Genomic DNA, 72,089 nt, shown 5'->3' with positions numbered 1-72,089 from the left:
ACCAGAAATCTTAAGCAAAATAGTCGTGCACTGAAGCAATTGTGGCGTAAAATCTCAGCAAGCATTCACCCTGTATAAATTTGCTTTCTTAACATACAATTCCTCCCTCCATGCTGCCAAACAAGCCTACTTTGTCACTCTCATCAATAGCTTGTCATCCAGTCCTCGTTGTCTCTTCTCTACTTTTAACTCTCTGCTTTCTCTACACCTTCAATCTCTCTCTCTCTAATGGTGCCTTTTCCACCCCTCTACAGCAGTACAAAGATCACTCTCATACTTAAAAAACCCTCTCCGGACCCCACCAACCTGAACAACTTAAGACCCATCTTCCTGCTCCTGTTTACCCTTTAAACTCCTAGAACACTTAGTCTACAATCGCCTAAGCTCCTACCTCACTGACAGCAACCTTCTTGACCCTTTACAGTCTGGCTTTTGCTCACTACACTCCACTGAAACTGCCCTACTAAAACTCACTAATGATTTACTAACTGCTAAAACCAATGGCCACTACTCCATACTCTTACAACTTGACCTCTCTGCGGCTTTTGATACTGTTTACTATCCCCTCCTCCCCAAAAAACTCCACTCTCTTGGCCTCTGAGACTCTGCTCTCTCCTGGTTCTCCTCCTACCTATCGCAAAGCTCTTTCAGTGTTACCTATAACTCTGTCTCCTTCTCTCCACTTCCTCTTTCTGTAGGGGTCCCTCATGGTTCTGTCCTTGGACCCCTTCTCTTCTCCATCTACACCTCCTCCCTTGGTCACCTGATAAACTCCCATGGCTTTAAGTATCATCTCTATGCTAATGACACAGAAATCTATCTTTCTACTCCCACACCTCACCCCTTCAGTCTCCTCTTGCATTACTAACCTACTAAGTGACATATAGGCATGGATGTCACTCCACTTCCTCAAACTCAATCTTTCCAAAATGAAGCTCATACTATTCCCTCCAGCCCATGCCCCCTCCCCTGACTTCTCCATCAAGATCAATAATACAACCATCAGTCCCTTTCCTCATGTCAGGGTACTAGGTGTAATCCTGGACTCCCATCTATCCTTTCAGCCCCAAATCCAATCACTGTCCAAATCTTGTAGACTTCACCTCCGCAACATCTCCAAGATACACCCGTTCTTAACCTCTGAAATGATTAAGCAACTTATTCACTCCCTTGTTATCTCTCACCTTAACTATTGTAAGTCCCTTCTCATTGGCCTACCTAATCACAGGCTATCCCCTCTTCAATCTATCATGAATGCTGACGCCAGACTCATCCACCTTACTAACCGTTCCATATCTGCCATCCCTCTCTGCTAATCCCTCCACTGGCTACCCATTGCCCAATGATTAAAATTAAAAACATTAACAATAACATATAAAGCCATTTATAACTCTGCCCCAAATTACAACACCAATCTTGTCTCCAAATATCACACAAACCATCCTCTGCACTCCTCCAATAACCTTCTGCTGTCTAGCTTCCTTGCCTCCTCCCATGCTCATCTCCAGGACTTCTCCAGAGCCTCCCCTATCCTCTGGAACTCTCTACCCCAAAATTTATGACTATCACCTACTCTGCCCACTTTTAGGCGAACTCTGAAACCTCTCTTCAGGGAAGCCTATCCCTCCTTGAGCTAATAACGGAATCTTCTATTCCTCCTATCAGTTCATCCCCCACAGTTATTTCCTTTTGTACCGCCAGCCCTCCCTCCTAGATTGTAAGCTCCAAGGAGCAGGGCCCTCCTAACCCTCTTGTGTTGAACTGTATCGTTGCTGTATTGTCTCCCTTTATATTGTAAAGCACTAAGCAAACTGTTGGCACTATATAAATCCTGTATAATATAATAATAATAAAAGTCTTCTTTTTTTGCCATTCTTTTGTTTCACTGGATGGCTGTTTTAAGCCTGGTAACAACCTTCTATAACACATTGACTGCCAATCAAATATGATTGCTTTGTCAATCATTGTGGCTGTTATTCACTTGTCACAGATGTGGATCTCATCACATGCCCTTACAGGTTGAAGGTTTTCAGAAATTAGCCAGTAACCCAAGCTGGAACAGACTGTGGACCTAACATATGTTTCTCCAGGAAACTAACACCCAAGGTGTGATGTCAGTGGCTGCAGGGAGCACACCTTTCACCCATGCAGCAAAGAAAATATACTGATGGGTGTGCATCTCAGCCAGCTGTCATTAAAGATTGATTGCACAGAGGATGCTGTTGCGATTAAAAAATGAGAGCATAATATTTCTGGTCTAATGGTATATGCTAGGCTAGGATTCCCTAGTAATTCCACATAAAAAACGAATAAGGGACTCAGAACATATGGCTTTTGTGTAATATCGCTTAAGCAAACAGATCACTTAATACTTTAGATACTACACCAGAGACTCCTCATTTCAGCATCTTCTATAATAAAATAGTTTTCCTCCTGCAGGAATTTGCAAGATCTGTCTATGAACATCAGTGTTTTACTTATTTGATTTCAAAAGTCACTGCAAACCAGAACATGAAAGAAATCTGGGTCCAGATGCCACTGTTAAAGTGATACACTAGTCTGTTTTTTATGCTAGGTCAATTGCATATATTACGAAAAATTGTTGAAATTTTCAGGCTGGCTCTGTATTGTAAGTATATTAAAAAGAGTATATATATATATATATATATACTCACCGGCCACTTTACTAGGTACACCTGTTCAATTGCTTGGTGACACAAATTGCTAATCAGTTGATCACATGGCAGCAACTCAATGCATTTAGACATCAAGACATGGTGACAATGACTTGCAGAAGTTCAAATTGAGCATCAGAATGGGGGGGAAAGGGGATTTAAGTGACTTTGTTGGTGCCAGACATGCTGGTCTGAGTATTTAAAAAACTGCTGATATACTGGGATTTTCACATACAACCATCTCTAGGGTTTACAAAGAATGGTCCAAAAAAGAGAAAATATCCAGTGAACGGCAGTTGTGTGGACGAAAATGTCTTGTTGATGTCAGGCTATATATATATATATATATATGCGCACTATATTGCCAAAAGTATTGGGACGACACCCCTCCAAATCAATGGATTCAGGTGGGTGTTCCACTCACTTCCATGGCCACAGGTGTATAAAGTCAAGCACCTTGGCATGCAGACTGCTTCTACAAAATTTTGTGAAAGAATGGTCATTCTCTGGAGCTCAGTGAATTCAAGCGTGTTACCAGGATAGGTTGCCACCTGTGCAATAAGTCCATCTGCAAAATTTCCTTGCTACTAAAGATTCCATGGTCAACTGTTAGTGATATTATAACAAAGTGGAAGAAACTGGGAACAACAGCAACTCAGCCACAAAGTGAACAGAGTGGGGTCAGTGCATGCTGAAGCGCACAGTGCACAGAAGTCACCAACTAAATAGCTAAAGACCTCCAAATGGCCTTCAGATTAGCACAACAATAGTGCGTAGAGAGCTTCATGGAATGGGATTCTATGGCTGACCAGCTGCATCCAAGCCTTACATCACCAACTGCAATCCAAAGCGTCAGATGCAGTGGTGTAAAGCACCCTGCTACTGGACTCGAGAGCAGTGGAAATGTGTTCTCTGGAGTGACGAATCACACTTCTCTGTCTGGCAATTTGATAGACGTGTCTGGGTTTGGCGGTTGCCAGGAGAACGGTACTTGCCTGACTGCATTGTATCAAGTGTAAAGTTTGGTGGAGGGGGGATTATGGTGTGGGGTTGTTTTTCAGGGGTTGGGCTTGGCCCCTTAGTTCCAGTGAAGGGAACTCTTAAGGAGTCAGCATACCAAGACATTTTGGACAATTTCATGCTCCCAACTTTTGGGAAAAGTTTGGAGATGGCCCCTTCCTGTTCCAACGTGACTGCGCACCAGTGCACAAAGTGTGGTCCATAAAAACATGGATGAGCAAGTTTGGGATGGAGGAACTTGACTGGCCTGCACAGAGTCCTGACCTCAACCTGATAGAACACCTTTGGGATGAATGTTGCTCATCCAACATCAGTACCTGACCTCACAAATTACTTCTGGAAGAATGGTCAAACGTTCCCATAGACACGTTCCTAAACCTTGCGGACAGCCTTCCCAGAAGATTTGAAGTTGTTATAGCTGCAAAGAGTGGGCCAACTCAATATTGAACCCTACGGACTAAGACTGGGATGACATTAAAGATTATGTGCATGTAAAGGCAAGCGTCCCAATACTTTTGGCAATATAGTGTACAGATATACGCATTGATGTTCCAGATGGACTGGTTAGAATGGATCAGCCCTGACCACAATTTGACTCCTCTGCCTGTTACACCTGAGCTGCTACTCGGCTCCTGTTAACCATTAGTATCTACTAGCTCCCCTTAGCTAAATTGTGTTGTAAAAAAATGAGACAAAGATAAATCATTTCAGAACTTTTTCCACCTTTGATGTGACCTATAAACTGTACAACTCAGTTGAACAACAAACTGAAATCTTTTAGGTGGAGGGAAATAAAAATAAAAAACTAAAATAATATGGTTGCATAAGTGTGCACACCCTTAAGCTAATACTTTGTTGGAGCATCTTTGATTTTATTACAGCACTCAGCAGCACTTTTTGGGTATGAGTCTATCAGCGTGACACATCTTGACTTGACAATATTTGCCCACTCTTCCTTGCAAAAACACTCCAAATCTGTCAGATTGCAAGGACATCTCCTATGCACAGCCCTCTTCAGATCACCCCACAGATTTTAGATCGGATTCAGGTCTGGGCTCTGACTGGCCAAAGATGTATGCTTTGGGTCGTTATCATGCTGAAAGATGAAGTTCCTCTTCATGTTCAGCTTTCTAGCAGAAGTCTGAAGGTTTTGTGCTAATATTGACTGGTATTTGGAACTGTTCATAATTCCCTCTACCTTGACTAAGGTCCCAGTTCCAGCTGAAGAAAAACAGCCCCAAACCATGATGCTGCCACCACCATGCTTCACTGTGGGTATGGTGTTCTTTTGGTGATGTGCAGTGTTGTTTTTGTGCCAAACATATCTTTTGGAATTATGGCCAAAAAGTTCAGCTTTGGTTTCCTCAGACTATAACACATTTTCCCACATACTTTTGGGAGACTTCAGATGTATTTTTGCAAAATTTAGCTGGGCTTGGATGTTTTTCGTCATAACAAAAGTCTTGCCACTTTACCCCATAGCCCAGACATATGAAGAATATGGGAGATTGTTGTCACATGTACCACACAGCCAGTACTTGCCAGATATTCCTACAACTCCTCTAATGTTGCTGTAGGTCTCTTGGCAGCCTCCCAGACCAGTTTTCTTCTTGTCTTGTCACTAATTTTGGAGGGATGTCCAGTTCTTGGTAATGTCACTGTTGCACCATATTTTCTCCACTTGATGATGACTGTCTTCACTGTGTTCCAGGGTATATCTAATGTCTTGGAAATTCTTTTGTACCCTTCTCCTGACTGATAGCTTTTAACAATAAAATCCCTCTGATGCTTTGGAAGCTCTCTGCGGACGATGGCTTTTGCTGTAGGATGTGACTAAGAAAATGTCAGGAAAGACCTATTAGAACAGCTGAACTTTATTTGGGGTTAATAAGAGGCACTTTAACCTCTTGCCAACCGCGCTATAGCCAAATGATATCTACAGCACGGTTTTCCAGTTCTGGGAGGGCATCCTATGACGTCCTCCCAGAACGCACGCCCCCAGAAGCACACCTGGTGATCTCTGTGATCGATGTGTCCTACAGACACAGCTGATCACGTGATGAGGTAAAAGGCCAATCACAGCGGTCTTTTACCACATGATCAGCTGTGTCCAATGACACAGCAGATCATTGAGTAAATACAGTTGCCGGTTACCGGCAGCACTTTTCTCACTTTGTCACAGCATGAGGAAACTACTGCCGATAACCGGAAATTGTCATAGAACAGATCAGCAGTGATCATCAGGTCACTGATGATCAATGCCTAACAGCGCCGCTCAGCAGTGCCACCCACCAGCGCCACCCACTAGTGCCCAGCAGTGCCCCTCATCAGTACCCAGCAGTGCCCCCCATCAGTGTCACTCATCAGTGCTGCCAGCAGCTGTGCCCAGCAGTGCCACCAGTCAGTGCTGTCAGTCAGTGCCGCCAGTCAGCGCTGCCCGCCAGTGTCCCTCATCAGTGCCCATCAGTGCTGCCTATTAGTGCCCATTAGTGCTGCCTATCAGTGCCCATTAGTGCCGCCTATCTGTGCCCATCATTCCTGCATATCAGTGCAGCATCATCAGTGCCACCTCTTCAGTGCAGCATATCAATGCCCATCAGTGCTGCCTATCCGTGCCACCTCATCAGTGCCCATCAGTGCTGCCTATCAGTGGCCATCAGTGCTGCCTATCAGTGCTCATCAGTGCTGCCTGTTAGTGCAGCCTCATCAACACACATCAGTGAAGGAGAAAAATTACCTGTTTGCACAATTTTATATTTTAAACAAAGAAAAACTTTTTTTTCAAATTTTTGTTTATTTTTTGTTTTTAGTGTAAAAATAAAACACCCAGTGGCAACTAAACACCACCAAAAGAAATCTCTATTTGTCTGAAAAAAACGATAAAACGTTCATAAGGGTACAGTGTGGCATGACCGCACAATTGTCAAAGTGTGACAGTGCTGAAAGCTGAAAACTGGCCTGGGCACGAAGGGGGTAAAAGTACCCGGTAGGCAAGTGGTTATATGATGGCAGGTGTGTCCTGACTCCTATTTAACAAGATTTTGAATGTAATTGCTTAATTCTGAACACAGCTACATTCCCAGTTATACGAGGGTGTGCACACTTATGCAACCTTATTATTTTAGTTTTTTATGTTCACTTCCCCCCCTAAAAGATTTCAGTTTGTTTTTCAATTGAGTTGTACAGTTTATAGGTCACATTAAAGGTGGAAAAAGTTCTGAAATTAGTTATCTTTGTCTCTTTTTTTACATCACAGAAACCTGACATTTTTACAGGGGTGTGTAGACTCTTTATAACCACTGTATATATGTATATATATATATATATATATATATATATATATATACATACATATGTTCTCATCATTATGTGTATGTAAAAGACACATAGCTTAATAAAAATAGAATATACCCATTTTCTTTTCTATTTATTTATTTTTGAGAATATTTAAATGGTGATTCATTCTATTTAATTACATTTTTTTATTAGTGTAGTTTTCTTTAAAAAGAATAAAAATGAAGGTTGCTCTTTGGATTATGAAAAATTAGCCTTTTATGGAAGTTGACTAGAAAACCGCCATCTTCAAATGGTGGTACTATATGGATTACTATGAAAAGATAGAAAGACAGATAAATAGATAGCTTATACTGTATGTTTCATAAGTACCCAGAAGAGGAACCAAAATGTTTTCTTGAATATTTCCTTAATTGAAAATTACATGATGGAAACGCTAACTGTGGTTTTCCTGATATCTGTACCATACACTGAGCCACCTTATGAGTTAAATAATTTACTCTGAGCCTTGCAGGTTCTCCAAGGTTGCACTATTTAACATTTAATTCCAGGAATACCTTGAACCACCTTATCTCTAATTGATTTTATTATCTTTTCTTTCTACAGCGAAGAAATTTACTTTTAAAAGGTTAGAGGTGCTCTACAACTACCTTTGTCATTTTATTTAACCCTGTTAATATCAAACACTATTATGGCCTTTTCTTTATACTCATTAGCAGAAAAATAGAATAGAGATGTTCAGGAGCTGAATAAATATTCATAAAATGAATCTTTTATTCACTAGATATTATTTAACTTTGTCGTGCGTAAAGCTATATATATATAGTGAGGAACAGAAGTATTTGAACACCTTGCGATTTTGCAAGTTCTCCCACTTAGAAATCATGGAGGGGTCTGAAATTCACATTGTGGGTGCATTCCCACTCTGAGAGACAGAATTTAAAAAAAAATTCAGGAAATCACAGTGTATGATTTTTAAAGAATTTATTTGTCTTGCACTGCTGAACATAAGTATTTGAACACCTGAGAAAATCAGTGTTAATATTTGGTACAGAAGCCTTTGTTTGCAATTACAGAGGTCAAACGTTTCCTGTAGTTCTTGACCAGGTTTGCACAAACTGCAACAGGGATTTTGGCCCACTCCTGCACACAGATCTCCTCTAGATCTGTCAGGTTTCGGAGCTGTCACTGAGCAACATGGAGTTTCAGCTCCCTCCAAAGATGTCCTATTGGATTTAGGTATGGAGACTGGCTAGGCCACTCCAGAACCTTGATATGCTTCTTACGGAGCCACTCCTTGGTTATCCTGGCTGTGTGCTTTGGGTCATGTGTCATGTTGGAAGACCCAGCCTCGACCCTTCTTCAATGCTCTGACTGAGGGAAGGAGGTTGTTGCTCAAAATCTCACAATAAATGGCCCCGTTCATCCTCTCCTTAATACAGTGCAGTCGTCCTGTCCCGTTCGCAGAAAAGCACCCCCAAAGCATGATGTTACCACCCACATGTTTCACAGTAGGGATGGTGTTCTTGGGATGCAACTCATCCTTCTTTTTCCTCCAAACATGACGAGTGAAGTTTAGACCAAAAAGTTCTACTTTGGTCTCATCTGACCACATGGCTTTCTCCCATGCCTCCTCTGGATCATCCAGATGGCCATTGGCAAACTTCAGACGGGCCTGGACATGTGATGACTTGAGTAGGGGAACCTTCCGTGCAATGCATGATTTGAAACCATGATGACGTAGTGTTCTACCAACAGTGACCTTTGAAACTGTGGTCCCAGCTTTCTTCATGTCATTGACCAGCTGCTCCCTTGTAGTTCTGGGCTGATTTCTCACCTTTCTTATCATCAGTGATACCCCACGAGGTGACATCTTGCATGAAGCCCCAGTCCAAGGGAGACTGACAGTCGTCTTTAGCATCTTCCATTTTCTAACAATTGCTCCAACAGTTGATCTATTTTCACCAAGCTGCTTGGCAATTGCCCTGTAGCCCTTTCCAGCCTTATGGAGGTCCACAATTTTGTCTCTGGTGTCTTTTGACAGCTCTTTGGTCTTGCCCATGGTAGTAGTTGGCGTCTGACTGACTGTGGGGTGGACAGGTGTCTTTAAAGAGCTCAGACAGGTGCTACTAAGTTAGATTAATGAGTGGAGTAGAGGTGGACTTTTTAAAGGCACAGTAACAGGTCTTCGAGAGCTAGAATTCTTGCTGTTTCTTAGGTGTTCAAATACTTATGTTCAGCAGTGCAAGACAAATAAATTCTTTAAAAATCATACAATGTGATTTCCTGAATTTTTTTTTAAATTCTGTCTCTCAGAGTGGGAACGCACCTACAATGTGAATTTCAGACCCCTCCATGATTTCTAAGTGGGAGAACTTGCAAAATCGCAGGGTGTTCAAATACTTCTGTTCCTCACTGTATGTCATATTTCCATTTAATCTGGCTGTTTCTTCTCCCTGAAATAAACTCTGCTTTCAAGGAAAAAAGAGAGCCAGATCCAGTGCAAGACAAATAAATTCTTTAATTTATTAAATTCTTTAATTATCTACATGATTTAATCCAGAAGACACTTTTCTTATTTGAATATTTGGAAGCCACACTGGCCTACTCAGGTTGGCACTGCCCTACAGAAGGGAAGCCTACCTTGGGTAAAATACATTTCTGCATTGAGAGCCACAGGTATCATGCAGTCTAGAAAATCAATAGGATAAGAAAAATAGTTTTTATTGCTGTTTGTGCCCCCATTAGGAAAAGCCCCCCTCTCTATTTGCCCTGTTCACAAACAGTGAACAAAAATCCAAAATTTTGAGTTGCCATCAACACAGGAATAAAGGAAAAAGCTTCAACACTAGTTAGGGTGACCTTGGTGACAACCAGGGATTCCCTCAATTTTGAGGGATTTTTTTCTCACTTCCTGTTCTAGCTATGGGATAGAAAGTGAAGGGGAATCTTCCCAATTAGATACAGATGGCAAAAAAACTGAAGGGTTATAAACCTCCCTTACTCTAGCCAAAACAATTGCCTTTAGTTTAAAGATATAATACTTTAAAGCCCAATTGAACCTTCGGTTTAAAGCAGCAAAACACATTCCAGATGCATCAAAACAAAATGTATTCATGGTCTGTTTCTTTCCTATTTCTTTCCCATTTAAAGCAGTCACTCTCTATAAGTAGAAAAGCCTGTGTCAGTGGGTCAATATTGAGTCCTGTATGGAAGCAGTGGCCTCTATGTAGAGTCAATACTTTGTAGAACCGCCATCATTGCAGTGAAGCAATTACAGCTGCAAATATTTTTGGGGATGTCTCTACCAGCTTTGCACATCTAGAGAGTAAAATGTATGCCCATTCTTCTTTGCAAAATAGCTCAAGCTCTGTCAGATTGGTTGGAGAGTGTCTGTGAACAGCAATTTTCAAGTCTTGCTACAGATTCTCAGTTGGATTTAGGTCTGGACTTTGACTGAGCTATTTTAACACATGAATATGCTTTCATCTAAACCATTCCATTGTAGCTCTGGCTGTATGTTTAGAGCCTTTGTCCTGCTGGAAGATGAACCTCTGCCCCAGTCTCAAGTTTTTTGCAGAATCTAACAGGTTTTCTTCTTAGATTGCCCTGTATCTGGCTACGTCCATCTTCCCATCAACTCTGACCAGCTTCCCTGTCCCTGCTGAAGAAAAAAAGCATCCCCAGAACATGATGTTGCCACTAACATGTTTCATGGTGGGGATGGTGTGTTCAGTGTTAGTTTTCTGCCACACATAGCATTTTGCTTCTAGGCCAAAAAGTTCAATTTTAGTCTCATCTGACCAGAGTACCTTCTTCCACATGTTTGCTGTGTCCCCCACATGGCTCCTTGCAAACTGCAAACTGAACTTCTTATGGCTTTCTTTCAACAATGGCTTTCTTCTTGCCACTCTTACATAAAAGCAAGATTTGTGGAGTGGACGACTAATAGTTGTCCTGCGGACAGATTCTCCTACCTGCGTGTGGATCTCTGCAGCTCCTCCAGAGTTACCATGGGCCTCTTGGCTGCTTCTCTAACTAATGCTCTCCTTGCCTGGCCTGTCAGTTTAGATGGATGGCCATGTTTTGGTTGGTTTTCAGTTGTGCCGTACTTTTTCCATTTTTGGATCATGGATTGAACAGTGCTCTATGATATTTTTTTATAACCTAACCTAGCTTTAAACTTCTCCAAAACTTCAAAATCCCTGACCTGTCTGGTGTGTTCCTTGGCTTTCATGATGCTGTTTGTTCATTAATGTTCTCTAACAAACCTCTGAAAGCTTCACAGAACAGCTGTATTTCTACTGAGATTAAATTATACACAGGTGCACTCTATTTACTAATTAGGTGACTTCTGAAGGCAATTGGTTCCACTAGAGTTTAGTTAGGGGTATCAGAGTAAATGGGGCTGAAAACAAATGAATGCCACATTTTTTTATATTCATTTGTAAAATATTTTGAAAACCATTATCATTTTCCTTCTACTTCACAATGATGTGTCACTTTGTGTTGGTCTATCACATAAAATCCCAATAAAATACATTTATGAGCATGGCAAAATGTGGAAAATTTCAAGGGGTATGAATACTTTTTCAAGGCACTGTATTAGGCACAGAGTGCAGGTATCAGGAGTATGTAAAGCACAGACTGCAGGGATCAGGAATGTGTAACGTAGGTCAGAAGTGTGTAGTACAGCATGTAAGGGTAAGGAATATGTAAAGTACAGGCCAATGTACACAGTAGAATTAAATATTTTCCCCTACCCCCAGTACAGATGCCCCCAAACCTTTTCTATTACAGATGTCTCCCCCTTAAATTTCTCCTAGTATAGCGCTCTCTCCCACCCAAATCCATACAGATTTCTCTGTTCAAATCACATCCAAGTACAGACTGCTCCCAAAAATACCCCTCAGTACATAACTCTCTCTTCCAATGCAGACTTCTCCCCCACCCTTCCCCCAGTACAGACCACTAGATGTCAGAGCTGAGGAGGAGCTTAAGGGGGGCCTTCCTGACACAGCACCACCAGGTGGCCAGGGCCACTTGTTTCCCAGGGACAGACCCCTCACAACAAGAGGTAACCATAACAAGGATAAATGGTAACCATAAGCTTTAACTCTGATTTGGTAAATGGTACTGTATGTCAAACCTCTGCATAGATTCCACTGCTTCCATACAGGGTGCGAGGGTCCCACTTTACAGCTTCTAGAAGGGAACTTAGTGAACTGTAGAACAATGAACACATTTTGGTTTTGATGCCCCTGGAATGTATTTAGCTGATTTAAACTGAAAATTCAATTGGGCTTTAAAGGATTATAAACAATTTATTTATAAGAAAGTTTATTCTTGGTATAAAAATGAATAAATATGTAAACAACGATTTTGTCTCTTATACTCAGAAATTACTCTCTGTCCATGAGAGTTGTCAAACACACTATATATGTTATTCGATTGGATGTAATTATCTAACTGTGTCTGAGCAGTTTAATTCATGGGAAAATATCTGGTATCATCACCTATAGAGCTGGACCAGATTAACTTAATTCATATCAGTAATTAGTGTGGTAGGACCTGCCTTTTAAAACTTGTTCTGCAAGGCTGACTATATACATCAATGTCCTCAGACACTTATAATTGCTGTTTTTCTATAAGGAAGCAGAGATATGCCATTGTTATCTATTATTACCAGCTCCTGAAATTTCTTGGAGTGCTTTACATTTCTAAGGAAAGGAGGGTTTCACATCTCAGGGCTCTTGCTGATAACTAGCAGGTAGGCACAGGTTTGCTTTTGGATACTTTCCAGCCTTGTTTGAACACATGTGCAATTACTCTCATAAATTGATTCCACGCCCTGAAAAACTAAGAATCAGTAGGTGCTTCTGCCAAGGCTTGAAAGAGTCATTAGTTAATGCAGTCATTTATTTCAAAGAGTCACATTGCAATGTTGCTGCAGCTATCTTTTGTGTGCCTTGTGGATGAGCTTTCCATCAAAGGAGGAAAAACAAAGTATTGTCATGGGCAGACAAAATTATGCTCATAATTTTATAATTTGGATAGCTCAACATATTCTAGACTTGAAAGTATGTGTGATGCATATAGAATATGTTTATGAAGAACTATCGACCTGATCTGTTGTCATGTAAGTGTAAAGCAAATCTAAGTAATCTGTGAGCCAGGACCCAAAGCTGGATCCTAAACGTCCAGTGCCATGATACTACTATGTTTGAAAAAGAAACAATAATCTAGAGAATGCAATAAACATTTTACAACACTTTTCTGGCTATAGGTCCCTTGAAAACTATCCTTGCCCAATTCAGGGAAGCATTTGCACCAGTTTGGGTAAGCGTGCGGACACATGTGATGCAGTTGAGTAGGTTTTATGACCACTTTAAGAACCTATCCCTATGGTTATGACAGATTAAAAAAGAATTAGCAGACTAGGAAACTGGAGCTAAATAAGAACAACTCTGACCTAGGGTAAAGAGTGATGCCAGTGTTCAGAGTGGGGCATGTCTGTGCTCCATTTAGCTGTCAGCCAGGACATGTAGTTAACATTGTTAAAAAAAACCTTGCAGTCAGCCATGATCCCTTAGAAACATCTAAAAGGTAAGCAAGGGATCTTTAAGGTGCCAAGATGTCCAACAAAGAAGTAAAATATAAAGGTTTTTTATATACAAATGTAAAAAACAACATTAGACAGTATAGTAAAGCATCAAAACCATCATAGAATATCCATGTGGTGTGTACATGTAGTTACTTCCACTCTCAACATGTTTCACCATACATTGGCTTCTTTAGGAGATTTTAGAGTACTACATTAAACCCCCTCCCCCCGGATGTCCACTCCAGTCTTGTTCTGGAGTTGGCTCATCGCTCATGCGAGTGATGTCACTTCTATTTGGCGGTTTAGTGTGTCAAAGTTGCATCTGAACCCATTGGTGTCAGATACCAGCAGGACAAGAAGGATACAAAAGGCGGTGCATGCAGCAGTTATCCACAGTAGCACACACCATGATGAAGAGCACCTTAGATTCTGATATTTGATTTTTCTGATTGGTGAGTGGTATCCCAGGGTGAATATGCATGACCAATGTTTTGACAGACTTTTGGACAAACCTTTTTTCGATGTTCATTACTTCAGTGGGGTTGTTTGATCCTGTTGCAGGTGCAGCATCACACTCCCTGATTTCCCTCTTTAGTGTTTTTTTTTCTCCCCTTTTGTTTGGATGAGGTTTCCCTACCCGGTTGACATATGGTGTTGTGAGAGAAGACGAATTCCTAGCACCAGAAAATCAGTATAGACGTATGCTCATATTCTTATGCATTGCTCACGTTCTCATACTTATGAGCAAAGAATCAAAAGATGTGTTGTTCCAATTCATCATGTGCACATTTTTGCATGCATGCGCACATGTAAACGGGCTCAAACGCATTCCAATTAGCGTGCATACTTGGCGCCCAATGACCTATTTAAACTGGTCAGTCATTCTGAGCAGTTGGTGAATGGTCTTCAGCTTGTTCTTGTGACCTGATCCGCTGTATCTGCTTACCTGTATATAACCTGGCTTGCCTTTGGACTTCGCTTCTGCTCCTGCTTAAACTCTGTTCACCTGATTACTGTGACCTCAGCCTATTTACTGGACTTCCCTTTGTCTGCTGTTTCTTTACCACTTTTCCCAGCTGTTACTGACCTTGGCCTGCCTCCTGGACTTGCTCTGCCTACCGATTCTGTTCCTCGTTGCCTGGTCACTGCTGACTGCTGTATGCTGCCTGTCTCTTGGTCCTGCTTCATCTTCTACTCTGGTGCCAAGCTGCTCCTGTGTCCCATTCCGAGGACTGTGACTACCAGCTCTACCCACCTACAGAGTGGACACCACCAGCCAGCCACACTGGCACTCGTACCACTCTTTGCCCTCACGCTCTCTGTCTCCACCTTCAGGAGTGTTGGGCGGGAGGTGCAAGAGAGGCCTCCATAACATTCTAGTCTTCACCAGGTACGTGATAGGTGTAATACATCTAACTTATTGTTTGGAAGTGCTATGTCCATTTTAGTTCCCAGGAATAATTTCATGTTTTTGGGGGGGTCCCAACTTTCTATGGCATACATATTAACCCTTGATATTTTTCAACTAATTATCAACTTTAGGAGGACCTCCACATAATTGTGCCCCTTCTATGGCTCACTAATATCTCTTGGGTTCACTTTGGGTGCTTTTGAGGATAACCTTTCCTTGGTGCTGATTGAAAATTACATTCAGACATTCCTGCTAAGATGCCTTCCATCAGATTTATATAATTGAGAAATTTGTCTGAATATGTATACTAGCATGTGAAATATATAATCTAACCTTTTTGCACATATTTTGTTACATTATATGGTTATATAGGTTTGGCTTTGTTTGTAATTATTTTTTTTTTCTCTTTAGTAGTATAATGTACTACTCTAAAATCTCCCAAAGAAGCCAGTGGATGGTGAAACATGTTTAGAATGGAATTAACTACACATACACACCACATGGATATTCTATGATGGGTTTAATGCTTTACAGAACTGTGTAGTGTTTTATTTTAAATTTTGTATTTGGGTAAAACTTTATATTGTTGTACTTCGTGGCACCTTAAAAATCCCTGGTTTATGTAATATGTTTATGTAAGTTCTGTTTATGGGATGTGGTGCCTTTGATACTCAGGCTAACTGGTGCCATCTCTTTTATCTAAAAGGTAAGAAATATTTACATTTTGTTAGGTATTTCTCAAATTTGACTGCAAAAGTGAAAATACGCTTTAAATCAAATCTAAACCCAATCACTAAACTCTGTTCCTCATATTACTGTAATTCCAAAACTTATTTTTAATCTTATTTAATCACTAGCATTCATTAACCACTTGCTCTCCTGAGGATTTACCCCCCTTCCTGACCAGGCCATTTTTTGCGTTACAGCGTTACTGCGTCATTTTAACTGACAATTGCGCGGTAATGCAACGTTGCACCCAAATGAAATTTTACGCCCTTTTTTCCCACGAATAGAGCTTTCTTTTGGTGGTATTTGATCTCCTGTGCGTTTTTTATTTTTTGCGCTGTAAAAAAAAAAAACACAGACAATTTGTGAGAAAAAAACAATATTTTTGACTTTTTGCTATTAAACAGTAAAAAAATGTAAAAAATCTAATTTTGTCATAACTTTAGGCCAAAATGTATTCTGCTACATGTCTTTGCTAAAAAAAATCCCAATATGTGTAAATTAATTGGTTTACGTGAAAGTTATAGCGTTTACAAATGGCGGTGTATATATTGGGATTTTAAAAATTTTTTTTACTAGTAATGGCGGCGATCAGCAACTTATACTTGTGGAGGGCATTCTGACACTGGGGGGAACTGACTTGGTGTCACTGACATTCCCAGTGACACCAATAAAGTGATCAGTGCTAATAAAAAGCACTGACACTGTACTAGTGGCACTGGGCAGGAAGGGGTTAACATGTTGGGCGATCAAACGGCTGTGTGATGTGTGTGTTTTAATGTAAGCTGTGTGTGCATGTGCTTCACTGTAAGCACATTGCTTTGCATGGTTCTGCTATGCAAAGCCATGCATAGCAGTGTGCAGGAGCTGACAGGGGAGAGAACTGTATTTTTTACTTACAATTCTCTCTCTCCATCAGTAATGCTCCTCAATCACTGTGTGCCGGTGAGTAACCACTGGCCGGGACCCGGTGACTGAGTGCACCCTGTGGCAGAACCCAAGTATTGCAGAGTTTCCCTTTAAACTTTAACATTTCTAACAGCCTCTGTTTGCAAAAATAAGGTCGTCAGCTCACTTCCCCCCTCCCTTATTTCCTGTGAAGTAATATGTTCCAGCCTGTAGCTGGTTTTCTTATCTGTAGTTGAAGATAAATTATCTAGCAAGGCCATGTTCTGAATTGCTTAGAAAGTTTTTTGAATGTACAGAAAGTGAAAGAGGAAATATATGTATTGTGACGTAATTGCTAATATGTATACTCTGTGAGATGTTTTTTCAAGCCACTTGGCTTGCTAGCATGATGTCACTCAGAGCTGAATAATAAAAAGTTTGTTTTCCGCAAGTTCGTGTCCGGAGTTTTACCTGGTGTTCCCAAAGTTGCTACTACAAGCTGAGGCCGTGAACAGCGGTGCGGGTAGGGCACGCGTGAGGCACGAGTGAGGCTAGCGCACCCCCTACATAATCACATATATATACACGTTATTTTGCATACCCCAGCCGCCCTGTAGCAGTTTATCTGCTATAGGGTGGTGGGAAAGTGGTTAAAATAATACCTGGGGATCCTGCCATGAAGGTCCTTGATTTCACGCTTCATGTTATAGGGTGACAACTGCTTCCAAATTGTGCTCTTGTATTGTGCCATTCAAGCACAATATTCCAAATACACATGTTCCTGAAATTGGTTGTAAATGCAAGTCGATGCTGCAGAGACCACTGGCTGGGAACCAAAGACATTCAAAGGGAAAAGCATGTCACCAGCACACCTAGGATCTTCAGAACAGGTCCAAAGGTTTATTAAGCGGTCACATCATAATCACAATAGCAACGTTTCAGACCCCTTCATCAGGCAATTGACAGTGTTGTCACATTGTCACATGTGTTTCTGGTAGAGGCAATGTTGTTGTGCCAAAACAGATTGTGAAGGTACAATCCACCGTTGATACCATAAAGAAGCCAGACCATAGAATCAAAGTGCAGACAGGAAATGACTGGAGAGAATTACCAGCACTGAGATTGAAAAAGAATTAACAAAAAGATGCAGACACTGTTTTATGGGGAAAAAAACATGGCATTTGCTTGGTGCACAGAGCAAACTAAATGTCACCCAGTTAGGTTTTAGATCTACTTTAAAGATAAAAAAAATAGAATAGAATTGTTCAATAGGCTGATGAAGCATAGCTTTCTCCTTGGTGCTATGCCTGTTTACTTACAGATTAGATAGCTAGCTTGATAATAATATAATGTATAGTCCAAGCATTTCTTCCCAGAGTAAGTCACATTAATAAATAATGATGAATATTATGCTGACCCATAACACGAATACTGTGTGTGTTACTCTATACAGTTTATTTAATTTTCTTATTATAAACAAATTGTCACCGTAGAAACAAACCACATTGCTTCCATTTGAAATGTGCTAAGAGCCGGACTCTACCTTCACAAACAAAATAATGGTACTTTTATCACTAATGATTTTGTCTTCTACTGAAGCCATAATTATGTACAATAATTTGTTTGCAAATTAAAAATAATGTGTTTTTCATGGCCAGAGATACACAGATATTACACAGTTTTCTTTGAGCTATGGGTGCCGTTCTTCCGGTGACTAAGATCCATTTTCGGTGGTCAGGTGTCACGCAGATTAATATCTTGTGCAAAATAATATACCAAGAAATGTGTAATATACATCTAAAATTTCTAAAATTTCCTTTAATACACAACTCCATTCATTTATTTGCAATTAAAAATCATAGTATGGATTAATAAAGCCATGCAAGTTTATAAGCTATCCCAACCATGTAAAAAGGAAAAGAACAGTGAGCGCTGGTCCTAAACAGCAGCTAAGCACTCTAAGCAACCGATATATACTTAAACAGAGTAACATAAAAAATAGTGCAGCGCTGAGGATAGTAATCATAAAACAGAAATGAGTCCACTGCAAGTCCAGTTCATAAAAACGTGTCATGTGACAAGTGGGAATTCAATGTTGGTGATCCGTGAGGAAGTGGCTGAAAAACGCACTCACCAGAAAGAAGATATATAAACGCAGTATATATCCAAAGCCCATGGATCCTCAATCCAGAAGGAAACAAAGCTGGTCCGGTCACAGAAAGTGGGTCCCTCCTTTATGGATGCAGCAACAGACTGGTTCCATACCTCTGAAGATGTGTGTGCGCACGTAATGCGTAAGGAGGAGCCTGGACATCAAAACGCTACGCCGCTGGAGCCACGTGGAGGCCCGGCGACCATCATTCATAGTGTCAGGGTTAGTTTGTCTTGCTGACACATCTTTATGATACCTGCCTACTTTGAATTGGATGCTTTTGTTTCCTTTAATAAAGCTGCTTTTATATAACCTACTACACTATGGGTGTCCTTCCCTAAACTCCCTTTGAGGAGCACTTTGCTTGCAGAACCCTGATTTTGGAATCCTACACCTAACTGGGAGGAGGAAGATCTGTTGCTGCATCCATAAAGGAGGGACCCAGTTTCTGTGACCGGACCAGCTTTGCTTCCTTCTGGATTGAGGATCCATGGGCTTTGAATATATACTGCGTTTATATATCTTCTTTCTGGTGAGTGCGTTTTTCAGCCACTTCCTCACGGAACACCAACATTGAATTCCCACTTGTCACTTGACACATTTTTATGAACTGGACTTGCAGTGGACTCATTTCTGTTTTATGATTACTATCCTCAGCGCTGCACTATTTTTTATGTTTTTTTATGTTATCCCAACCATGGCACCACCTGCCTGGAGTTTGTATGTTCTCCCTGTGCCTGCGTTGGTTTTCCTCCAGGCACTCCGGTTTCCACCCACACTCCAAAGACATGCGTATTAAATTTCCTTAAATATGTAACTCCATTCATTTATTTAAAATTAAAAATCATAATATAGATTAATAAAGCCATGCAGGTTTATAAGCTATCACAACCAAGGCACAACCTGCCTGGAGTTTGCATGTTCTCCCTGTGCCTGCGTGGGTTTTCCTCCAGGCACTCCGGTTTCCACCCAGACCAGGGGCGGACTGACCATTTGGAAACTCGGGCACTGCCCGAGGGCACGGGGTAAGTAGGGTGCCCCATGAGATGCCACTGGTACCTTTTTCATAGGCTTTTTTGAGTTTGGGCAAGGACACAGGGGCCCCATGATCCCCTATTGTGTATGTATGAATGTGAGTTAGGGACCTTAGATTGTACACCCCTTGAGGGTTAGGGACTGATGTGAATGCCCAATATATATGTAAAGCGCTGTGTAAATTGATGGCGCTATATAAGTATCTGAAATAAATAAAATAAATACTCTTATGAGTGATCTTTAGTTGGATACACTTTACCATTGGTATTACTGGGTTATTGCTTAACTGAAAATGATACATTGTAGTTGCTGCTTTATTAACCTCTTCATGCCGAGCATACGCAAATATGCAGCCTCTCAGCAGCTGGGCATTGATGCCGCATATTTGTGTACCGTTTGTAAACAAACATGTGCTGAGATTATAAATGTGGAAAACTTACAGCTTAATATGCTTATCCACTACCAAAAAAACAAAAGTTTATATTATGTTATTGCAGCTAACATGTATAGTGTTCCCACATCAATTATAATATAAAATATATACAGCGCAATATTATATAATCCAATCATCAAAATGTACATACACTTTGCTGTGTGACAGTACTAAATTATCATACAGTGCATAATCAGTGCTTCCAACATATCTCCTTATATAACATAAACGCACTTAATTCCATGTACATTCCCCTATTGACCTTGCATTTACCAAATCTTCTTCACTGTGCACTTACATATTAAGTGTTCCAATTCAACAAAATTATATATTGTGCACTGCCCCTTTAAGGCTCTGTGCTCCACGTGCTCATGTGTAATCGCTTCTCTTTAAATAACTTTGATCATGCGTTTACCAAATCTTGTTCACTGTGCATAAACATATTAACAGTGTCCCAATTTGACAAAATTATATATTGTGAACTGTCCCTTTAAGGCTTTGTGCTCCACGTGCTCATGTGCAATTGCTTCTCTTTAAATAACCATCCAGTGTATTCATGCGACCCCCACTGTTGTAGCCACCTCCGATACACTCATGCGCTCACCTTATTTATTTCAGGTACTTGTATAGCGCCGTCAATTTATGCAGCGATTTACATATATATTATACATTCACATCAGTCCCTAACCCTCAAGGGGTGTACAATCTAATGTCCCTAACTTGCATTCATACCTACACATACTAGGGCCAATTTAGACAGGATCCAATTCACCTACCAGCATGTATTTGGAGTGTGGGAGGAAACCGGAGTATCCCGAGGAAACCCACGCAGGCACAGGGAGAACATGCAAACTCCAGGCAGGAGGTGCGGTGGCTGGGTTTCGAACCAACGACCCTAGTACTGCCAGGCGGAAGTGCTAACCATTTAGCCACTGTGCTGCCCAAAATTGACCAGGTAGGTATGCTGGCACATACAATCACCAACTCCTCCTCCAACTCCACACTCCAAAATGCACCACAGAAATGGAAATAATGCTCCAGATAGTGAAGTATATCAAAACCATAATGTACTTTATTAAAACTCTTAAAGATTTTCACTCACATTCGTTTGTGTCCTCCTGGGACACTACAGGATCCCCTGTAATGTCCTCCAGTGGATGCCGGCATCTGTCTTCTGGGTTCTGTCCCCTGCGACATCAGGATGTACGGGAACAGAACTGCCGGGAAACTTGAAAATGACAAAAAGTGACATTCACTAAATTCACTAAAATCACATAGTGAAACATTACTGTATCAAACCATTTCACATACATTTTGTGCTATACAATTGTTACACAAGCCATGCTGTACTTTGATGTTATTAGAAATTACCTTTCTTTTTTACATTACCATGTAATGTAATACAATGTGAGAATCTGGAGGTGTTCTTTGCACTATTGGTGTGTAGAATCCCACAGAAATATCATTTCCTGCTGATACAAGTCAGATTTTAGGCATTCCCTGCAATAGGAATTTCAATTTTGATGAGACCCTCCCTAAGAGTTAATAACTTCCTGAAGGATGCAGACCCTGCAGCTTTTCTCATTAGAACACTGATAGTGCACCCAGTGATTATAATGAATCAAACTCTCCTATTAACTTTGAGTCTGGGAAGTATATGGTCAGGGCCCTCCTAACCAGGGGTAGACTGACAACTCATGGGGCAATAGGGGATCATGGGGCCCCTGTGTCCTTGCCCAAACTCAATAAAGCCTATGAAAAAGCTACCAGGGGAATCTCATGGGGCCTCCTACTGACCCCGGGCCCTCGGGCAGTGCCCGAGTTTCCAAATGGTCAGTCCGCCCCTGCTCCTAACCTTCATGTATTGAACTGTATTGTTGCTGTATTGTCTCCTGTTATATTGTAAAGCGCTGAGCAAACTGTTGGCGCTATATAAATCCTGTATATTAATAATAATAATATGGTGAAACACAAAATTAGTGATCTGCAGCAAAGTCTGTAAAAATCTCTGCAATGTAGTGATCACCCAGAGGTTAATGTTTTTTTTTTCTCAACAAAGTGGAGTTACTCCTTAACTCCTGTTCTGGGAACTGTAAAATTTTGGATTTCCAATCACTCTATTTCTTTTTGACAGTGATTAGGACACCATTAGGATGCAAGGGTCTATCTACTGAACCTCACGGAGCTCAGACAGCAAAAAGGAGTTGACAGGGAGGTGAAACTCTTTCCTATTCAATCCAAACATACTTTGGCTTTACATACACATTCATTTAATGTTAATTTGGAGTTTTCTTAAATTTTTTATCTGAGATTATTTAAACCATTGTTCATAAAGGACCTACGACATTTTTCCAATGTTCATACATTATACCTAATCACCACAATCCAGGCATTAGCCACAGCATGTAACCTTGCAGATAAATTAAACAGGTGTTCGGAGAAAATTTAGGGTTACAAAAAAATTCTCTTTATTCATGTGACTATAATCCAGAAATATTACTACATGTGTAGGTTTGTGATGTAGATAGTTAGAGCCTTGTACTGCAATATGTATGTTTAATAGTCCCACTGAACAATGTAGCGAATGAGTCTGTCACATAATAAGTGTGAATGGTAAATCAACTAGGCAATGCAGCAATATTCACTTTAATTTGTTACCAAGCTGTAGGAGCATAGATCTCGACTGATGACAGTTAAGCTGTCAATGTAAAGCGTAGTCCCAGAAATCAATATCTTATACAACTCATCAGCACATCAACAGACAACACCCTAAACCAGGTGCTTCCATGCCATTACATTTTTTACACCTTAATAATATCCCTGAGGTGCTTATGTATCTGCATGCAGCCAGAATGGAAGATTAGAAACATTAATTAATGTGCTATGTGTCTGTGTGTACTAACTATATTGTGTGGCATGACCTTAAGATGAGGTGAACATGACCAAGAAATGAATGGTAACAGAAACAGACTCACAACATTTGATAGAATTTATGTATTTTTTAATTTTTTTTTTGTTTTCTTTTGTTTTTACTTTTGGGTATAGTTTGAAAAGGGTTAGAACTATTGTGTGTTAAAGCATAACCCCAGGCAAACAGCTAAATCCATCCTTGAAATACGTATATAAGAGCTATTTTGCTTGTCCAAGGATTTGCATTTCTGTCCATATAGTCCAGCTCTGTTACACAGCACAGCCCAACTTAACAGGGCAGCAGACCTGATTTTTCTTTGCTGCAGCAAAGTAGATATAAATCTTTAATTAATTATATTTAGTTTGCTACTATAACCTAAAGACAGAGAGCTGCTTAACCTCCTTGGCGGTATGATTATTTCCGATTTTTTGTGCTGAAAGCGGTACCATTTTTTTGCATGGAAACATATAGTTTTTTATTGTAGGCTGTAATTTTTAGGAATAACTCACTGAAATCTGTCCGAACAAGAGTCTAGTAAACATTCCGGATATGATAAAACTGGAAACACGAAATCATAAATTATAATTTAATAAATAATCATAAAAAATAATAATATATTAATAATACATTTAATTCAATAATATAATCAAACCAAAAACACTGAAATTTGAAATACAGAGGCAAATTCGCACATCGCTGAGCAAAGTCGCAAAATCGTTTTCAGTGTCTGATGACGAATTTCCCCACAAATCATTATCACTCAATTCTGCAAGTGGTTCTAATTTACTATCGGTGTTCTCTAGCTGGTCTAAAACTGCTTTTGACATAAAGTGACACTTTTTGGACGCCATGGACATTTCTAAGTTTCCAGGCAGAAAGAACAGTAAAAATGCAGACAGGGGACAGGACAAAGCACTAGGGACAAAATGTATGTGAAATGCATTGAAACAGCAATGTTTTATTACATAATAATCATTTAATTTCAAATTTGCCGCCGGCGCCCGTACGTCCCGATGTCACAGGGACCGGAACACAGAAGCCAGATGCCGGCATCGGCCGGAGGAGATGGCCGGGGACGCTGCAGGGGACACATCGCAGGAGCGAAGGACAAGGTAAGTGCTGCACGGACTCCCTGTGCAACACCGCGTGGTAAGCCCGAGTGTAGCTCGGGGTTACCGCTCTTGGTACTGAAATTTTACCCCAAGCTAGACTCGGGAATACCGCCAAGGAGGTTAAACTTCATGTCAGACATTTTCAGGTAATATTTTAATGAAAGCTGCAGTTTTGAAAATATTAAAAATGGCTTTTAAAATCAAATGAACTTGTATATAAAATGTATCTAAAAAAAAATACAATATGTTGCAGTTTAGAAGTCTTAGATTGGTAAGCCACAATACCAATTCATGGCTGCATTAGTTTTCTATTTTTGTTGATCATCTGGTGAAAGTACCATACTTCTTCTATTAGGGTGGTACCAGTACCATACTTCTTGTATTAGGTTCCCTCTATTGAGACACCCTTTGATAAAAGCATTGTCTGGAGAGGGAGGTGTAGGGATCTGATGCCCTCTACTGTCTGAATTTGGAAATTCCTGTAAATATATTATGTATGCACTTCCTGTCCCTGCGTTGTTGGATTTGAAATCCCAGAAGGAGGAAGTGGAGAGTCTCAGCCACATGTCTTGTCCATTCTGCTAAACCCCAAGCCACAAGGGACTATTATGTCTCCGACACAAAGATGGACTCTGCATTGTGATCATCCTCAGGGACCTCTGCAACTGAACTTTGCTGCAACATTCATCTCTATTATTAAATATATATACCTTGGTATATATGCACAAGTCCAGCAAGACTCCTATAAGATCCTTTGCTGATAGTACCTGTTTGTACATTGGATGAATATACTATTATTATTTTTTCTTATATAAAGCTTGTTTTATTTTAATACTGGTGTGCATCTATTTACTTATGGTTTTATTTTATTTATTTATTGTAGGTACTTATATAGCACCGTCAATTTTACGCAGTGCTTTACACATATATTGTACATTCACATCAGTCCCTAACTCTCAAGGGGTGTATAATCTAAGGTCCCTAACTCACATTCATACATACACATACTAGGGGCAATTTAGACAGGAGCTAATTAACCTACCAGCATGTCTTTGGAATGTGGGAGGAAACCGAAGGAAACCCACACAGGCACAGGGAAAACATGCAAACTCCAGGCAGGTGGTGCCGTGGCTGGGATTTGAACCAATGACCCAGGCGGAAGTGCTAACCAATTAGCCACTGTGCTGCCCCTGTGCCGATTGCAGTAGTTCCTGTGCTCTCAATTACTCTGAATAGAGTACTGATTAATTTTCCAGTAAGGGAAACCTCTCTGTCCCCAGAGGCCCTGTTCTGGGTGGAGGCACTGCAAACCTTATCATCAAACGAACTCTTCTACTTAGCAAAGGTTCTGGTTCTCTTTTTCACACTATACCCAATATCTTGTTTAGGAAGGGTCATTTCTCATACCCTCACCCAAAAGAGGGCTACAGTAGTGTTAAATAGACTAGTAGATTTATTTGGATTTTACATAGATGACTAACAGATTAAAGCAGAACCCTAGCTTACACTTTTTAAGCAGTTACAGAGAACTGTTTTTTTTTTCCTTTTGGGGTAAAAGTTTTAATAAAATAAATAAAAGCTGATCATTGGAAGCACCCCTGCCAGTGTTAAATGGTTTGTTTCAACCCTCTAATTGCTGCTTTTGCTGCACAATTTGATCTGTTGAAGGAAGTTGATCAATAACAGCAGAATCAATGTTATAGAGAGGACATAGACTAGTGTTCTGACATACTGCATCATATATGACATTTTTTATATTGTCTTTAGTACCACTTTAAGCAACACTTGATGGTCTGACCTCCTCCTCCAGCCTGTGACTGGATAGTGAAAGGAGAAGCAGCAGACTCTGCTTTTTCCTTCTGCCAGAATGTTCTTGGCTAGAACATTTAACAAGCTCATCCTTATTGCTCAAAATAATAGCTAGTAGGGAAGATTCCTTCATCCTGGCTTCTCAGCTTTGAATGATTTCAGAGAATGGTTTTGACTTGCATTGCACTATAACTGTGGTTAAGAGTGTAAGCAATAACTGAGAAAGAGGCAATACTTGTTTTCAAGCACCACTTTATGCACTGACATACCTCCTTTAGACCTTGGTCCATCTGGCCAATATGATCACCTACTAAATAGGTTCCTTCTACAGACAGCACGGCTCCCCAATAAGACATGGCAGTCTAATCCATCATAGTTTTACTTGTCAAAATGCAATACGTGAATGTTAGCTGGTTAGAGCAAAGTGAAAACAGACAATGTTCTTCTACACCTTGTACCCACTATGAAGGCTGGAAACTAACAGAGGGATCAAGAAGAAGATAGATAAGAACTCAGCCAACTAATGCAAACATGCAGGTAAACTGGATTCTACCATTTTGCATACAGTACATTACAAGTTGTATTTACACTGGATTACCACTAGATGTCAGCATCACTGATGAATACACAAGTTGTAGAGCAGTCAATAAAGAGTGCTTAGGCGGAAAACTATTTAGTTTCATTTCCTGTGAGCTAGAAAACACCTCCTTCTGTTTTGGAATAGAGACAGAGGTGTTATGTAGTCCTCACACATTCCTTTTGCTAACTAACAACACTATTCAGTTTGGTTGCCACACTAGTACAGGAAGTTTGTTAAAAATGCAATAGAAGTGAAAGTTTTCAATAGGAATCCTAGTTCTGGAGATCCTGGTGACACCCTAGGATTCCCTCACTTTTGAGGGATTTCTTCTCCCTTCCTGTTTTAGCTATGGGATAGGAAGTCAAGGGAGATCTCCCTTATGGAACACAGATGGCCGAAACAAAAATGTACTGCCTCTAGTTACACTTTAATGGCAGGATTAGCAACACGTGTTACTAAACCCACAATGGTAAAATCTGTCTGTATATGCAGTAAAGCCTGCTTGTTATACTCACTGTGGAACCTAAGGGGTAATCCTCTGCATTGTGTAAAAAGGATGTTTGATCCTGTCTTCTCTGATCCTCCCCTTCTTCTCTCCCCAATCCATCTCCTAAATGAACAGAGCCTTGAGGCAAGCTAAACATTCTCAGTTTGGTGTGTATTGCTAGAGAGTTTTTTTGTCTTAGGAGAGTGTCCAGACAGAGGGTCAGGGGTCCTGCAGCCTCATAGGACAATCAGGGAGAAAGAAAACTCCTCCTAAATACTTTAATCAGTGCTCTGCAGGGACGATGATAGAAGTCATATGACTGCTGTAACTACTGATGAAAAAAGGTATCTGGCAGTTTATATTTACTAAAATAATTGCATTTCCATGTTCTGTGTATTGTGGGAGACCTGATATATTGAATGCAGGGTTCTATAAGGGAAGAAAAGAAAATGGTGGAACAGCTGAGCTTTGCTGTGTCGCTGTAAATGTGATTGCTGCTGTGTGTTAAAGAACTGTCGCTATTTGCAACCATGCCAGGACAATCAAAAAGTCTTTACACTGCCCCACAGGTGGCCTCTAACAAATGTATTTGCTTGCTAATGTCCGTGAGGGGCCTACTGCCATTGCTGTCATGCTTGCCATTGCCCTGAGTAACTGGAGTGGCTCATCAGTGCCTACCAGTCTTTTTGCTGCTCTACAGGTGGCTGCAACAAAGACTCTGTTCTAATGCTAAATTGTATGCCTGCTACAGTCAGTGTTTGCCACGTGTTTGTGCTTGCCATTGCCCGGAGCAACCGGAATGGCCTGCAACTTAGTAGACTACAAATGCTCAGCTGCTTTGTGTCAATTGAGCCCAGTGACTTTAATTTTACAACAACATTCAGCGGGGGATGGAGGGGGGTGGGGGGGTTGACCCGTGCCTCGCTATTGTCTGTAGCAACCGCTGTAGACCATCATCTTCACAACTGCTGTTGACACCCATTTGTCCAATGATGACTGGCACAAGGTGTTTTGTCCTTGCAAGCGGACTGCTTAAGTGCTACTGCCAGGATGCAGCTACAACACATCTACAGTGTACCTGCAAACAGGGCTATGTACAGAGAAGGTGGAGAGTCATAGCTGGAGAGCTGGAAGGTGTTCAAAGTCTGAGACACCAAGCTGGGTTGAGTCCTGGGACCAAAATTCCCCTGAACCTATGGTGGATCCTTGTAGCAGAGGAAGGCTGCCTGCCATTACCCATTATCCAGTCAAAGATGCTGCTGGAGAGCTGGTGACAACAAGGTCTGCCCTAAAAGAGCCAGCAGATGACCCGGACCAGCTGGCCTCGCCCATCAGCCCTGACTATTCTGCTTGGAAGGAGCCTAGCTGCAAGAATGCCCAGTCCTCAGGTGAGCCAGTGGAGTGTCAGTGATGGGGAGGTTTATCGGTAAGCTGAATTTGGGCCTCTAGAGATCGAGCAGGAGGGCTGGTCCCCGGGAAGACATAGAGGAGGAATGGGACTGGGGGGACACTACAGAAGACATGGACTCACTGACAGGAGCGTCAGGAGATTCTCTTTCACCAGATTCGGCTGGACGTTCTTGCAAGTCAGAGCCTGTTAGGATACCCACTCAGGTCTCACCAAAGTTCTCCTCACCTTGGCCTAGGACCAGGGCCGAGAACCTTACTTTACAGTAATGGATCCTTTGGTCCCCTCACTCATGCATCCAGGACTGGGAAATAAAAAGCATCTCCCCCATTTCTTCAGACTCCAGAGAGAAGTGCAAAAGAGTGTGGCTTTGGAGTGGGGGCATGTACATTGTTGAGGAATCCAGAGCCCAGTAGGAGAATTATCCAATATGGGACTATATGCATGTTCCCAGGAATTTAAGGGGGCCCAGTCTTGATATATGTTTGAATCTGGTTCCAGGACATAAAGCAAGAGTGGAGCAGGGGCTGGGCTATTTACAAGGACTGGGTAGTAGTCGTTAAGGCTGGCCAACCAAATCACAGCTACTCAGTGGCTACCAGGAAGCGTGACGGCACCATGGTGAGATTGTCCAGCCCCTGGAAATACTACTGAATGGCTGACCCTGGATTCCAGCCCAATAGACCCCTGATATGTGTTGTTTTTCCTTGTGGACTAGGCTGTACTCTTACCTTTTTTGCTTTCCCAGACGTGCTGGCAGAGAAAGATCCAAGGAGACCTCCTGGCCTCATCTTGTTAAGAGGGGCTCCGCCTTATGTTCTCCGAATATGGACTCTTTTGAAGACTACGAAAGGGACAATAATTTCTTTGGTTCTATTTGAATTGAATCTTTCACAAATGTAGTCAGTTAGACAGGGCTATTTTTCTCTACTGTTATGCATGTACAAATGACTGTCTTTCCTGCTCCAGTACAAAGAAGACCCATTGCTCCTATGGAGGATTTCCCTGGAAGTGGAGGTGCTTCATATTAATTTGATACACTTTTGTATATATGTTGATGTAAATTGTTTATTTTCCTGCTACTAGACAGACAGCTATAAACAGGATTTAAATACACTGCTATTGTATATACTGTATGTACATTATGCATATTTTCTATTTTTTCTACAATATTTATTTGTACATATCCAGTTTCCAAGTTTGTACCCTTTTTCCCCTTCCCTTTTTTCGTATGGGATACCCTGCTCCGGGGCTCAGGTGCCATTTTTGTGTTTTTGTTCCCCCAGCCAATGAGAATATGGCTATTTTTTTTAGCAGGGGGTGAATGTAGAACCCTCCTAGTCAGATAGGGGGAGCTAGACTCCAATTGCTAGCAAGAAGGGATGAGTAGCAGCCTGTGTGTGATAAGTAGCAGGGATCAAATTATGGTCAGAATTGAGAGGCTCTGCTGGCCAGCCCTCTGGATTTTCCCCTTGCTCCAGAACTATGGAGAAAGGTCTAGAAGCAGTGAGTGGATCTGAGGAGTGGCTAGTCTGCACTCTTAGAGAATCCTGGCCAATCCCCAACAGGAGGCTTGGCAAGGGGCCAGAACAATCTTTAAGAGCAAGGGAGTCTGCTCAGTGGCAGGAGAGTTGGAGGAGAGTTTGGATGGAAGATAAAGAGGATGTGAGGCTTGAGAGAGGAGCCTGGGAGGGGGCCCAGATGGAGAGAGGTTCACCTACAGGCAGTGGAGCTTGAAATGAGGAAAGGCCCCCAGAGTGAGGACCACCTGTGTAGCAGGGAAGGAGCGGCCCAGCTAGAAGGCCTGGTAACAGACACCAACCCACCAGCTGCACAGGAGAAGGACTGAGTGAGTAAACCTACACCCCCTGGGCCAGAAAGGGGAAGCAGGCACTCTAGTGGTAAGCTGGTTTAGCCTGCCACCCAGGACTGTTTCACTCAATTTGTGGCAGATATTGGATCCCCTGCTCAGGGATTCCTCCAAACAGCTGGGTAAAGGAGAGGATTTATCTAGGGTCTGGGGTGGTACTACTGGAGATGCTGGCTAGCCCTCCAAAAGAGAGTGTTTTGCTGTAAAGACTTAGTTCCAGGAAGTTTATCCTCAGTTTCCATTGGACATCCCATACACCCCTTAGCTCATCCAAGTTCAATAAAGAACAAACTCAAGGACTGGTTACTGACTCCTGGATGCAAGTCGGTGTGGAAATGCGTGCTGCCTGGCTGTGCAGGGCTATAGGGGGACCCAAACTTCTGCAACTCCTAAGGGGGCAATGCTAAATACACTTTAATTCAGGGCTTGAAAAAGCCGCTCGCCCGCTCGCCAAATGCGAGGAAAAATTCCTCTGTGGCGAGCAGCGAGCACAGATGAAGCATGGAGCAACTGCACCTGCGCTCCAAGCCTCATTGTGAAGCCAAGTTCCGGTTTACAACTTTTGGTATCTGGCTTCTTCGGCTCCGCTGAGAGGAGACACCCTCTCCACCACCACGGGGGACTCGGAGGGACTAGGAGTAAGTACTGTATACAACATGTCATATCACTATAATGGAGTACAGGGGAGCTGGGATATACATTACTCAGTAATGTATATCCCTGCTCCCCTGTACTCATTATAGTGATATGACATGTATACAGTAATGTATATCCCAGCTCCCCAGTACTCCATTATAGTGATGACATGTATACAGTAATGATTACTGTATACATGTCATATCACTATAATGGAGTACAGGGGAGCTGGGATATACATACTGTATACATGTCATATCACTATAATGGAGTACAGGGGAGCTGGGATATACATTACTGTATACATGTCATATCACTATAATGGAGTACAGGGGAGCTGGGATATACATACTGTATACATGTCCTATCACTATAATGGAGTACAGGGGAGCCGGGATATACATAATGTATACATGTCATATCACTATAATGGAGTACAGGGGAGCCGGGATATACATACTGTATACATGTCATATCACTATAATGGAGTACAGGGGAGCTGGGATATACATTACTGTATACATGTCATATCACTATAATGGAGTACAGGGGAGCTGGGATATACATTACTGAGTAATGTGTATTCCAGCTCCCCTGTATTCCATTATAATGATATGACATGTATACAGTAATGTATATCCCAGCTCCCCTGTACTCCATTATAGTGATATGATATGTATACAGTATGTATATCCCGGCTCCCCTGTACTCCATTATAGTGATATGACATGTTGTATACAGTACTTACTCTTAGTCCCTCCGAGTCCACCGCGGTGGTGAAAAGGGTGTCTCCTCTCAGCGGAGCCGAAGAAGCCGGAAATCGGAAGTCACAATGAGGCGTGGAGCACAGGTGCAGTCGCTCCATGCTTCATCTGTGCTTGCTGCAGATGAATTTCTTCTCGCATTTGGCGAGCGGGCGAGCGGCTCTTTCAATCCCTGTCTTACAGTATATGCAAAACTATATGTGGCAAACGTAATGTGAATGTGTTATTGCTGGAAAGCAGTTAACAACCATTACGGTACTATTTTCTGCTGTATTTAGCAAAATATATCAGCTAACATTTAAACACCCTCTCATGGATTTAGCCAGAGCATTGAAGTAGCTTGAGCTAAGTTATTTGAAACAAACGCTAAAGAATGCTATGAAATGTATTCTACCTAAAAGCTAATATTTCACAAACAAAATCCATCTGTCACTGTTCTCACTCTATTTGCGTCACAAACTATTTTAATATTGTATTATGAACCTGCTGGCTGATAATACAACAGTAAAAATGACAGTGGAATGCAATCCCTGGCAGACAATTAAGAGACAATTATACACATTCGTATGCAATTGAGGTCACTCTCTTCCTTGTTCTAAACTTAACAACTTGCGCATTGTATTCTGCGAAATCTAACAAGGTTGCACTGGTATGTCGGCCTTGTCATTTTTTTTTTTCTTCCGAGAAAGAGAAATCAGTCTTAAATGTGGCCTTACCATTTGAAAAGATTTACAGATATAACTGTATACAATAGGGACCCACAATTTATCCTTAAACTGACACTTAACGATATCCCTACTCTCCAAAAATACCCCATGCACTACTTAATGACCCTGTCATCTATTTTCATGAAATTGTTTCTTACTCTGTATACCTTCCTCCTGGTAACATCCACGTAAGCTCACAAACCTCTTCTTTTCCTGCTTACTTCTATATGTCTGGAGCAAGCAGTGCACACTAGTTGCAGTCATGAACAGTACAAATCCCTAATTCATATTCCCTAGTCCATCCTGGGATGGATGGAAAAAAAGGAAATTTGGGGGAGACTAAGACCAATAGAAGGCACTTTTCTGAATAAAAAATACATACTTGAATATTTTTTTTTCTTGAACCAGAGTTCAGTATCACTTGAAATTGACCCTGCCATCAGGCTATTTGTTTGAACCAAAATCTTCCCATAAGGTTGTAATGTGCATTTAACATATTTTTGCTGTGTTATTTACCTGTAAAAACCTCCCTTGTGAAGACATCCAAAAGCCCTGAGACTGCAATTTGGCGCCACCATCCTGAATGTGATGCCAGCAGCCCCACCAGACTCAGAGTTGACACTCAACTTTTAATATGAAATAAATAGGTCAAGGAGGCACCCTTACTTTACTACTTCAGAAGTTCTCTAAACTCTAATGAGCACTTCCAATATGTACAGCGTGGAGCCATACTTCCACATCATCACTGTGCTGTGCTTTGTGAATACACATGTGTAGTTTGTTTCATTCTGAAACAAAATTCAGATTACATTTTTGTTATTTGGAGATTCAGATGTATCAATGTATAATAATTTATGAATTACAATGGTAACAAATTTAAATGAATCTGGAATAACGAAATGGAATTTTGGCCGAAATTGAATTCTTAAACAAATTTTAAATATAAACATATTGCTGAATATTGCTGATTTCCTTCAAAGACTATGTGTATTAGTGTTAGAATATAGCCATCTTTCGAAATGCGAATTTTTTAAAAAAAATAGAATAGAATAAAACAGAATAGAATAGAAATAAAAGAATAGACTATAATATCATACAAAATAAAATAATAGAATAAAATAAAAAAGAATAGATTTGAATATAATAGAATGAAATAGAAAGAATATAGACATCTTTTGAAAGTTGAGTTTCAAAAAGAATAGAATATAATAGAATACAACTAAACAAAATAGGAAAAATAGAATAGATTTGAATAGAATAAAATAGAATAGAAAAAGGAATAGAATAGAAAATATTAGTGTAAAACCAAACAAAATAGAATATAAAATAAAAGGACAGAGTAAAATACAATAGAAAAGAATAGAACAGAATAGAATGGAAAGAAAGGACTAGAAGAGAAAATAACAGAAATGGAAAAGAATAGAATAGAAAAAAATAGAATAGAACCCGTCTTCCAAAATTCGAATAGAATAGAATCAGCTATTGTTTAATAATAAATTTGGATTGATTCATTATTTTCTATTCAAATTCGATTTGAATTTAATTTTAATATTTTTAATCCATATGAAAAATTTGAATCCTGTTGAAAACTAAAAAAAATTAAACAAAATGAAACTGAACTAAACTAATTTTGTTACAAATGCAAATGCATGTTACAAATTAAATTAATAACTTATTGAATCGATCCGAAATGAAACAAAACACATTATTTCATTCTGCACGTCTATTTGTAAATAACACAGCAGAGTGGGAGGGGTAGTGGCCCAACAAAGAAACTGATGTCAATGAACTCCATCTTATCTTATCATATCTTATCTCTTCCAGTATGGAAATGTGGCTCCCACTGTACATATCAAGAGCTCTCAGTACAGCTTAGAAAAAGAAAGAAGAGAGAACAGCAGCATGTTTACATCCAACCGTCAGCCAAGGAATATTTCAATCAGAAGCTGAATGGGGCAAGGAATGGTTGTATCAAAAGTAAAATTATGTACGCTATGTAGCACCATCTAGTGTACTACTAGAATAGTGTAGTGTATTGTAGGTAAAATCATTGTGCATGACTCATGGTAGTTGTGTGAGTCTGTGATTGAGGGTGAGTTATTGCAGGTCAGCTGGATGACTCAACAGGTTGTGGCTCTATTGCCTCCTTCTGACTCTGGAGGACCATAGAACCTTCCAAAAGTCGGTAAGCAGGAAGGGGTGGAGAGCTGATTTGCATGTTCATGGGAGTCCAGCCAATCCCAAATTTGGAGGTCTTGGTAGAACGGTGGACTGGCCCATAAATATGAGAGAGTCATGCTGACAGGGAGTCGGGAGGAAGATGGAGTGCTGTGGAGACTGTTGGTGCCTAGGAGGGGTCCCCTAAGTCTGGGGGGTAGTCTCCAGGCTAGTCTCGGGTGGGAGGATACCTTCAGCTGTGAGGCATGAATGGGATCAAGACCTGCAGCAGCAGGAACCAAAGAGGGCAGTGTGAGTACAGCCACACACTCTGGTATCTACAAGGGGAAAAACTGCTCCACAAACCTTTATAAGGACAGTGCTGGGCTCAATCCTTTATCCTCGTCCTGGGAAATCTTCTGAAAAGCCAGGAGGACTAGTAGTGTTTGCAAGCTGTGGAGCTGGGAGCAGCTCTACAGGGGGAGAGAAGACATCTCTGTATGTAGTTAGGAGAAGTCAAGCTGATTTTTGGGGGCCTGCTGGTTCCTCGCCCATAAAGGTCTGTTGCTACTGATCCACAACAACTGACGGCTTTTAGGAAAAGAACAATCCAGAATCTGCCTTTGTACATAGGAAGGAAGTGTCCCTCTTCCATTGATTCAAAGCCAAACTGGGCATTTCATAATCCTTATTTCCCTGTCCAACTTGATTTCCCCTAATAAAACAACAATACCAAGCCCATGGACTGGTCATTGTCTTTGGATGCAAATCTGTGTGAGAAATACCTGTTGCCTGGCTGTGCGGAGAGAGGCTTAGGGATACCCATTACACAGCAGCCCTCATGAGGGTAGCACTATGTATATACTATCCGTGTTGACTCTCCTCAGTTTGAGCAGGCACACCATCAGTCCAAAACATACAACAAAATCGAAGAGGTAGAAGGGTGAAGGTGACAGGAAATGAATGCATTGCAAACATATGGACATATAAAAGATAATGAATTTTTATTATAAATCTCAAAAGTTAAAAATGTTTTTTTATTCTGATTGGAGACACTGCCCAAACTTCAGCTATTACGGTGTGCTTGTGAACCCAGCACCTAAATCACCATGTGAAAACAATTACAGTGGTTGTAAAGCCAAAAATGCGTTTTACATTTATGCAATCTCTTCATTAAGGTAAAAAAAACGTCCAATAACAGCTCCCGTCCCAGCTTCCCACTTAAACATTTACTTTAGTCCTGTACCAATCCAGAATTGTGCCTTGCTTTATTTCTTCTCTCCTTTCTCTGTGCTCTAACAAGCTTGGCTGAGAACAGCGAGAACCATTGGTTTCTGTTGCTGTCAGTCAAATCATGTGAGTAGGGAATGGGGGCTGGGCCAAACTGTGCTGTGTGTGTCTATGGAGGTGGGGGCACTCAGATATGAAGAGGAGCCTACAGTGCTGATTGGGGACCCCAGAAGAGAAGGCATGGAGCCACTCTGTGCTAAACCACTGCACAGAGCAGATAAGTATAACATTTTTTATTTTCATTAAAAAAAACAGCCTCTACAACCACTTTAAGTATTTTTTTTTTATTTCTTTTTGTGGCAGGTGGAATACATTAATAAATGCATATATGCTGTAAATACTGGACTTTGCCTTGAGGTGACATTCCCAATTATATGGGAATTAGCACAGCCCCACCCCCTGCTCCTCTTCTCACAGGTTGCCATTGACAGAAGCAGGTGTCAATGGCTCCCCCTGGTGGTTGGTGACCCGTAATAGACCTAAAGAGGCTAAACCATTACATACTCTTGGAAAGCTTTAAGATGGAGTTGCTGCAGACTATTATCCATGCCATTCAACCTTTGGGACTGGATAATGTCAGTGGACCTTCAAGAAGCCTACATACACATAATCCTGCCATTCCAGAAATATCTGAGGTTTGCAGTCTGCCAAATTTACGGTATCTGCAATTCCAAAGTCTACCTTTCAAACTCTGTACTTCACCAAGAGTTTTCGTGAATGTTCTGATCGCAGTCCTGGCTCTGCTGTGAGAAGTGGGGCTCAGGGTATATCACTACCTGGATAATGTTTTGCTGCTAATGAAGAATCCAGTACAACTAGCAGAACACAGGGTGATTTTGCTATCAACACTGTCAGAGTTCAGCTGGATGATAAACCAAGCAAAAAATCAACTTAGCCCAACACAGCAAATATGTATCTGGGTGTCTTGTTCGATACCTGTCCCTGCCTCCTCAAAAGATGGCATCCATCATCTGGAAAATGAGTGAGGACACAGTTCTGCCTGCTGGCTTCGAACTGCCTGAGCATGATAGGGGTTATGTCAGCATGCATCCCAATGGTTCCATGGGCCCACTGGCACCTGAGGCAATTTGAGCTGGAGTTTCTAAGACAATGGAACAAACATCTGTCCCAGTCCATACGTCTGACAAGTCTGATAAACACGGGGCTATGGTGGTGGACGAAGGAAGAAATGCTTATAACATCACGTCCATTGGGGCATTTCTCCTGGACCATAGTTACCACAGAGGCCAGTGTGATTGGCTGGAGGGTAAACTGAAACCAGGTCTCAATTCCAGGAACATGGGTGTTCCCCGCAGCAGAAATCATCTCAAATATTTTGGAAATTCAAGCAGTTTATCTTGACTATTGACAGCCTTGGTGTTTCAAATGAGACAGAAGACAGTGCTCCTAAAAATGGACAACAGGGTGGCGGCATCATACATCCAATATCAGGGGGGACCCACATTAGGTCCTTATTGAGGAAAGTGGAAACCATCATTCTTTGGACAGAAATTAATCTAATGGACCTAAGAGCAGTCTATCTGCCAGGTCGCTTAAGTCCGATCATTTGTCCTGAAGGTTTCTGGAGGCCAATGAATGGTCTGTGTCTCTGCATCCAAGAATATTGAGTTGAATTGTGGGGCCTTCCTGATCTTGATCTTTTTGCTACAGCAAACAATTCCAAGGTTCCGAGGTTCATTTTACACCTGAGGAAGCAACAAATGCCCTCTCGAGTCTATGGGCATGCAACATGGCCTATGCTTTTCTTCCCTGACCTCTTATCTCAAAATTCCTCTCGAGACTTGTGATAGAAGTCACAATAGTGATAGCAGTCCTACCAAGATATCCATGGTTTCCTGTAGCATTGTTTCTTAGTGTCCACCCACAAAGTCAAAGTTCCACTCATACCCTTCCTTCTGCCTCAGTGACAGCACACACATCCGAATCCTCACAGAATGAATCTTCACATATGGTTGTTGAAAGACAGAGGTTCCAGTCCCTATGATGTTCTTCGAATGTTATTTTTACTCTACTCAAAGCCTGAAAACCTTCAACAAATAATATGCATGACAAAGTTTGCAACAAGTTTAAAGCTTTTGCAACTGGCAGGAACTTCAAATTGGATCTGCCCTCCACTTCATAGCTTCTAGAAATTCTCCAGGCAGGCCTTGACTTAGGGCTAGGTTTGAGCATCCTAAGAGTGCAGATTGCGGTGATCTCTGCTGCAACAGATAAGAGGTGGGCTGAAGATTTGCTTGTGGTTCAATTCTTCAAGGCTGGTAGCCTCCCTAGCGGTCTGATTATGTCAATATTTCTGTTCTCAAAGCTGTACATTTTTTTGCATGGAAATATGTAGTTTTTTTTATTGTAGGCCTGTAATTTTTAGGAATAACTCACTGAAATCTGTCCGAACAAGAGTCTAGTAAACATCCTGGGTATGTTAAAATTTGAAACACAAAATCATAAATTATAATTTAATAAATAATCATAAAAATCAATAATATAATAATAATAAATTTAATTCAATAATATAATCAAACCAAAAACACTGAAATTTTAAATATAGCTCAAAGTTCGCATATCACTGAGCAAAGTCGCAAAATCGTTTTCAGTGTCTGATGACGAATTTCCCCACTAATCATTATCACTCAATTCTACAACTAGCTCTAATTTACTATCGCTGTTCTCTAGCTGGTATAAAACCGATTTTGACCTAAAGGGACGCTTTTTGGACGCCATGGACATTTCTCAGTTTCCAGGCAGAAAGAACAGTAAATATGCAGGTAGGGCACAGGACAAAGCACTAGGGACAAAATGTATGTGAAATGGTTTGGTACAGTCATGTTTTACTATGTGATTTTAGTGTATTTAGTGAATGTCACTTTTTGACATTTTTAAATTTCCCGCCAGTTCTGTCCCCGTACGTCCCGACGTCGCAGGGAACGGAACCCAGAAGACAAATGCCGGCATTGGCCGGAGGACATTGCTGGGGACGCTGCAGGGGGGACATCACGGGAGCGCAGGACAAGGTAAGTGCAGAAGGGATACCGGAGCAAAGCTGCAGGGTATTCCCGAGTGTAGCTCGGGGTTACCGCTTGTGGAGCTTAAACTTTACCCCGAGCAACACTCGGGAATACCTCCAGGGAGGTTAAAAAGATTCTTCCACCTGTTAAGCAAGCTTTTCCCACCTGTGATCTCTCTATTGTGCTAGAGGCCTTATCCAATGAGCCTTTTGCTCCATCTGAGTCGGCTTCGTTGTGGAATCTGATTTTGAAAGTTGCTTTTCTAATTGCAGTGGCATCCAGCAAAAAAGTGTCAATACTTCAAGCCCTGTGAGCAGAAAAGGACCACATTGCTTTCTATTCAGATAGGTTGGGACTTTGAATGATACGTGGATTCATTCCGAAAGTATCTTCCTTCTCTGATGTCTCAGAACCATGGGTGCTGCCAACCTTTCAGACCCAGCAGATCACTGGTGACATGGCCTGTCAGTATATCTGCTTGCCCGTACATCCTGCATGAGCAAGCCGATACACTCTGACAAAATGAACCAAGGAACTACCACAGCGCTCATTGGAGGCTGTCTGGACTTGTAGTTTTCTCATTTACAAAGTTTTTTTTTTAATTTTGACAGTTAGCAGCAAGGGGGGGGGGACCCCTGCTAGGTGCTGTCAAAGCGGGGCCGTAAGGAGGATTGGGTGCTGGTACTTTCATAACTTGTTACATGTTACACTCTGAATATTGGTGTAACATGTAATATGTTATGAAAGGTAAACTTATCCTTTAAGGTAAAAAAAACCTTCTACCTTTACAACCACTTTCAATTGGCAAGATTACACAATTTGCGATACTCATAAAACTTGCTTATGCCATAAACTAGGTCAGATCTTTATATATTTAAAGTCACCTGCTTTTTCTGGTGAATATTACTTTTGATACACATTTGTGTACTATTTACTGTTTGCTATTAAGTGTATGTATTATCCAGTGCTTTCCTGGTGTAGCAGCCTGACACAAATGGACAAGGTTTTCATAGATTCATTTGTTTCTGTTAATAACAGAGCACCAAAAACAAAGGGTGGATGAAATCAACACCCATGAAAAGTTTTAATGATGACAGACTAACTGTAATCATTCACTGTCTAACTTGACACTATCTTTTAATTTGCATTGTAAAATGGGTGGGGTGAGATTCTTTAATACTTCCACATTGCCCTGAGCAGTCCTTCATTACCACATATGCTTAAATTAAATAGAAGACGTGTTTAGAAGACAACATATTTACATTTCACAATTAAACATATTTTAATTACATTAATACATTTTATTAATTATTATTAATATTACACTAATGTACCTCCATCACAAATAGCCCCCCTTTAAATAAAACAATTTCTGTCCCATAATAATATTGATTCCTAAAAGGTGAAAAGCTTGTTGCACGATTATAGATGGTGTGTTGCTTAACAAGAAAATGTCTTGAAATATATCTTTAAAATTGTCTTTTCAACTCCTACGTGTTTGCTTTCTATAAGGAGATAAAGACAAAAACTGCACCATTGTTAAAAACAAAAAACAAAACCAAGGCACTATATGTACTATGTCTAAAAAGCTTTAATAATACCAACACAATAACTTAATCACTTAATTACTTAACACGACTTTTTTTCATCTTGGCATCTCCTTATTTTACTAGGAGAATGAAATGAGAAAACTTATTTGGATACCTTGGGCAAAACTCTGTTTTTATTCAAATTTTTCTCATTTTTTTAAATACAAGAGATTTAATTAATAACCGTGAGTTACATAAGTATTATTCCTGAGTTGGATAAATATTGCTTTCAAGGCATCAGAAATACTACTTTTGCTTCTTTTTTTTAAATTGCTTCTCTTTTTACCCTAGTTTGACAAAGTTGTTTAATATTTTCTTTTCTGGGAGTTCACATGAAGAGATTTATAAAGGTACACAGGATGGGGTTATCCTAATATTCCAGCTTGCCAGTGAAAGTGCAGTGAATGTATAGCTCTTGTCTCTTTTTCTAGGTCAGTGACTCAACAGTGAGAAAAACAACCAGGCATTTAACTTTTTGAAAGATGTGCAATGAGCAACTGACATAAATAGCTTAAAGAGGTTAACCTAAAGAGGAACTTCACCTCTTTAAGTTAGCAGGTACAAAAGCTGTAGCTGCTGACTTTTAAAAATCAGGAACTTACCAGTACCTGGAATCCAGCACTGTGTTCCCAAAGCTGGTTCTTTTCACCACTATGCGGTCCTGGTGCTGCCATCTTGGAGTTGGGTGTAATCACATCTGGCACCCCACTGCACATGCCTGAGATCATGGGGCACAGTGACACCAGTCCTGAACCCTCCTGGGGCATGTGACATGTCCCAGGAGGCTGTGGGTGGGTAGGGGACAGTAAGAGTGATGTCATTCTCACCTCAGTGAGAAATGAGGAAGTGAGAGTAGGCACCAGTTGAAAAAAAAGTACCCACTCATCATTACAAAAAACAAAACATTCAAAAGTGTTAGGGGTGGGAAGGGGAATAAGTGTTACTTTCACTTTGGAGTGAAGGTCTACTTTAAAGTGGAGCTTCTCTAACATAGACACAATGAAAACAAAGAGAGAAATATAGGATTGATAAAAGTTTTATCATTCACTTGAACCAAAAACACAAAATCTTTATTTTTGTCTGTGTCCCCATTTTAGAGATTTCCCTTCAATTACTGCATTATATCAAAGAAGTGAAATCTCTCAGTTAGAAACACTGACAGCAATAAAAATGTAAAAGATTATAGCTAAAAAATATTTAGATATAATAGGGAAGGATAAAAACCATTGCGAGTTTATTTTTTGCTGCTGGTGTCCCATTAGGAAATTTCTATTTATCTCCTGTCCCAGAGGCACAAAAAGAGGTTAGAGGAAATCTCCAAAGTGAGCAGAATTTCATTTTTGACAATTACCCAAGTGTCCCCACTGGAAAATTTTGTACGTTTTGTTAGGGGTGGGAAGGAGGATATGACGCACTTTTACTTTTGAGTGAGGGTCTGCTTTAAAGTGGAGCTTCTTTAATAGAGGCACAGAGAACACAGAGAGAGAATATAGGATTGATAGATGTTGTAACTCATATTTCCATTTATTTCCTGTCCCAGCGGCAAAAAGAAGTTAGAGGATGTGAAGAACCTTCCCTTTGTGATAACATTTTGCCCTTTCTGTTCCGGTTTTATCCCCTTGTTAAGTGGTCTTCCCGTTCTACACTTTTTAAACCTGTATACGTTTAGCAGCTATTATGTAGACAGCAAGGGCGGACTGACTATTTGGAAACTCGGCTACTGACCCCGAGGGCCCAGGGTCAGTAGGGGGCCCCATGAGATGCCCCTGGTACCTTATTCATAGGCTTTTTTGAGTTTGGGCAAGGACACAGGGGCCCCATGATCCCCTATTGCCCGGGGGCCCCATGAGTTGTCAGTCCGACCCTGGTGGACAGTCATTCTACACTGTTTGTTTAAGGTATTGTGAACTTGTAGTCTTTCACTTCTCTAGATTTCATACTGTGCTGTAGAGTTTTGTTGTGGGTGGGGAAAACCAGGTGCCAGACTGTCTAGTGGGGGTGGGGGTGAAGGGGGCAGGGATTACTGCCAGGATGTGCTGTATAAACTGAACTGTGTTCATTAAAGCATTCATTCATTCACCCTACACGAAGTTCCAACTCTTGGTTTGGGATATCGGGGAAGAATTATCTTTGAGCTCTAATACCCGCCTTGGCGGAGCGCTGGAAGATTTGTTGGAAAAAGGGACCATTGGCACAGAGGAAACCTCTAAAATGAGTAGAATTTCCTTTTTGACAATTACCCCGGAACAAGTGTCCTCACTGGAAAAATGTTCACCTTTTTGTTCTGGAGCAAACGCTACCTTTTTGGATTTTCTTTTACTTTTTGTTTCAGTGACGCAGTGGTAAATCTCCACAAAGGAGACACAAACTGCGAATAACCCTTCACCAAAACCATCTAAAAAAAAAAAAAGTTTGCTTAGAGAGACACTGTAACCCTCTTTCACTCTAAAAAGGAAAAAGTTGTCTGGATTCTATACTAAGTCACTCTTGAAAGAAAGAATTAATAAGTAGACCTTGCTTCTTCTGAGAAATATAAAGGAGAGCAGCAGTTGATCATATTACCAAGGTAGTCCAAAACACCTTAGCTATCGTAAGGCTTCCATAATGTCCAATGATACCTATCCTATTATACAAAATAGTGAAGTCAGTGCTAACATATAAGAGGCTGTGTGCAATGGATATAGATATACCACAATATCCTTCAAAGTAAAAACAGAAAAAAATTGTAGCGCTAAATCATTAATTATGTGACTAATTACAATCCACCATATAAACTAGTGCACAATCATAATAAGTAATATATAGATATGTGAAGTTTGTCCAATGAGGTGCTGTAATCTACAGCGCAAATACCTTCTGTGAGACAACAAACTGTTCTGTATATAAAATTTCACCGTGCAATCCACAAACACCCATGTTGTGTTGCCTCCACCAATAGAAAGATTGCAAACATCACCACAAGGTTTTTCTGTCTAGAAATATAACAGCAATATGCGCTTGTTACATAGTATCTCTCGTCCAAGCTGGACTCCTCTGCTCCACTAGGGGTCAGTGTCAGCGCTCACATCCTCAAGGAACCTCCGGATGTAACTGTGGCATCACCCCAAAGTGGTTATTGTGCCAAAAATATGTTGACATTGCACAGAACTTTCAACCATTGCAAACTTCTCCATGATCATCAATGTGTATTAACTGGAGTCCAGGAGGCTGGCAATAGTCTGGTTGACTTGATTTCTAAACCCAAATGCTGGATTATTTTTCCACCTCCTTCACCTGCTACCAAAGCCCGCAGCAGCAGCTGCAGACACCCGGAAGCTGAGTGTGGGGGGTGTGCTGGGTAAATTTCTTATTGCTTTATCTTTTAAAATGCATGAGATCCAGGGCAGCAAGTACAGCATGCAACAGCCACACAATAAATAACAATAGATTCCTCCTCTGTGGAGCTCCCTCCTGTCAATCCCAGACTCTCTGCAGCTCTCCAGGACACATCCAGCACAATGTTCTCCTCTCTCAATCTGTCTTGTTTGTTTATAAACAAATTACTTCAGTATTTCTTGCCATGCAAAAGCACTAGAATGTGAACATCCACATTCCAAATGCAACAGCACAGGTCATTTATTATGTTGTGATATATTAGACCCCAGCTGCTGTTTTTGGATTTATCGGAGGCGTTAATACTTAAAAAGCATATGCCTGTTTGGCATCTCCTGAGATTTTTTTTGCTTTTCCGCATTAATTAAGCATGCAAAAAAGGAAAATATAAAGAATAGAATAATAGGAATAAATAAAACTAAGGAAAATAATGTAAAAAGGAAAATACAATTTTTAAAACAGGAAAAAGTAAAAAAATAGAAGAAAGAAGAAATGTATTCACCTGCCAGCCATCTGGCTGGATTGTATGTGCTTGACACACTGGTAATAGTCGTGTATAGGGAAAGAAAGTGAGCGCTCTCACATCAGCAGCCAATGCACCCAAGGTAATCACAGCAAAACCTTCATAGATGAATAAAAAATAAAAAAGTGCGGCGCTAATAAATATGTGATAAGATCTGTAGGCCCATATATGTCTCAGGTAATCTAAAACACATTAATATATAACATAGAACAGAAATAATGAACGCTACTATCAAAAATTGTAAAAGATAATGTCCAGGTGAATAAACGCAGGGTCTTGCATAGAAGCTAATAAGCCCAGGATCAAACGGTAAAATTGCGCACTCACCGGACGCGCTAAATAAAAGCGCATATGTAGTATAATCTCTGGAGATCACTCATCAGCAGCTACAGTGGGTAACCATCCGGGAGCAGATGATCTTGATGAAATGGACAGCTTCCAGATCCAGAAATCCCCTGTAGACTAGGTAAGTAGTGGACGAGGAACTCCCTCCGGTGGCCAAAGTAGGTAAGATGTCCTAAAAATTATTAGCTCCAGGTAGGAGCCAAAAAACATCTCATAGTGTAGTAAGTAGACACCTCACAGTGTGGTATATAAAAAACAAGAACATTTATTCCCAAAAATTCATAATAATGATAATAATAAAACTGGGCAGAAACACTGAACCAGTGAATGATAAAAAAGTGTAGTGTGACTGACCAAAAGTCAGGCCTCCCCTCTGATGATGTGCTGGAGCACGAAAGGCCTTAGGAGGAGCCAGCAGAGCGTGACATCTTAGCCGCCCGGAGCCACGAGGAGGCCCGGCGGCCATATTACTTTTGGTCAGTCACACTACACTTTTTTATCATTCACTGGTTCAGTGTTTCTGCCCAGTTTTATTATTATCATTATTATGAATTTTTGGGAATAAATGTTCTTGTTTTTTATATACCACACTGTGAGGTGTCTACTTACTACACTATGAGATGTTTTTTGGCTCCTACCTGGAGCTAATAATTTTTAGGACATTTTACCTACTTTGGCCACCGGAGGGAGTTCCTCGTCCACTACTTACCTAGTCTACAGGGGATTTCTGGATCTGGAAGCTGTCCATTTCATCAAGATCATCTGCTCCCGGATGGTTACCCACTGTATCTGCTGATGAGTGATCTCCAGAGATTATACTACATATGCGTTTTTATTTAGCGCGTCCGGTGAGTGCGCAATTTTACCGTTTGATCCTGGACTTATTAGCTTCTATGCAAGACCCTGCGTTTATTCACCTGGACATTATCTTTTACAATTTTTGATAGTAGCGTTCATTATTTCTGTTCTATGTTATATATTAATGTGTTTTAGATTACCTGAGACATATATGGGCCTACAGATCTTATCACATATTTATTAGCGCCGCACTTTTTTAATAGTCGTGTATACCCTGTACTGTTCCTTATTGCACAGTACTGTTTTCTGGATGAGGGTGCAGTCTATTGCTGCATCCCATCTGGTAGAAAAAAAAATACTTTCTTCACCTCTGCTCTTGTTTGAAGGAAGAGTCCACAGAATTGTAAAGAAGAAACTTGATAACCTGTCAAAAATGTGGTTTTGGCAGGGCCTATTAATGCCAACTACCTGGACAATGACTGACTGGAACATGTCAGAACTATCATTTTATCATTTTAGAAAGCTGTGAAACAATCATCAGGGATAGTGTGACTTCTTTTTTTTTTGTGCAATGTCATAAAATGTTTGTTTAGCACCCTTCTAGTTTAGCGAGGGGAAGCTAGACCCTAATGGTTAGTTAGGAGATGATTAACAGCTCGCATAAGATAGTCAGTGAGTTCAAATTCTGGTCAGGACTGAGAGACTCTGCAGACCAACTCTCTAGAAATTCCCCCCGCTCTGAGGCTTTCGGAGGAGGGCCTTGGAGGCAGTGGGTAGATCTGAGAAGTGATTGGCTGCACTTTTGAGGAATCTCAGCCAATCCCCAACAGGAGTCTTGGCATGGGGCTGGACTTCCTTAAAAATGTTGGAGCCTGCTCAGTAGGAGGAGAGTTGGATGGAAGAAGGAGAGAGGAGGATGTGTGGTTGAGGTGGAAGGCTGCCAGGAGGCATAGTGGGATGGGGCCTGCCTACTAGTCTAGAGCTGGAAAGGAGGAAGACTCAGGACTCACTGGCCCCCTAAGAGAGACTCACCTGTATGAAAGGAAAGGAGCAGCCCAGCTGATAGGATTGGTAGTAGCAGCCATTCTGGAAAGGAGAGGAGCTAAGTAAGTACTCCTACACCCCCTGCATGGATAGGGGAAGGAGCACGCTGGTGGAAAACGAGATTAGCCCTCTACCCCTGCTAGAGACCATGCACCTTATTTAAGGGAACAAGAACCAGATCCTCTGCTCAGTAAGAAAACCTTCAGATTGCTGGGTGAAGAGGAGTTCATCTAGAGTCTGGGGTAATACAACTGGAGCTGCTGGCTAGCACTCCAACAGAGACTGTGTGTCAGAGAGAAGAAGTTGTGAATAGTCCAAGAAGTTGTCCTCAGTTCCCTTGGGCATCCCATACATCCCTAAACTCTATCCACGTTTAATCCCCTCAATAAAACAACAAACCCAATGCTCAATGCCTGATTTCTGTCTGTGGATGTAAGCTGTGTGGAAAATGCTAACTGACTGGCTGTGCAGGACTATAGGGGTATCCAAAATTCATCAGCAGCCCCTAAGGGGGCAGTGCTACATTTTTAAAGGCCATATACTCCCTCTTTCTTGAAAATGATCATGAAATCAATGGCTTCATCAGACTTTGTTTCCAATAGTCTCCTGGTTTAAAAGCCCTTAGATGTCTGAAATCCAGAAATTGGCAAACCTTCTCCTGTATATGTATTTTAGTGCTAAAACACCTGCACAGCCGTAGCCAGCACTGACAAGATATTTACAACTTCTGACATGTGGCCACAAACGAGTGCTAAAATGGGTATTGACCGAGACAATGTCACAAGTATCTAGAGAGAAACAGGTTGATATCATATATATTAGATATATTATAAAATTGCAAACCCATCCCCCCCTCCACACACACAAAAAAAAACACTTTTATTTTATTCCCCAGTGCAAGAATTACCACTTAAGTGCCTTTCCACACACTCTCTTTCGCAAGGGATACCCTGCTGAATAAGTGCTGAATGAGATAGATCTCAGTTTTTGACATCCATGCCCATTCAGTTTGTGTCCAGCAGACATGGGCAGACCCATATATAAACAAACTTGTGTCCATTTACATTAGGATGCCTCTAATCTGTCATATTTAGGTCCAGACAATTGGAAAAGGATGCAGTTCTTTATCTTTTTTTTTTTCTTTTAAACCGGTTGAACTTGGAGGTAGATGGGTGTAAACGGAGTCATGGAGCTGCATGGAGCTTATGATCAGGTCTGCCAGGAAAACTGACAGACCTCATCAGAAAGCCTGTGTGAAGGGACCCTTACAGCCCTAGAAAAGAAGATCTGACCTTGTGGTACAACAGTTGCAGTATTGCCCTATTTCCAGAAGCTACAGTTCTGTGAATGTCCACTTGCATTTTCTTCCTTTTATAAAAAAATGGGGTTTTTGATGATATTTTTACCATCAGGGTCCTAAAGTGCACCTTTGGACAAATAAATAGTGACAAACATTAGCCAGAGGTAGACAAAGGTGCCAGTTGTCTGGACAAATGTGTAGCTAAAGAATTATCCCAGACCAGTGATTTCTAATGTCTCCCGACTAAGATATGCAAATAGTGACTATTCACGCCACCCACCCACATGACAAAACCTAGGCTTGTTGAATGCTTACTCAGGAATTGGACTTTGTGAAATGAGAACATGACTGTTCCCTATTACAAAGAAGTGGAGAACCAGCAGAGCTGCACTGATGCTGCAAAAAAGAGTTATGTGTTTACAGCTTATGCTGTCCACTAATTCTTGAAATTTGTATTTTTGATTTATCCAACAGTTAGAAACTTTTAGCTTTACTAAACATTTTTTAATAGTTTTGTCAGAAGCAAAAACTAAGAGGCTACAACACATTTTCATAAGAGGACACCTATTTACCATTTTGAAGATTAATCCACAGGGAACATCTTTCATGAAATGTTTAATAGATGCTTGGTAAAAATGACAACAAACTATAAAAATGTTATTAGTGTAAACTGGTGGCACCAAAAATTACTATTGTGATTGTACTATGACATTTCACTAGGACTTTAACTGCACATATTAACTCCATAAAGCATTTGGCCATGTCAAGATTTTCAAAACCAGTGAGCTATTTCCTTCCCATATATTACAAACATAATTTACATTTGACACTCCAGCGCTGTAATTTTGTGATGAAAGCCCAGCTCTTGGATGTCTCTTGGAAAACATCAAACTAAAAATGCTAATTCATTTTTATTATTACAAACACTTATTTTGTTCTATTTCCATTTTATTAAATGAAACCAAATATACACACCGCTACTTTCATTTAGTTGCCCTGCTGCACATGATATATATGTGAATATCTCATAAGTTTAATGAAGATAGCAAAACTAATTTAAAAATGGGAGGATAACTTATACATACAAAATGCACTGTATTATCCATCTCAGCGAATAAAACTGTTCATTAGCATGCCTTTCTGAAAGAATTAAAATCATAATGTGGCACTTGACAGATACTGACAGATGGCGTGAAAAGGGCTATGTCTACAACTGTTTTAGAATACCTCTTACAGTTCTAATTGATGGCTGTGGCAGAGAAGATTGCTACACATTTGTAAAAACTTTTCCAGGTGTCATCTCTTCCAAAAAACAAAGTGTGAAACAGGTAGGGTTATAGGTATAAGAGCATTTTAAAATGAACCAGAAGTGACACCAAGATCTCCATTTATAATGTAGAGCTGATACTGGATCTCTGCTGGACACCACAGTGTTTATACTGCAGTCTGCATGTTACAAGCCATTCATAAAATGCAGGCTGCAGTGTGTAGCCTACCGAGTTCTACCAAGTGTTGTCTGTATACCTCTACAGAGAGCACACAGTGCTTGTTGCAGTTAAAGTCATGTGACCACAGCTTTTTTCCCCAATTTGATCAATGGAATAGGGCATTGCTTGCTTTAGAGCTCCAAAGCATGTAAAACAATAAACACATTTGTGAAACCCAGCATTTGGCTTCATAAATGTCATTATTTTTAAAGCAATAGTATACCCATGGTAAAGCCATTCTTCTACTTTTTAACTGGGAACCTAGCATTGCATTTACATCACTACAACATAGCAAGCTCAATATGATGTCTATATATACTGTATGTCAGTGTCACGGTCAGGGGTCAAGTTCAGCGACCAGTAGCTACAGCAGTAGAGACCAGCAGGATAAGTAAATAAGCAGGCCACCCTGGTGGATGAGTTGGGCTCACTCAAGGTGCATGGTCTAATCACTAACCAGTATTCACCAGGAGAGAATGAGTTTTGCTGTATGTTAGTATCAGGCCATGGTCCTCAGGATTGCCCCACCAGGAGGTGAGCAAGCCGTGGTCCAGTAGCAGATATAGCAGATAGGGATCAAGCAGAAGAATAGTCAGCAAACAAGCCAAAGGTTGGTAACAAGTGGTTGCAGGTCAGTATCAACTAGAAGCATAGTCAATGAACAAGCCCAAGGTTGGTAACAAGTGGTAGCAAAGATAGGGATGGCAGTAGCAAATTTTGGTTGGAAAGAGTACAATAATCTGGCAAACAGGAAATGAAGAGATATGGCTTAAATTAGAAGTTCATGGGAGGAGCAAAGAGTTCAAGGTTCATAGGAAACAAGAGACAAGGAAAGAGATCAGAGAGGGAACTGACTGGCATTTGTGGTGGCATAGCCAGACACCAAAGAGATTGCAGGTTCAGATCCAGATCTTGGCACTCAGTTTACTTTGATTATTTAGTATCCAGGGTGTGATGGAATTCAAATATTAAATATAAGCCTTCTTGTTTGAGAATATTACCTAACTCCTTTCAATGTTTTTCCCAACCCTATTGACCCATTACTATGAAAGATGGACCCACTGGTGTTTTTGCCACCTTAGTGTCCCTTTTGTTTCACTTAAAAATGAGACTGTGGGCTGGATTATAAACTATGGATTTTTAGGAAAATATGTGATATACAATATATATTCTATATGCATCACAGTGAGTGGGGGAAGTCTCTGTGAACCTACATTCTAGCTGTTTCAGTGCTGTTTCTCTCTTCAGCATTTGGTTTCTGAGACTGTAGACCACATCTCACTTTTCAGCCAATATTTGCCTTTGCTTTTTGTCCTGTGTATGAGTGGGTACCACCTTTTATGTCTTAATATCTGAATGCGCTCACATGTTGTAGCAGGAAATCTCTGAACCATGGAAAAAACAGGATTTTTTACCTATCATCAAGTCCATTTCACTGGGAAAACTGAATAAAGAATGGTGCAGTGATAATAATACTCCCTACCTCTAACATAAAGAAATGTAAAATCATAAATGTCAGCCACCTTAACCCAGCTCAGTACATTCACCATATAACAATGTGTCTTCTGAATTAAAAACAAATATCATCAGACAATATTGCACAGTGCATATCACGTGCTCCACATTGTGGAAATGCACTTCTAGATTTAACCTGAATTAACATATATCAGACAGATCAAAATAGGCTTTCTCAGGTTCCTATGGATAACGGATCTCCCCATAGGTAATTCAGCATTCGCATTCTTCATGAGCAAGGTGAGAAAAGACACCCAGACAGGTCACAGCTTCCTCAATAGGAAATCCAATGTTTCTCACAACCATGGAGAGAAAAAGAGCCACATAGTGTAAAACCATGCAACCAGTTTTGCTAAAAAGAATAAAATCCACTTACATGGAATAAGTTTTGCAGTAAATGTAACAGAAAGCAAATGCTGCAGATGGTCAGAGAGTAAAACCTTACCTTGTTGTTTTCAATCATGGAGCCAAAGGAAGTAATTCTGGTACATTGAGTTATGCTGCTGCCTTCAGGAGTTTGACACTGGCCAACAAAGCTTCTGGGACAGCCCAGTAAAATTTCTCCCACTGCCGTCATGCTCCAATTTTGTGGTAAAGCAATAGTAGGAGTGGATCATAAGAACGGAGAGGAGGGTAAAAGAATTTTACTGCAAATCAAAATGTGATTTTCTTAATTGTACATTAAGGGACACAGGGTGAAATAAATCTGGTACATTGGAGTATCCAAAATCAGTCTGATTGAGGGGTGATCAACACAAAAATCAAAACACTAACAGGCCCACAGGTAATAACAGCCTAACAGAGGAGGTTCTGCAGTGCCTACAGGGCTGCTTAGAGAACCATAAGTCCAAAGCTGCCATCAGATGAGGCCTGAACATCCACCTGGTAAAACCTGTGAACCTAAGACCTGGTGAAAGCCTATCAAATTTGAAAAACAAATGCCTGATGCTGTAAAGCCCTTGAAACACTAAGTGATCTAGTGGAGTGCGCTTGGCAGGAAAAGGTGAAACCTTATCTTAAAGTCTAAAGTCTATAGGCTAGCTTGTGAGCTGTTGAATCCACCTGGAGAAAGTGGAAGGAGAAGCAGACGGTCCTCTACAGGAACTTTTGGAAATGATCAAAGAAAGTCAGACTGTCTAAAGCAAGGTTTCTCATTCAGGGATCCATGGAACCTTAGGGTTTCCCCAGGGTTGGCAAGGTAGCTAAGGGTTCCTTGAGCAATGGGAAATTTCTGCCTCTCCGATAAGTTGTGACTGCCAGCACAGATCTTTTTAGCTATCTGTAAGGGGGTAAATCTTCCCAATGACCACAAGTGTCAGAGAAATTCTTCCCATTACACTAATGTATCATGTGTAGTAGATATAGTCATTTTTAACAGGGGTTCCCTGAGACCAGAACGTTAGTTCAAGGGTTCCTCTGTGTTTAAAAGGTTGAGAAAGACTGTTCTAAAGGAAGCTCTAGTTGAGAAACTCGAACAGCATCTACTGTATCACATCCAGACATTTGAGGGACATACCCCTGGGATGTTGTAGAGCAGACATAGAGAAGGGAGAGCAATGTCCTGAAAGGAATAAACCACCTTGGGAAAAAAGAGGCCCTGGACCTCAAGACAACCTTTTCTCTGTTTAGCACAAGAAAGGGTAATAAACCCCAAAATGAAAACATATTATATTGCAGCTTAATTACCAATTCTCAGATGTGGTTTTCATTTTTAGGCATTATCCTCTTTCACTTGGCAGCATGTCTGTTATTTTTAAACTTCCTGTAACAAACCAAGCTGACAAGCAAAATTGGCAGTCAGAGGGTCAAGACAAACCATTTAACACTGATAGGGATATTCATTTATGTAAACCCTTTATTACAAAAGGAAACAAAACTGTTACTGTGACTGCTTAAAAAAGTGCTTTAAAAAGTGTTAGATGGAGTTCAGCTTTAATTTGTTAGTCAAGTCCATCTAAATATACTAGTGCATCTAACACTACCCTCTTTCCAGATTGAAAATACTGCTGTCCAAAAAGTGTGTTATTGGCTGGAACACCAAAGAAAATAAAGCCTAAAAAAGAAAACTAATGCAGCCCCCACATTTAAGGACTGGAAAGCTGCAATATAAAACATTTTTGTTTTGGGGTTTAACACCACTTTAAGGCTGCCAACTCAGAAACTCGTTTTATAGAGATAATAACCTTAAGGATGGCCAACAGATTTCTGCGAGAACCAAGGCTGGTAACATTTGGCACAGTTGACACAATGGATCCAAGTCTACGCATAAGCAGACAATGTCAATAAGCACTGAATGGTATACTTAAGTTTTGAAGGTATGTCAGCAGACTAAGACTCCTCATGTACCACCTTATCTAAAAGACTTCCTCAGTATGGGGGGATACCCCCTATACTTATACTATAGATGACAGCTCAAAGCAAGTCCAGCACCATCTGAACCAGGGCTTAGCCTCCACCAATATGCTTCACTTTAAGCTCCAGACCATTTTAAAGAAAAGCATTTTCTGCTCTCAGGGATTACATAGGCAACCTTGCTGCAAGTGATTATATTGTTTTTTATGGAATAAATCATATACATTTTAATCTATTCCTGCTCCCTTGTCTACCTTTCCTTGCATATCTCACTATACCATAATTACTTCACCCAGTTCCTTTATCAAACCTATTATTTATATTTCATTATACAAGTGGTTTATCATTTTAAAAATTGTGAATCACCTTCTTATGAGTCTATACGTATCTTTTTGCTTGAAGTAAGAGAGCACACTTTGGGAAAACTGAGAGCTAAACTATGATATGCATGGTGGTTCTGTTTTTCAATTGAAGATGACCTCATTCTCCCTGCTGATCCTCTCATTCTGCTCGCTCTATAAACAGTTTTAGCAGCACTTAAAAAAAGGGTGTTAGTATTGTTTACAAAAAAGTAGCAGGTAGAAATCTGCAAAAATAACTGTAATATCCAGCAGACCTGTTTTTTGTAAGCTGGGATTTCCGTTTAAATGAGAAACCTAAAGGCAAAAGTTACATTTAACAATATGAGCCATCAGAAAAGCTACTCACCTGTAAGGATCATGTCTCTGTTAAAACCAGATGTCCACTGCTGTGTGTGTAGTGGTACTTGGATGCCTTTAGAAGTTCAACCACCAGATTATCTGGTTTACCCACAAGAGTGAGCTAGAAAATATAGAACAGGTAAGGTGAATAGTCCATCATTAAACAGACTAAAGGATGTATAAGAAGCATAGTTATAAAGAATTGTCAAAGCATAATACAACAGCCAAAAACGATAAAGGGGCAAACATGTAGTATAGTAGGTATAGGAAATGGTTACACCCTCTATCAGGCTTTTTCTTTTTTCTGTCTGTGCCCTACTGGAGAAATCTCCTCTTATTTTCTTCCTTATAGACACAACAGAAGGTGATTAGACAGAGAGTAAATGATAGTTTGCAGTTTAAAAAAACAGGTGCAAAGTTAGAAGTAATAATGCAAAGTAGGTTTAGGGCAGTAAAAACATGCATACACTGCAGAGTGTGATTATGAAAGCTGCATAGACATAGACTCCTGACAGTAATGTCTTTGTGCCTCAATCAGGGCAACATGTGGCTGTATAGCACAGTCTTTATAAGACTCAATAACTACTGAGAGTCCAACGGAGAAGCACTACTTCAGTAAAATATTTTAGAACATAGTTATTTGTGTAGCGCTACTCCCCCCTTGAGAGCCATTAGTTTTGGGTCCCCCTATTTTCCTGCATAGCCAGGCAACACACATTTTCCAACTTTCATTCAGAGTCAGTAACCAGTCTATGAGCTTGTTTATGTTGTTTTATTTGGGAATGAACAACTTGGATAGGGTCTGGGTCTATATGGGATGCCCAGCTTGCCTTGAAACAAAAAACGCTGAGGACAAACTTCACAAAATGCAGGATCCTGGACTTTCTATTCCCTTCAGAGTGGCATCAGTCTCTTCATGGACTACTAACAAAGTCTCTGTGAGGAGCTCTTGGTCCCCTCTAAGAGAACTTCCTCAGACCCCAGCTAGAAACTACCCATCCACCTGGCTGTCTTTAAAAAGTAACCCGGAGCAAAAGATTCTAGTACAGGCTTGCAGCACTGTTCCAGGGATAACTGGTTGGGATTAGCACATAGCAGCCCTCTCTCCTGTAGGTCCCAGGAGTGTTGAGGTACTCACATTGTCCTAGTGTCCTGTAGCTTTGGAAAAACTGCTTTCAGGCTTTTGCTGGGCTGGTCTCCTTCAAGGCTAATAGGCTGTCTTTCCTCAGTGGACTATAAGACAGTGGAGTTCCCTCTGTCAGCTTCCCTTCCTTCCTTTCTCCAGCCTCCAGCCTGGAGGCAAAACACCCCTTCTCTTGGGTCCCCTCCCAGGCTACACTGCAGAACACCTTAGCACTCCATCTTCCACCCAACTCTCCTGCTGGCCAGGCTATCTTATATTTATGGGCCACTCTGCCACACTGCCAGGCCTCCAGCCTGGGATTGGTCTGACTTCCATGAATATGCAGATCCGCTCCTCCTGGCCTCCACCCACTGGCTTCTAAAAACGTCTCCAAGCTTCTAGAACCAGGGGGAAGTACTAGAGGACCGACCGGTAGAGCCCTACAGGATTCAGAGGGCCCTGCTTGTTAAAGCTTACAATCTAAGAGGAAGGACCGAGAGATACAAAAAGGTAATAACTGTGGGGAAAGGGCTGATGGACAAAATATATGTACAGTTGTTAAGTGGGGGCAGGATAGGCCTCTTTGAAGAGATGAATTTTTGTTTAAAAGTAGACAGAGATGGAGATGGTCGGACACATTGGGGAAAGAAGTTCCAGAGGTTGGGAGCTGCTGTGGAGAAGTCCTGGAGGCAAGCATGGGAGGAGGTGACAAGGGAGCTAGAGAGCAGGAGGTCTTGGGAGGAATAAAGAGAACAATTTGATTGGTATTTTGAGACCAGGTTAGTGATGTAACTAGAGGCTGAGTTGTGGATGGCTTTATAAGTTGTTGTAAGTATCTTAAATTTTATTCATTGGGTGAGTGGGAGCCAGTGGAGGGACTGGCCGACACTGAACGGTTGGTAAGGTGGATGAGTCTGGCAGCAGCATTCATGATAGGCTGGAGTGGGAGTAACATATAAAAAGGTAAGCCAGTGAGGATGGAGTTGCAGTAGTCAAGGCAGGTGATAACCGGGGAGTAAGTTAGATGCTTTGTGGTGTCATTGGTTAGGAAGGGGCGTATCTTGGAGATGCTGAGGCGGCAAGCTTTGACCAGTGATTGGAGGTTAGTTCAGAGTCCAAGATTACACCTGGCATCCTGGTATGTGGGGATGGGTTGATTGTTGAGTCGTTGATGTTGACAGAGAAGTCAGTGGAAGGAGCACATAGGGGAGGAAATAATATGAGCTCAGTTTGGGAAAGATTAATTTTCAGGAAGTGGTGTGACATCCAGACTGATATGTCTGTTAGTAGATTAGTGATGCATGAGGAGACTGATGGAGTGAGCTGAGGGGTAGAGAGATAGAGTTGGGTGTCATCAGCATAGAAATGGTATTGGAAGCTATGGGAGGCAATTAACTGACCCAGAGAGGAGATGTAGATTGAGGATAGCAGGAGTCCCAGAACTGTCAGGGCAGGAGCCGAGGAATGGACAGGCAGGCCTAACAATGTAACGCACTGGCTGACGACAACCACCACCCACAGACCGAAGTCCCTCAGGGCGCGGAGTCTAAGTCCCAGGCTGCCCTTCACCAGGGCCCCTGATGGTGGGGATGGACTTGACGCAGCCAGGAACCAGGTCGCGGCCCCCGAGACACCTCAGCTGCGGTAATGGCCGCCGCCAATGGCGTGTAGCTGGAAGAGACAAAAGAGTAGTCAGACAGGCCGGGGTCAACAACAACAGGACAAAACAGTACAGGACAGCAGACGAGAATCACAGGTCACGAGCCGGGTTCAGCAACAGAGGGTCAGATCAAAGGAGAATACAAAGAATAGTCAAGTCACAAGCCGAATCAGAATACCAGGAGAGTCACGAGAGTCAGAACAGAGTAATAGTAACACAAAGACACAAGACACAAGTGCAAAGAGCATGTGCGGGCCACAGGCTTATATGTCATCAGCCACGCCCCTCTGGGGGCTGGACCTCAGAGACCTGAAGGCATAAAAAGGATTCCCACCATGCACAGCAGAATCCAAGATGGACGCCAGCACATGGAGTAACATAACCTCAGGGAAAAGGTAGGACCTTGACAAGAACAGAGCCTTGGGGAACCCCAAACGGACAAAGGAACAGGAGAAGTGGAAGCAGAATTGTAAGTGACACTGAAGGTGCGATGGGATAGGTAGGATGAGAACCAAAAAAGAGCACAGTCAGGGAGACCAAAGCACAGCTTGTTTAGGAGGAGGGAGTGGTGCACTGTGTCAAAGGCAGCAGAGAGGTCCAGGAGTAGGAGTACAGAATAGTGTCCATTGGATTTAGCCATTAGTAGATCATTTGTAAGTTTGAGGAGAATGCTAAGAGCGAAATCCTGATTGAAGGGGATCAAGAATGTTATTCTCAGTGAGGTGGTTGCTCAGCTGGTTGTAGATCAGGCACTCAAGACGTTTGGAGGAAAAGAGGAGTAAGGAGATGGGTTGTAGGTTGTTAAGATTGGTGGGGTCTAGTGGGGGCTTTTTTAAGTATGGGGGTGACTACTGCATGTTTTAGAGCAGGGGTGTCAAACTGGCGGCCCTTCACCTGTTGTGAAACTACAAGTCCCATCATGCCTCTGCCTTTGGGAGTCATGCTTGTAATTGTCAATCTTGCAATGCCTGTTAGGACTTGTAGTGTGGCAACAGCTAGAAGGCCACCAGTGTGACACCCGGGTTTTAGAGAATTGGGGAAGATGCCGGAAGAGAGGGAGAGATTAAAGATATGAGTTAGAGAGTGTAGGATAGAGGGTGACCGTAGCATTTGTGATGGAATTGGATCCATGGGGCACGTGGTTAGGTGGGCATTAGGAAAAAGTTCAGCAACATCGTCTATAGTAGTGTAGTAGTGGGGTTGAATGTGGGAAGTAGTGATTGCCCTCTGGGTGTCAAGTGTTAACTAGGAGGTATCTGTGCGTCGGAGATCTCCTCACGAATTGTATTGATTTTTTTTTTTAAGTGATTGCCAATCTCTTGGGCAGTGAGTGAGTTAGTGGGTGGTGACAGTGGAGGATGAAGAAGAGAGTTGAAGGAAGAGAAGAGTTGACAGAGACTGGATGAGAAGGTGTTAATGAGAGTAATGAAATTGGTTTGCTTGGCAGTGTGGAGGCAGGAATAGTATTTCTGGAGGGCAGATTTATCTTGGTTGAAGTCTTTCTGAGACTTAGTCTTACACCAGAGACGGTCAAGAGCGTGGCTATGTTTTTTGAGACCTCTGGTGTCATCTGCTTGCCAAGATTGTAGGGGTCGGGGCCTGACTGTGTATGTAGTGTAGCAAGCTTGTCTAGGGAGGATGACAGTGAACTGTTGTAGACAGAAGTGACTAGATTTGGGCAGCACAGGGATTATATTTTGTCATAGAGGTGGTCAGTAGCAGAGTAGAGAAGGGTTGAGGTGGCAAAGGTTTCTCTGGGTAACTGTTAGGTGGTTGGAGAAAGAGGAGGTGGGAGAGGAGGTGGGAGACAGTGTGAGAGTGAAGCTAATAAGGTAGTGATCAGAGAGAGGGAGAGGGTTGTTGGAGAGGTTGCACTGAGTGCATAGATAGGAGAATACAAGGTCAAGGGTGTTGCTATTGGAGTGAGTAGAAGCCTGTATCCATTGCTTCAGGCCAAAAGAGAAGGCTAGATAAGGAAATTAGGAAGTAGCAGGAGTGTTAGCATTAAAAGGGATGTTGAAGTCATCGAGAATGATTGTGGGGATTTCAGAAGAAAGAAAGAAGTGTAGCCAGGCAGAGAAGCAACTTTATGCCTTCTTATAACATTTAACACATCCAATGTCCAGTTCTTTGTAAAGAGTAAGCCTGCACACTCAATGTCTTTTTGTTTCTTTCAGTCTTTCTCTTTCTACTATGTGACTTTATCACATTTCTACAAAACTACTCATTTTACAGCAATGTAATTTGGAAACCAGTGTTGATGTTTTTCAAGGAACACATTCTTTACTCATTGAAATTTCAGCAGAACATATACTTAACATAGGTGGAGACTTTTACGCTTTGTAAATATGTGTGATATGCAAATATAATATGTAAATGAACAAGTACAATATGTGTTATAATAACAATTTTGAAAAGGCTTTTCACAAGAAACCCACAGGAAATTTTGAATACGTTTGTTCAGTGCCCATATGTATTCCCACATGATATATACAGTACATCTATCCTTATTGCAGCTATTTCCATAGCAAAAGCTGTAAACCTTTATGCTTTATTATATTTAGAATTATTACAGACCTTTACTTATATAATCTCAAACTTTTAGAGCACTATGATGTTGTGTAAGGGACCGCCCGGCGGTACCACTAGCACTCCACTGATCAGGCATCAACAGAGCACGGAATCTAAGCCCCAGAGTACTTGTTCACCAGGGCCCCTGATGGTGGGGATGGACTTGGAGTACCATGAGACCAGGACGTGGCTACTGAGTATACCTGTCAGTGGTAGGGGTAGTCGCCAGGGGCTCCCACGGGGAAGAGCCTGATATGAGGAGGTCGGGAGACCCCGTTGGGATGGATGGCTGAGCAGATGCGAGGTCAGACAAGACCGTCAGTAACGGTGGGGACAGTGCGGTACAAAGCAGCGGGCAGAGATTAGTCGGTTCACACGCCAGGTCAGCAACAGAAGGTCAGATCTAATAAGGGGCATCCAGGAGAGAGGTCAAGCAAGCCAAGGGTCAGAGTAGGAGAATACAGCAAGGTCAGGTACAATCTGGGTCAGTAACTTACAGGGCACAGGTTCGCAGGTTCAGGGATACAGGAGAGACCAGAAGGCACTGAATGACAGCTCAGGGCCGTTTAAATATCTCGCTCTGCGCTGTCATTGGTGCCAAGCGCGCGCCTGCGGCTTCTACTGCGCATGTGCGAACCCGAACGCCGTGGCCGGCCAGGACCTAGTGCCCGCGTCCCTGCACAGGGCGGCGCACTGCGCCTGCGCCGGGACCAGCGCCATGGGGATCCCTGACAGGTTGATTTACTAAAACTGGAGAGTTCAAAATCTGGTGCAGCTCTGCGTAAAAACCAATCAGCTTAAAGTTTTTTTTTTTTTGTCAAAGCTTAATTGAACAAGCTGAAGTTAGAAGCTGGCTGGCTACCATGAACAGCTGAATCAGATTTTCCACTCTTTAGCTTTAGTAAATCAACCCCTATATTTTAAAATTAAAGCGGTATTAAATCCAAAACAAAAAATGTAATATATTGCAGCTCACCAGTTCTTAAATGTGGTGGCTGCATTAGTTTTCTTTTTTTAGCCTTTTTTCTTTATTTTCACCCAGTGATCCAGCTAGTGAGTCTGTTATTTTTCAATTTGTTTTAACAGACCAAAAGTGGAAGTTAGAGGGTTGAGACAAACCATTTACCACTGACAGGGGTGCTTACATTGATAAGCTTTTATTCATGTATGTAAAATATTTATCCCAAAAGGAGAAAAAACTGTTTGCTGCAACTGCTTTAAAAGTATTTGGAGATTGGCTGTAAAGTGATTCTAAATGATTTTTTAACAATAACAAACATGTTATACTTGTACAGAGTAGCCCCGAGCCTCTTCTTTTTGGGTCCCCCGCCGGTGGTCCTGGCTCCTCCCACCTGCAAAGTGCCCCCAATAGCAAGCCTTGTATCAATTAACATATGAACGTGGCTCAATCCCATCCCCGCTCTCCTCATTGGCTCACTGGCTGTGATTGACAACAGCAGGAGCCAATGGCTGCTGCTGTGTGAGCCAAAGAGGAGAGAGAAACCTGGGAGAGCTGCTATTCTCATGTACATTGCTGGATCAAGATGGGATCCAGGTAAGGGGGGGACTGGGAGGAGCTACACCCAAAGGTTTTGTACCTTGATTTATAGAATGCATTAAGGTACAAACCTTGAACCTTTAGTACCACTTTATGCATCCAACACTACCCTCCCCTCAGGCTGACAATGCTGCTGTCCAAGGTAGCTCCATTGCTCCTCTATCCTGAGACAGTGTGTTACTGGCTGGATCACCAGGTGAAAAAAAGGAAAAAGGCATAAAAAAGAAAACTAATGCAGTCACTGCATTCAAGGATTGATAAGCTTCAAAACATTTCATTTTTATGTTTAGATTTAATACAGAATTGATTTAAATGTATTAGTTTCAGCCTCATTTCAGCCTTCTGTTTTCTTTCCCAATGTATTTGTAGGTACAGAAGAATGACAAGGTAAGGTAGCCTTCTCCTTATGTAGCACAGTCTGCAGCAAGGATTGTGGAAAGTGTAGTTCTGAAAGACTGAGCTAGCTTGGTGAGCTGGAAATCAGAGACCACAAACACTACAAGACACTGAGGGAAAGGGGAGAGGTTGCTCCCTGCTGTTTTCCTGGGCTAAGGAGAGGAAATGTGGAGGCTGTTTCTGAAAGAATTGTGTGAACATTTTGCTGCTGGTCTACTGCTCATCGCTGTACCTGAGAGGGAGAGAGGCACAGCGCCAGGCATCTAAGGACTTTGGAGAGCCAATGGATGTTGATGGAGCCTGCTGCCTGACTAAGTGGAAAAGATGCTACAGACACAGAACAGCTGTGTTTCACCCAATACATAGTTGATAACATTTAAAAAAAAAATTTTAGGGACACTTTTTTAATTGTATGTCCAGAAAGCCATTGTAGGTGGAGCGATATGTAAATTAGGGACCGTAGTATCAATTGAAGGTGTGGTTTTGCACACCTTCAATTGCACCAAAAATATCACCAAAAATATCTGCACACCACGCCAAAAAGTGCGCATGGCTTAAATTACTCTAAATGTTGGGTGTGGCTTAAAGGGGGTGTGGTTAAATGAGTCTGAGATTTTCTTGGCTCCCCCATACAATTTTTCTGTCCACCCCACAGGAGAGGCTCACAGACTGCAGGCGCGGTACAGGAGAGGCTCACAGACTGCAGGGGTGCTACAGAAGAGGCTCACAGACTGCAGGCACGGTTCAGGAGAGGCTCACAGACTGCAGGCGCGGTACAGTAGAGGGTCACAGACTGCAGGCGCGGTACAGTAGAGGGTCACAGACTGCAGGTGTGGTACAGGAGAGGGTCACAGACTGCAGGCGTGGTACAGGAGAGGCTCACAGACTGCAGGTGTGGTACAGGAGAGGGTCACAGACTGCAGGAGCGGTACAGTAGAGGGTCACAGACTGCAAGCATGCTATAGTAGAGGGTCACAGACTGCAGGCATGCTATAGTAGAGGCTCACAGACTGCAGGGGTGGTACAGGAGAGGCTCACAGACTGCAGGTGTGGTACAGGAGAGGGTCACAGACTGCAGGCGCGGTACAGGAGAGGGTCACAGACTGCAGGCGCGGTACAGTAGAGGGTCACAGACTGCAGGCGCGGTACAGGAGAGGGTCACAGACTGCAGGCGCCGTACAGGAGAGGATCACAGACTGCAGGCACGGTACAGGAGAGGGTCACAGACTGCAGGCGCGGTGCAGGAGAGGGTCACAGACTGCAGGCGTGGTGCAGGAGAGGCTCGCAGACTGCAGGCGCGGTGCAGGAGAGGGTCACAGACTGCAGGCGCGGTGCAGGAGAGGGTCACAGACTGCAGGCGCGGTGCAGGAGAGGGTCACAGACTGCAGACGTGGTACAGGAGAGGGTCACAGACTGCAGGCGTGGTACAGGAGAGGGTCACAGACTGCAGGCGTGGTGCAGGAGAGGCTCACAGACTGCAGGCGTGGTACAGGAGAGGCTCACAGACTGCAGGCGCGGTGCAGGAGAGGGTCACAGACTGCAGGCATGGTACAGGAGAGGGTCACAGACTGCAGGGGTGGTACAGGAGAAGGTCACAGACTGCAGACACAGTACAGGAGAGGGTCACAGACTGCAGGCACGGTACAGGAGAGGGTCACAGACTGCAGACGTGGTAAAGGAGAGGGTCACAGACTGAAGGCACGGTACAGGAGACGGTCACAGACTGCAGGCGTGGTACAGGAGAGGGTCACAGACTGCAGGTATGGTACAGGAGAGGGTCACAGACTGCAGACGTGGTACAGGAGCAGCTCACAGACTGCAAGCGTGGTACAGTAGAGAGTCACAGACTTCAGGCACGGTACTGGAGAGGGTCACAGACTGTAGGCACAGTACAGGAGAGGGTCAGAGACTGCAGGCGTGGTACAGGAGAGGGTCACAGACTGAAGGCGTGATATAGGAGAGGGTCACAGACTGCAGGGGTGGTACAAGAGAGGGTCACAGACTGCAGGTGTGGTACAGGAGAGGCTCACAGACTGCAGGGGTGCTACAGTAGAGGGTCACAGACTGCAGGCGCGGTACAGTAGAGGGTCGCAGACTGCAGGCGCGGTACAGTAGAGGGTCACAGACTGCAGGTGTGGTACAGGAGAGGCTCACAGACTGCAGGCGCGGTACAGGAGAGGCTCGCAGACTGCAGGAGCGGTGCAGGAGAGGGTCACAGACTGCAGGCGTGGTACAGGAGAGGGTTACAGACTGCAGGCGTGGTACAGGAGAGGGACACAGACTGCAGGCGCGGTGCAGGAGAGGGTCACAGGCTGCAGGCATGGTGCAGGAGAGGCTCACAGACTGCAGGCGTGGTACAGGAGAGGGTCACAGACTGCAGGCGTGGTGCAGGAGAGGCTCACAGACTGCAGGCGTGGTACAGGAGAGGCTCACAGACTGCAGGGGTGGTACAGGAGAAGGTCACAGACTGCAGACACAGTACAGGAGAGGGTCACAGACTGCAGGCACGGTACAGGAGAGGGTCACAGACTGCAGACGTGGTAAAGGAGAGGGTCACAGACTGAAGGCACGGTACAGGAGACGGTCACAGACTGCAGGCGTGGTACAGGAGAGGGTCACAGACTGCAGGCATGGTACAGGAGAGGGTCACAGACTGCAGACGTGGTACAGGAGCAGCTCACAGACTGCAAGCGTGGTACTGGAGAGGGTCACAGACTTCAGGCACGGTACTGGAGAGGGTCACAGACTGTAGGCACAGTACAGGAGAGGGTCAGAGACTGCAGGCGTGGTACAGGAGAGGGTCACAGACTGAAGGCGTGATATAGGAGAGGGTCACAGACTGCAGGGGTGGTACAAGAGAGGGTCAAAGATTGCAGACGTGGTACAGGAGAGGGTCACAGACTGCAGGCATGGTAAACGAGAGGGTCATAGACTGCAGGCGTGGTACAGGAGAGGGTTACAGACTGCAGGAGTGGTACAGGAGAGGGTTACAGACTGCAGGCGTGGTACAGGAGAGGGTTACAGACTGCAGGCGTGGTACAGGAGAGGGTTACAGACTGCAGGCGTGGAATAGGAGAGGGTCACAGACTGCATGTGTGGTACAGGAGGGGGTCACAGATTGCAGGCGTAGTGCAGGCATCCCCTTACAGGCCACCTACTGCCACTTTCGTTCCCCCTCTCCAAAAAAAAGGGAAGGACATCAGCCGTCTACCTGTCTCCTCTGCTAGCTTTGGGCCCTCCAGCTCCTCAGTACTCTGTCTGCTTGGGTCTCTCATGGCCTCCTGTGTTTGTCCCTGTTCCTCAATGTTTTGTATTCATTGCTGTGGACACTGGGGGCACGTGTTATTATAGAGTTTTGAGTGATGTGTTCATTTATACATTCACCTGTTTGTATTCATTTTTTTATTTCAGTGGCTATTTATATATATGGATTAGAGCAGGGGTCCTTGAACTACGGCCCGCAGGCCACATGCGGCCTGCCGAGGCCATTTATCCGGCCCGCCGGCAGGTGGTGTATTTTCCCCCACTGACACCAATGATGGGGTACTATTCCTCCCACTGACACCAATGTTGGGACACTATCCCCCCCCACTGAAACCAATGACGGGGCACTATTCCCCGCCACTGACACCAATGACGTACTATTCCTCCCACTGACACCAAAGATGGGGCACTATTCTTCCCACTGACACCAATGATGGGACACTATTCCTCCCACTGACACCAATGATGGGACACTATTCCTCCCACTGACACCAATGTTGGAACACTATCCCCTTCCCCCACTGACAACAATGACGGGGCACTATTCCCCCCCCCCACACACTGACACCAACGCAATGGTGACTTCAGTGGTGTAGTAAATAGGTGTGGGTTGCACTAACCAGATAGCGCATATATAAGCGCATTTGAGTGTTTGGACCAACTCCTGGTCATCTGCGTCTGGGTGTCTGGAGCTCAGGAACAGCTGGTGGGCATCAAACTGGAATTACAACGTACCATAGGACTTCCAGGTCACCGCAGTACCGTCAATAAATGCCAGGGGGAGCCAACGTACAGAGCTGTCATCAATGGTATCCTTGAAAGGGAGGGCTCATAACGAAATGAGCCCAAGCACAAAAATTTCCATAGTGCAAACTTGCTTTATTGGTAATGAAGTATAACAGGATACAAAGGAAATACACTCACATATATAGTGATCCGATAACAAGGATGGCCTCTGGCCAAGTAAACCACGTGGATGAGTCACTGAGCGCCACTTCCTGACTTGTTTCGTGTGAAAGCAAGTTCTCAAAGGACCTTTTGCTCCCTACCTGGTGAAGTCACAACAAATCACTTCTTGATATATTGTGCCTTCTGTTATCAGACAAAGTAATCTCTGGTTCAGAAAGCATACCACCCTTATCCTCTTTATCCTAGCCTTTCCATTTCCCAGTTCCTCTAGTCCTTGGCTGTCTTTCACTCTTTCTATACTGTCTACTTCGGCTATCAGCTCAGCGACTTTGGCAGTCATCTCAGCTTCCCTGCTGCCACGAGGGAGAGGTGATGCCAAATGTTCCTGATTAACAGGGTGATTGGACCTAACCCCAAATCTAGGAATGGTGGCATAGCACCAGTCTTGACCTGCTGATAAGGTAAACAGGATGGACTTTCTAATTTTAGTACTGCTATACTGTTTTCTAGGTGACATTAGCAGATCAAAGATTGATTTTGCTGCCGTCTTTAAATTGCTCTTTAAAAATACAATAGTCAATAAAACCAAGTGTGTAATATACATCAAAAAACATATTACAACTGCAAAGAAAATTGAGTCTCCTATCATCTCTTCCTAACTAGTAACACAGAGAGCAAAAACTCACATAAAGCAGGTCATATATGAGAAACTTGGATATTTATTGTAACAAAAGATGTGTTGCCGACCTGTCTTCATGCTGCCAGTGAATTTTTTTTCAACCATATGCTTTTTTAAGGTATGCAGGATCACAGAAGTATTTGATTATATATCGGAAAAGTACATTATCCAGCACTGCTTGCAGAGATTATTCCATCATGTGTAGCACTACCCCCTTAGGAGTCGCAATAGATTTGGGTCTCCCTATAGTCCTGCACAGCCAGGCAACATTTATTTCTCAAAGACTTGCATCCAGAAGACAGTAACCAGTCCTTGAGCTTGAGTTTTTCTAAATTTCATTAGGGGATGTACATTTGGATGGGGTTCAGGTAGTATGGGATGCCCAAGGGAACTGCAACTGAGGAGAACTTCCTGGAACTATGTACAAGTCTTTACACAGCAAAAAATCTCTTCCTGGAGAGCTCTCCAGCCTCTCCTAGTGTAACACCCCAGACCTCAGAAAATCCTTCTCTAATCGGCTATCTGAAGAAATCCCTGGGCATGGTGATCCGGTGTCTGCCTCTTTAAGATAAACAGTCCAAGATAAGGAGCTAATCAGATTCTCCACCAGAGAGTTCCTTTCCCCTTTAACTAGTCCAGTGAGTGTAGGATTACTTACTCAGTCTTGTTCCTATGAGCTGGTGGGTTGGTAGTTGCTTTCAGGCCTTCTGCTGGGTCCATCCCCACTGTACAGGTGGTCCTTGCTCTGGAGGGCTGTTGAGGTCTGAGCTTTCTTCCTCTCCAGCACCACTGCCTGGATGTGAGCCCCTTTCCTGCCGAGCCCCGTCCCAGGCTCCTGCACCTCATCCTTCTCACTCCATTTTCCACCCAAACTCTCCTGCTGAACAGGCTCTGTCAAATGTAAGAGCTACCCTGGCCCCATGCCAAACGTCCTGCTTGGGGATTGGCCAGGGTCCCTGAGGTGTGTAGGCCAGCCCCTCCGCAACCTCTTCCACTGCTTCTAGACTCTTCTCCAAGAGTCCAGAGAGAGCAGGGGGATGTATCAAGGAACTGACCTGCAGACCGCCTCAGCCCTGATCTGAATTTATTCCCTGCTAACTATTTCAGCCAGGCTGCTACTCAGCCCTCCTGGCTAAAAATTGAACAGTAGCTCCCCCTGGCTATCTAGAGGGGCACTATAATGCAAGACCTGAACTAAGATGTGTAATTATAATTTAAGGTCAAGAACATCTTCTTGATCCAGCAGTGTTCCAGGTACACAGGGATGTTTTAATGAAATGTCAAAAAGGGTACAAGCTTTAGGCCCACCAAAACATGAAGGCTACCATAAGACTATATTAAGAGACCTTGGAAAAGGGGGCTATTTAAAGCAGACCTTGCAGTAATCTGCAAGGCTTGCTTATTAGGTGCTGCCTCCCTGCTCCTGTGAAAAACTCTTCCTAATAGTACCTGAAAATTGTTTCTGTAAAGACCAAAGTTCCATATACTACTTAATATATTGTAAGCTCCAAGGACCAGGGCCTTCCTATCCCTCTTGTATTGAACTGTATTGTTGCTGTATTATCTCCCTTTATATTGTAAAGCACTGAGCAAACTGTTGACGCTATATAAATCCTGTATAATAATAATAATAATAATATATTACCTTTACTCCCGTCTTCTGCATTGCAGAGGATCCTGTACCCCACAATAATAAGGAGGGGCCTGGAAATCCAGCATAAAAGTCTTGTAGATGTAGTTTCTTCTTCAAGCAGGTCACCACAGATCCCCTAAAAAATATACCGCATACTAGAAAACAAAACAAAAGCCTAGCACATCCAAGAGTATCAGTAGATGAACAAGTAAATGGGAATCAATTTGGGACTTCACCTCCTTACTCCGCACTTTGTGGGCTACCAGCAGCTGGTACACAGAATATATCTTGGAAATTTACTCTGGATTTTTTCTATTTAAGATCGACAGCCGAGACACAACTTTGTGATTGCTTGTCACTCATTAAGGTGAGCTCCATACTTTGGCTAACATCTCCCAGTCCATCTGCTAATACTCTGCTTTTATTTTGTTTTTTGCAGGGGATGACATCACTATTCTTCTGGCAAGCTTCCTGGGAAACTACAAGCAAATCTGAGTCTTGCGAAAAGACACCCTACTCCAGTGCAAGAGCTTCTTCCCAGAAGATTTGATCCAAGTATATGATCTAATTTTTTTCTTTACAGGTACATTTTTCAAGTAAATTTAAGCAGCATTTTTTACAGAGGGAGAGAACCCAGACATAATAAGACCTGCAAGGTTGTGTTAAAAGGTTTATGACAAAAGCATAGCAGTCTTTGTAATCAAGGAAACCAAATTAAAGCTGATCTCCAGGTTTTTGTGATGTTTAAATAATTCCTTTGGTCCAAACAAACTATTTACTCAAATTTACCTCTCCACCCCTCACCTGACCCCCACATTCTCCGCCCGCATCACTCACCTCCTAAACAACATCTCTGACTGAATGTCGCTCCATTTCCTCAAGCTTAACCTCTCCAAAACCGAGCTTCTTGTCCTTCCCCCTCCCCACGCCCCCCCCCCATCCTATCCATCACTACCAACAACACCACCATCAATCCCGCCCCGCAAGCCAAAGTCCTTGGCGTCTTTCTGGACTCAAACCTTTCCTTCCAACCTCATGTCAAATCACTTACAAACACATGCAGGCTCCACCCCAACATCACCAAAATACGCTCCTTCCTTACCCCAGACACCACTAAACTACTCGTACACTCCCTGATTATCTCACGCCTCGACTACTGCAACTCCCTCCTCACCGGCCTACCCCAGTGCAGGCTCTCCCCGCTTCAGACCATCCTGAACTCAGCGGCCAGACTCATTCACCTCACCAACCGCTCCACCTCTGCCACCCCCCTCTGCCTATCCCTCCACTGGATCCCTATTGCCCAACGCATCAAATTCAAACTACTCACTCTGACCTACAAAGCCATTCACAACACTGCCCCTAACTACCTCACCAACCTGATTCCCAGGTACCACCCTACCCGTACCCTTCACTCTTCACAGGACCTCCTTCTATCTTGCTCCCTGGTCTCCTCCTCCCACGCACGATTGCAAGACTTCTCCAGGTCCTCCCCCATCCTCTGGAACTCACTACCCCAATCCATCAGACTGTCACCTTCCCTCCTCACCTTCAGGCGCTCCCTGAAAACCCATCTCTTCAGGGAAGCCTACGCCACCCTCACCTAACAGCCGCTCTCCTTCATTCCTCCTACCAATCCATCCCCCACAACCACTTCCTCCTGTAACACTACCTCCTCCCTCCTAGATTGTAAGCTCGAAGGAGTAGGGCCCTCTAACCCCTCGTGTGCTGTTTGTTGTTGCTGTACTGTTTCATGTACTGTCCCCCCCTCTATTGTACAGCGCTGAGCAAACCCTTTGGCGCTATATAAACTCGATGTAATAATAATAATAATAATAATTTACTTCACCAGCAGATGCAGCAGCTGTTTGCTGTATGAACTGTATGTAGCATCATCTACTTCCCATCCTACTCCCAGAATAAAGTCAGACTAAGCACTGCTCAGCCATTCACAGGGAGTTTTATATTCTTTGCATGAATACAAAGCTTCCTCCGATTGGCTGAGGTGTAGAGTCAGGTTGATGACATCCCATCCACTTCAGCCAAGTAGAGGAAGCTTTGTATTCATTCATAGAATACAAAACTCCCTGTTAATAGCTCAGCAGTGCTCAGTTCAACTTTTTTTTTTTTGGGAGCAAAACAGGAAGTTCCTATCCCACTGCCAGCTGAGGTTACATATGTAGCGTTCACCCCCGAAGGAGCCATTGGAATTAACGGGCACTTCTGTCCTTACTTCAGTGATGAACCATATATATATTGGATCCACAGCACACCAGTACACCTTATGGGAAGTTTTATAACAGGTTTAATAATAGAGGTCAAACTCTGCTAATAGACTGCAAATTAACTTGGAAAATAGCAGTCAAATGCACTGAATACACAAACCTTCTAGAATTGGCACAATAACATCAATAAACACAATATTCATGTATATACGTATATACTGGTATAACTATAGATCAAAATTAACCCCCTACAACTACAGCAGCTATATGTCCCCAGCAAAACTGACATCTCTTTAGGCTCAGTCCCAACTTCTCTTGTATACTGTGGGATTGTAGCACTGTGTGAGTCTATGTGTTGCACAGGCCCGTGTTAGTGAATCGGTGGAGCGCTCTTAAGGACTGACATGTCACTGGTTAGCAGTTGCTCACCACATCCACGAAGAACAGACTCCAGGGGTTAACTCCTTGAAGGAATGATGACTGGGGCTTTCCCTCTCTGGTTAGTATTTCCTGGGATGATCACATGCCTCCTCTACAATTTCCAACACTCTGACCTCTCCCTACGGTGGGAGAAGTCGTTGCTGCCTGTAACTGCCGTTTCTGGTGACTGGTACCAATGATCACAGTTGCTGCTGACTTCAGATAACCGTTGCTCTTAGCAACCGCTGCCGATCTGGAAACAATGTCAGTGTACTTCCACAGTAGGGGCTTCAGACTAGTCCCACATGTCCTCTGCAAAAGCAAACATGGCTCAACAACCCCCTCCTTGCAAAGCATCCTAGTCCTGTAGTCCTGTGCAGCATAAGGTTACATTGTCTACCTCTGTGGTGAAACGGCAATTCCCACAAACACTCCAGTACTGCTGAGAGCTGAGCCAATCAAACCCTTTCTGACAACATGCAGTCTTAAAAGGGAAACCGTTCTTTAAAAGAGAAACTGCAATGGCCTCGCTATACATACAATTCATAAAATGCATGTAGCGACTGCATCTGTTAGTGAAGTAAATATTTCATTTTGACCAGCTTGGTTCAAACAAACTATTTAAACATCTATAAAACCTGGAGATTATCTTTAAGGTTTTCAGGACTCTCCGAGAAGGTCAAATATATATGTTACACAGGCTTTATATACTGAAAAAAAACAATGTGTTGAGGTAATGCATGCTTTTCTTCATCACAGGGCTCAGTATAGCTGATTCATTTTAGACCCCTTCCCTGATAAACCATGGGAAATATATCCACTGAATACTTACAGCATGTTCTTTAGTTAGTATGGCATGCATGAAGGTTATTAAGCCTTCTCCACTTTGGAAGGATTTGCCCAACTAATTGGCACATAATTCGTTTTATAAAGGCATGGAACTTTTATATTGTGAGTTGCAACTGTAAATTGCAATTGCACCAAGATATAAATGTCACTAAAAATCTGCATGTGTCCATAGGTTATAAGAAGTGATGCAGACTTAAAAATGAGGTTATACAAGTACTGCCATGGTTGGTATTCCAACATATCATGAAGTGATAGGAATTCCACTGTAAAATGCAATACATTCAGGACAGATGATTAACAACCCCACAGGTTTATTGCTTTCACCAAAAATGGTTACATCTGTTTTTCTATCTATTGACTTCAGATTGGGTTTTGAAATACTCTGGACAGATAATCCATCGATATGACACATGAATAATTGCTTAGTAAAGATCTGACGTTGCTTTGAATTTTTATGTACTAAAGATCTGATATTGCTTTGAGTTGTGAACCCAAGGACGCAGGAAGACAAGTAAAATACCAGGTCAGCAGTAAAGCCTCCACCTCCCATACATAAACATTATCTTCTACAGGGTAGAATTGAATTTTGTAAACACAAAGAAATCATTGTAGGGAGAATACAGTGATGTGGATAGGACATGAGACAATTGATAAGTTCCAAGGACCAGAAGCTGTTAATTGAAGCAAGATTTAAGAGCAGCATAAGAAGACTGGAATACACACAGGGATATACAAAGAAAATACTTTTGTCACAGGGGATCCTTAAAGGAATGTAAACATGTTT

Source organism: Staurois parvus, unplaced genomic scaffold, assembly GCF_062004578.1.
Source record: "Staurois parvus isolate SC_StPar_1 unplaced genomic scaffold, SC_StPar_1.0 ptg000454l, whole genome shotgun sequence".
Lineage (NCBI taxonomy): Eukaryota > Metazoa > Chordata > Amphibia > Anura > Ranidae > Staurois > Staurois parvus.
This window is presented reverse-complemented; position numbering follows the sequence as displayed.